Source organism: Salvelinus namaycush, chromosome 17 (genome assembly GCF_016432855.1).
Source record: "Salvelinus namaycush isolate Seneca chromosome 17, SaNama_1.0, whole genome shotgun sequence".
Taxonomy (NCBI): Eukaryota; Metazoa; Chordata; class Actinopteri; order Salmoniformes; family Salmonidae; genus Salvelinus; species Salvelinus namaycush.
In genome coordinates this window covers 15,200,502-15,261,449 of record NC_052323.1, presented here as the reverse complement: position 1 = coordinate 15,261,449, position 60,948 = coordinate 15,200,502, and the positions used below count along the sequence as shown (strand labels likewise).

At 45.2% G+C, this 60,948-nt stretch overlaps 1 protein-coding gene across 1 annotated transcript; it reads left to right on the top strand.

Moving 5' to 3' along the window:
* Positions 1–19,591: 19,591 nt before the first annotated feature.
* On the top strand, positions 19,592–53,340 carry LOC120061961 (phosphatidylinositol 3,4,5-trisphosphate 5-phosphatase 2B-like). Its single transcript, XM_039011746.1, is given in 27 exon segments — positions 19,592–19,739; positions 22,880–22,943; positions 28,780–29,060; positions 29,214–29,354; positions 29,478–29,565; positions 30,478–30,567; positions 30,848–30,929; positions 31,020–31,060; positions 31,229–31,343; positions 31,428–31,528; positions 32,035–32,137; positions 32,364–32,560; positions 36,652–36,769; positions 36,953–37,049; positions 37,262–37,400; positions 37,556–37,655; positions 38,210–38,298; positions 38,763–38,844; positions 46,001–46,084; positions 46,186–46,299; positions 46,388–46,476; positions 47,933–48,020; positions 48,495–48,647; positions 51,028–51,109; positions 51,249–52,062; positions 52,209–52,318; positions 52,416–53,340. Coding segments are annotated over 27 exon segments (3,699 nt in total). The 5' UTR covers positions 19,592–19,602; the 3' UTR covers positions 52,516–53,340.
* The last annotated feature ends 7,608 nt before the right edge of the window (positions 53,341–60,948 follow it).

The following is a 60,948-nucleotide window of genomic DNA, read 5'->3' as shown; positions in this document are numbered from 1 at the left end:
ACCATAGGAAGAAGGCAGAGGCTGATGGTTACTAGCCTGGCTCCACAGCTACACCACAGGAAGAAGGCAGATGGGTGATGGTTACTAGCCTGACTCCACAGCTACACCACAGGAAGAAGGCAGAGGGTGATGGTTACTAGCCTGGCTCCACAGCTACACCACAGGAAGAAGGCAGGGGCTGATGGTTACTAGCCTGGCTTCACAGCTACACCACAGGAAGAAGGCAGAGGCTGATGGTTACTAGCCTGGCTCCACAGCTACACCACAGGAAGAAGGCAGAGGCTGATGGTTACTAGCCTGGCTCCACAGCTACACCACAGGAAGAAGGCAGAGGCTGATGGTTACTAGCCTGGCTTCACAGCTACACCACAGGAAGAAGGCAGAATGTGATGGTTACTAGCCTGGCTCCACAGCTACACCACAGGAAGAAGGCAGAACGTGATGGTTACTAGCCTGGCTCCACAGCTACACTGTGGCCCTGTCGAAAGATAACCCCGGACAGGGCCAACCAGGCAGGATATAACCCCACCCACTTTGCCAAAGCACAGCCCCCACACTACTAGAGGGACATCCGCAAACCACCAACTTACTACCCTGAGACAAGGCTGAGTATAGCCCACGAAGATCTCCCCCATGGCACAAACCCGAGGGGGTGCCAAAGTCAGTGACTCAACCCACTCAAGTGACGCACCCCTCCTAGGGACGGCATGGAAGAGCACCAGTAAGCCAGTGACTCAGCCCCCATAATAGGGTCAGAAACAGAGAATCCCAGTGGAGAGAGGGGAACCGGCCAGGCAGAGACAGCAAGGGCGGTTCATCGCTTCAGTGCTTTTCCGTTCACCCTCGCACCCCTGGGCCAGACTACACTCAATCATATGACCTACTGAAGAGATGAGTCTTCAATAAAGACTTAAAGGTCAGGACCGAGTCTACGTCTCTCACATGGATAGGCAGACCATTTCATAAAAATTTAGCTCTATAGGAGAATGCCCTGCCTCCAGCTGTTTGCTTAGCAATTCTAGGGACAATAAAGAGGCCTGCGTCTTGTGACCGTAGCGTACATGTAGGTATGTATGGCAGGACCAAATTGGAGAGATAGGTAGGAGCAAGCCCATGTAATGCTTTGTATGTTAGCAGTAAAACCTTGAAATCATCCCTCGCCTTAACAGGAAGCCAGAGAGCCTAGCACTGGAGTAATTTGATATATTTTTTTGCTTCTAGTCAAGATTCTAGCAGCCGTGTTTAGCACAAACTGAAGTTTATTCAGTGCTTTATCCGGGTAGCCGGAAAGTAGAGCATTGATGTAGTCTAATCTAGAAGTGCATAATTTTTGGACAAAAAGTTTCTGATTTTTGCAATGATATGAAGTTGGAAAAAAGCTGTCCTTGAAATATTCTTGATATGTTCGTCAAAAGAGAGATCAGGGTCCAGAGTAACGCCGAGGTCCTTCGCAGTTTTATTTGAGATGACTGCACAACCATCAAGATTAATTGTCAGATCCAACAGAAGATCTCGTTTTTTGGGACCTAGAATTGGAATCTCTGTTTTGTCCGAGTTTAAAAGTAAAACATTTGCTGTCATCCACTGCATCTCAGTGCTTGAGGCGTCAGTATAGACACCCTGGTTCAAATCCAGGCTGTATCACAACCAGCCAGGTGGCGCACAATTGGCCCAACGTTGTCCGGGTTTGGCCGGTGTAGGCCGTCATTGTAAATATGAATTTGTTCTTAACTGACTTGCCTAGTTAAATAAAGGTTACATGTCTGATACACAGGCTTCCAGGGAGGGCAAATGTGGGGCTTCACCATGTTTCATTGAAATGTACAGCTGTGTATCGTCCACATAGCAGTGAAAGTTAACATTATGTTTCTGAATGACGTCACCAAGAGGTAAAATATATAGTGAAAACAATAGTTGTCCTAAAACGGACCCTTGAGGAACACCGAAACTTACAACTGATTTGTCAGAGGACAAACCATCCACAGAGACGAACTGATATCTTTCCGTCAGATAAGATCTAAACCAGGACAGAATTTATCCGCCTAGACCAGTTAGTGTTTCCAATCTCTCCAAAAGAATGTGGTGATCGATGGTGTCAAAAGCAGCACTAAGGTCTAGGAGCACGAGGACAGATGTAGAGCCTTTGTCTGATGCCATTAAAAGGTAATTTACCACCTTTATGGGTGCAGTCTCAGTGCTATGATGGGGTCTAAAACCAGACTGAAGCATTTTGTATACATTGTTTGTCTAAAGGAAGGCTGAGAGTTGCTATGCAACAGTTGTTGCGAAAGCCTTTTGGAGTGTGTCTGTGGACTTTTCCATGTGAATATTAAAGTCACCAAAAATGTGAATATTATCTGCCATGACTACAAGGTCCGATAGGAATTCAGGAAACTCAGTGAGGAATGCTGTATACGGCCCAGGAGGCCACGTGTGCTCCCTCTCCGGCCACTAGGTCACCAGGCTGCTCGTTATGGCGCACACATGTCACCATCGTTACGCGCATCTGCGCATAATGACACTCACCTGGACTCCATCACCTCCTTGATTACCTGCTCTTTATATGTCACTCCCTTTGGTTTCTTCCCCAGTCGTCATTATTTCTGTTCCTGGGTCATGTCTGTGCGTTGTTTGTGCTACGTGTTTGTTTAATTTATTTATTAAAACACTCATTCCCTGAACTTGCTTCCCGACTCTCAGCGTACATTGTTACAGAATGACGACTCAACAAAGGGAAGCATCAGGGAGTGTTTTTTTGTTTTGTTTTTGTGTTGGAGGGGATGTCGGGTTCGGGTGTTGGAGCCGGAGCTACCTGGGAGGTCTCAGGTTCGATGGGTTCCCCTGTCTCAGGTGGCTCAACAGGTTTCTATACCTCAGCGGGATTGATAGGCTCCATGCCTCAGCTGGCTCGACAGGCTGCCATGCCTCAGCGGGTTCGATAGGCTCCCATGCCTCAGCTGGGTGAACAGGTTTCCATGCGCCGACCGAGGCAACCGGGAGGTCTCAGCCAGCTCATCAGGTTTCTGCGCCTCAAGGGAGGCGAACGGGCCGCTCCGGATCCCCGGGATCGTCCCTGTGGTTGGCGTCCTGCGGCTGGAGTCGAATGCGCCGGGGAGGGGGTACTGTCAAGTATGCTCTCTCTCCGGCGCTCTAGGTCGCCACGCTCCCGCACCTCAGCTGGATCGACAGGTTCCCGCGCCTTAGCAGAGGTGACCGGTCCGCTCTTGATCCCCAGGATCGTCATCTTGGTCGGCATCCTGCGGCTGAAGCAGCGCGTTGGGAGGGGGTACTGTCACATGTGCTCCCTCTCCGGCCTCTAGGTCACCAGGCTGTTCGTTATGGTGCACACTTGTCACACGCGTCTTCGCATAATGACACTCACCTGGACTCCATCACCTCCTTGACCTCCTTCCCCAGTCATCATTGTTTCTGTTCCTGGGTCATGTCTGTGCGTTGTTTGTGTTAAGTGTTTTGTTTAATTTATTTATTAAAGCACTCACTCCCTGAACTTGCTTCCCGACTCTCAGCGTACATCGTTACACTATATAAAGTGATTGAGTAGGCTGCATAGATTTCATGACTAGAAGCTCAAAAGGTGACCTGGCCTCCACAATCACCCGACCTCAACCCAATTGAGATGGTTTGGGATGAGTTTGACCGCAAGATGAAAGAAAAGCAGGAAACAAGTGCTCAATATATGTGGGAACTCCTTCAAGACTGTTGCAAAAGCATTCCAGGTGAAGCTGCTTGAGAGAATGCCAAGAGTGTGCAGAGCTGTCATCAAGGCAAAGGGCGGCTACTTGGAAGAATCTAAAATCTATTTAGATTTGTTTAACACTTTTTTGCTTACCGCATGATTCCATGTGTTTTATTTCATAGTTCTGATGTCTTCGCTATTATTCTACAATGTAGAAAAAAGTAAAAATAAAGAAAAACCCTTGAATGAATAGGTGTGTCCCAACTTTTGACTGGTATTGTATATACACTGCTCAAAAAAATAAAGGGAACACTTCAACAACACAATGTAACTCCAAGTCAATCACACTTCTATGAAATCAAACTGTCCACTTAGGAAGCAACACTGATTGACAATAAATTTCACATGCTGTTGTGCAAATGGAATAGACAAAAGGTGGAAATTATAGGCAATTAGCAAGACACCCCCAAAAAAGGAGTGATTCTGCAGGTGGTGACCACAGACCACTTCTCAGTTCCTATGCTTCCTGGCTGATGTTTTGGTCACTTTTGAATGCTGGCGGTGCTCTCACTCTAGTGGTAGCATGAGACGGAGTCTACAACCCACACAAGTGGCTCAGGTAGTGCAGTTCATCCAGGATGCCACATCAATGCGAGCTGTGGCAAAAAGGTTTGCTGTGTCTGTCAGCGTAGTGTCCAGAGCATGGAGGCGCTACCAGGAGACAGGCCAGTACATCAGGAGACGTGGAGGAGGCCGTAGGAGGGCAACAACCCAGCAGCAGGACCGCTAGCTCCGCCTTTGTGCAAGGAGGTGCACTGCCAGAGCCCTGCAAAATGACCTCCAGCAGGCCACAAATGTGCATGTGTCAGCATATGGTCTCACAAGGGGTCTGAGGATCTCATCTCGGTACCTAATGGCAGTCAGGCTACCTCTGGCGAGCACATGGAGGGCTGTGCGGCCCCACAAAGAAATGCCACCCCACACCATGACTGACCCACCGCCAAACCGGTCATGCTGGAGGATGTTGCAGGCAGCAGAACGTTCTCCACGGCGTCTCCAGACTCTGTCACGTCTGTCACATGTGCTCATGTGCTCAGTGTGAACCTGCTTTCATCTGTGAAGAGCACAGGGCACCAGTGGCGAATTTGCCAATCTTGGTGTTCTCTGGCAAATGCCAAACGTCCTGCACGGTGTTGGGCTGTAAGCACAACCCCCACCTGTGGACGTCGAGCCCTCATACCACCCTCATGGAGTCTGTTTCTGACCGTTTGAGCAGACACATGCACATTTGTGGCCTGCTGGAGGTCATTTTGCAGGGCTCTGGCAGTGCTACTCCTTGCACAAAGGCGGAGCTAGCGGTCCTGCTGCTGGGTTGTTGGCCTCCTACGGCCTCCTCCACGTCTCCTGATGTACTGGCCTGTCTCCTGGTAGCGCCTCCATGCTCTGGACACTACGCTGACAGACACAGCAAACCTTCTTGCCACAGCTCGCATTGATGTGCCATCCTGGATGAGCTGCACTACCTGAGCCACTTGTGTGGGTTGTAGACTCCGTCTCATGCTACCACTAGAGTGAGAGCACCGCCAGCATTCAAAAGTGACCAAAACATCAGCCAGGAAGCATAGGAACTGAGAAGTGGTCTGTGGTCACCACCTGCAGAATCACTCCTTTATTGGGGGTGTCTTGCTAATTGCCTATAATTTCCACCTTTTGTCTATTCCATTTGCACAACAGCATGTGAAATTTATTGTCAATCAGTGTTGCTTCCTAAGTGGACAGTTTGATTTCACAGAAGTGTGATTGACTTGGAGTTACATTGTGTTGTTTAAGTGTTCCCTTTATTTTTTTGAGCAGTGTATATATATTTTTCTAAGCAGGTAGAGCTCAAAACAGTTGGTCGCCACTGGTCCATCTGTACATGCTATACAGACTATCAATAACATTTAAAATATCTACTAGCCTTAACCTTAACCCTTATCCTAACCCTAAACTTAACCCATACCCTAAACAACTTCTTTGCTCACTTTGAGGACAATACAGTGCCACTGACACGGCCCGCTACCAAAACCTGTGGGCTCTCCTTCACCGCAGCCAACGTGAGTAAAACATTTAAACGTGTTAACCCTCGCAAGGCTGCCGGCCCAGACGGCATCCCTAGCCTCGTCCTCAGAGCATGCGCAGACCAGCTGGCTGGTGTGTTTATGGACATATTCAATCAATCCCTATCCCAGTCTGCTGTCCCCACATGCTTCAAGAGGGCCACCATTGTTCCTGTTCACAAGAAAGCTAAGGTAACTTAGCGAAATGACTATCTATGCTTTGAGAGACTAGTCAAGGATCATATCACCTCACCCTACCTGACACCCTAGACCCACTCCAATTTGCTTACCGCCCCAATAGGTCCACAGACGACGCAATCGCAATCACACTGCACACTGCCCTAACCCATCTGGACAAGAGGAATACCTATGTAAGAATGCTGTTCATCGACTACAGCTCAGCATTTAACACCATAGTACCCTCCAAACTCGTGGCTAAGCTCGAGACCCTGGGTCTCGACCCCACCTTGTGCAACTGAAGTCCTGGACTTCCTGACGGGACACCCCCAGGTGGTGAGGGTAGGAAACAACATCTCCACCCCACTGATCCTCAACACTGGGGCCCCACAAGGGTGCGTTCTCAGCCCTCTCCTGTACTCTCTGTTCACCCATGACTGCGTGGCCATACACGCCTCCAACTCAATCATCAAGTTTGCAGACGACACTACAGTGGTAGGCTTGATTACCAACAACGACGAGACGGCCTACAGGGAGGAGGTGAGGGCCCTCGGACTGTGGTGTCAGAAAAACAACCTTACACTCAACGTCAACAAAACAAAGGAGATGATCATGGACTTCAGGGAACAGCCCCCTATTCACATCAACGGGACAGCAGTGGAGAAGGTGGGAAGTTTTAAGTTCCTCGGTGTACACATCACGGACAAACTGAAATGGTCCAACCACACAGACAGCGTTGTGAAGAAGGCGCAACGGCGCCTCTTCAAGCTCAGGAGGCTGAAGAAATTTGGCTTGTCACCAAAAACACTCACAAACTTTTACAGATGCACAATCGAGAGCATCCTGTCGGGCTGTATCACCGCTTCCCACAACCGCAAGGCTCTCCAGAGGGTGGTGCGGTCTGCACAACGCATCATCGGGGGCAAACTACCTGTCCTCCAAGACACCTACACCACCCGATGTCACAGGAAGGCCAAAAAGATCCTCAAGGACAACAACCACCCGAGCCACTGCCTGTTCACCCCGCTATCATCCGGAAGGCAAGGTCAGTACAGGTGCATCAAAGCTGGGACCGAGAGACTGAAAAACAGCTTCTATCTGAAGGCCACCAGACTGTTAAACAGCCATCACTAACATTGAGTGGCTGCTGCCAACATACTGACTCAAATCTCTAGCCACTTTAATAATAAAAAATGGGATGTAATAAATGTATCACTAGTCCCTTTAAATAATGCCACTTTATATAATGTTTACATACCCTACATTACTCCTCTCATATGTATATACTGTACTCTATACCATCTACTGCATCTTGCCTATGCCGTTCGGCCATCGCTCATCCATATATTTATATGTACATATTCTTATTAATTCCTTTACACTTGTGTGTAAAAGGTAGTTGTTGTGAAATTGTTAGATTACTTGTTAGATATTACTGCATGGTCGGAACTAGAAGCACAAGCATTTCACTACACTCACATTAACATCTGCTAACCATGTGTATGTGACCAATAAAATTTGATTTGGATTTGATTTGAACCCTAGCCCTAACCTTAATCCTTACCATTACCCTTATTCTAAACCTAAACCTAACCCTAACCTTAGCAAGAAGTTGCTTATCAACAGATGGCCCGGCCCTGCCTGCTGCCATTCATGGGCCAGAAAGGCTGGGATTTCCTTAAATGTAACTAGGCAGAAGGACACCTGCTGGGGATTACGTCGCCGGATCATGAGGGCAGGTTGAGATGATCACGGGCAGGCCGGCTGAGGAAGGGTAACTGGGAATACCTGTAAACACGTTAACACCTGTGACCTGTACTCCTCCTCAGTGGCCTCACTACCCCTTCTACTACTGAACATATTAGTGCAGCAAAGAATAGAATGATTCTATTTATATGTAGTGTACAGCTCTTTGAAAGACACCTGGCACTCCAGGAAAGACACTGCAACAGCTATATCTTGAGTTTCAATCAGGTATGAATTCACACAACACAAAAAAGAAAGCCCATTCCACTAAAAACAGTTCATTTTGGGATCTACTGGACCTTCAGTGAGCGTGATATTAGGTTATTTTTTCCATTGATTTCAGTATGACTCCATATGAGGGTGATGCCATAGATACAGTGAAGAGGTAAATGGAATTCGAACAAAACAATGGAAATGCCATGGAAACGTGTGGGGGAAAGATGCAGTGAGGGAAAGAGATGCCTCATTGCCCCCCAGCAAAATGAGCCTACATTTAGGCTATTGTTTATACAGTGTGTGTATTTCCCACTATGTTGAGGTAAAAATGGGAGTATAATGCTTACATGGATGTCAACCACAATACATGTTCACGTCATCGTCACCAATCAACTGCATTACAGTTAAAAATGACTGACTACCATCACTGATTTCTCTAAACTAGCTATGCTATCCGTTTATACGAATGGAGGTTAGCATTTAGCAGTCACTTCTTCTAAACCTGGAAAAGGGACTACTTCTAAATGTTAGGCAGTGAAAACAGTCAAATATATCCACATCGTAACCACATTGTGGGCCTGTTACAATGCATCTGCTGTATAGTCAATCATTCATCGATGATGAAGAACAATGAACACAAAATTAGGGGTTCAAACAAGGGTTCTCCTAAGATCCTTAAAGTTCTTTGAAGAAAATTAGGGTTATTGACACTGAAAAATGCCCCCAAAAGGTACTTCCAAGAACCCCATAGGAGTTGGGGTTAATCGAGGAACCTTCTTAGTTCTTGGGGGTTCTTGCAGGAACCTAACTGCCAAACTTAAAAAACAGCAGGTGCAGGCACTTAATTGAAAATGTTTAATATCTCCTCAATTTAAGGTAAGGTTTCCAGGAATTGTTTTCTTTTTAGAGTGCATCTGCTCTGTGTGCACTAACTGTAACGATCTTCGTCTGGAGAAAGAGAGGAGGACCAAAGTGCAGCGTGGTAAGTGTTCATGATGAATCTTTAATAGAACAAACTGAACACTCAAATACAAAACAATAAACGAACGAACGAAAACCGAAACAGTTCCGTGTGGAACACACAGACACAGAAGACAACCACCCACAAAACACAATAGAAAACAACCTCCCTAAATATGGTTCCCAATCAGAGACAACGACAAACACCTGCCTCTGATTGAGAACCATATCAGGCCAAAACGAAAAACCCAACATAGAAAGACAAACATAGATAACCCACCCAACTCACGCCCTGACCATACTAAAACAAAGAAAATACAAAAGAACTAAGGTCAGAACGTGACACTAACTAAAAGGAACAAACACTTCCTCATTCCTGTATCTTAGTGTCTATTGGTCAGGTCTGTGGCAAAGTGAATACTGCCTTAGGAAATATATTTATTTTATTGATGTTGATATAATACATTTTTAGAAAAAATGGTTCCATAGGAAGGGGTTCTTCGGCTGTCCCCTTAAATAACCCTTTTTGGTTACAGGTAGAACCCTTTTGGGTTCCATGTAGAACCACATGGAACCCAAAAGGGTTCTACCTGGAACCAAAAAGGGTTCTTCAAAGGGTTCTCCTATTTCGACAGCCGATTAGCCATTTCAGGTTCTAGATAGCACCTTTTTTTCTAAGTATATGAATTTAAGCCAGTGTAGCTAATCACTGGGAGATGAGATTACCAGAACGATGCATTGGTCCCCTAATTTGAGTTGAGTTCAGATTAAGACATTTCACTTCTGAATCCATCCTCTTCCCCATGGCTGTCCTAACAAATTCAAGACAACTTCATGTACATAGACACACTTAAAGATCCCTCCCGGTTTGTCTGAAGTATACTCCATAAGTGGCATGAACCAAGCGGCAAGGAGTAAAGCTACTGTAGGAGATTTTGCTAATGCCTAAATGAAATTGGTTAGTGCAATGTTAATATGTTAAAATCTGCTTAAAATGAGCTCGGTCCGAGTTAACTCTGTGCAATGTCTAGATTTGACTGAGGCTGCCATTTTAAACATTCTTCAACCACTGCCAATACAGGTGACAGATTCATATATTTCAAATGGGCACCACATGTCCTGTACAGTCGTGGCCAAAAGTTTTGAGAATGACACAAATATTAATTTCCACAAAGTTTGCTGCTTCAGTGTCTTTAGATATTTTTGTCAGATGTTACTTTGGAATACTATGGAAAAAGTATAATTACAAGCATTTCATAAGTGTCAAAGGCTTTTATTGACAATTACATGAAGTTGATGCAGAGTCAATATTTGCAGTGTTGACCCTTCTTTTTCAAGACCTCTGCAATCCGCCCTGGCATGCTGACAATTAACTTCTGGGCCACATCCTGACTGATGGCAGCCCATTCTTGCATAATCAATGCTTGGAGTTTGTCAGAATTTGTGGGTTTTATTTTGTCCACCTGCCTCTTGAGGATTGAACACAAGTTCTCAATGGGATTAAGGTCTGGGGAGTTTCCTGGCCATGGACCCATAATATCGATGTTTTGTTCCCCGAGCCGCTTAGTTATCACTTTTGCCTTATGACAAAGTGCTCCATCATGCTGGAAAAGGCATTGTTCGTCACCAAACTGTTCCTGGATGGTTGGGAGAAGTTGCTCTCGGAGGATGTGTTGGTACCATTCTTTATTCATGGCTGTGTTCTTAGGCAAAATTGTGAGTGAGCCCACTCCCTTGGCTGAGAAGCAACCCCACACATGAATGGTCTCAGGATGCTTTACTGTTGGCATGACACAGGACTGATGGTAGTGCTCACCTTGTCTTCTCCGGACAAGCTTTTTTCTGGATGCCTCAAACAATCGGAAAGGGGATTCATCAGAGAAAATGACTTGAACCCAGTCATCAGCAGTCCAATCCCTGTACCTTTTGCAGAATATCAGTCTGTCCCTGATGTTTTTCCTGGAAAGAAGTGGCTTCTTTGCTGCCCTTCTTGACACCAGGCCATCCTCCAAAAGTCTTCGCCTCACTGTGCATGCAGATGCACTCACACCTGCCTGCTGCCATTCCTGAGTATGCTCTGTTCTGGTGGTGCCCCGATCCCGCAGCTGAATCTACTTTAGGAGACGGTCCTGGCGCTTGATGGACTTTCTTGGGCGCCCTGAAGCCTTCTTCACAACAATTGAACCGCTCTCCTTGAAGTTCTTGATGATCCGATAAATGGTTGATTTAGGTGCAATCTTACTGGCAGCAATATCCTTGCCTGTGAAGCCCTTTTTGTGCAAAGCAATGATGACGGCAAATGCTTCCTTGCAGGTAACCATGGCTGACAGAGGAAGAAGAATGATTCTAAGCACCACCCTCCTTTTGAAGCTTCCAGTCTGTTATTCAAACTCAATCAGCATGACAGAGTGATCTCCAGCCTTGTCCTCGTCAACACTCACACCTGTGTTAACGAGAGAATCACTGACATGATGTCAGCTGGTCCTTTTGTGGCAGGGCTGAAATGCAGTGGAAATGTTTTTGGGGGATTCAGTTCATTTGCATGGCAAAGAGGGACTTTGCAATTAATTGCAATTCATCTGATCACTCTTCATAACATTCTGGTGTATATGCAAATTGCCATCATACAAACTGAGGCAGCAGACTTTGTGAAAATTGATATTTGTGTCATTCTCAAAACTTTTGGCCATGACTGTTCATTCAAAGAAGTTGATAAAAATCCACCCTATTCTACAACAGTTTTTTGATAATACTCTGTGCCTAGTGTCAGTTTAAAGACCCTTGATAATAATATATATTTAATGAAAGGTTAAGACAAATGTTCCTTCCATTCCAATAAATCAAGGTGGGCAAGTCCAGATATTGATATCGTAATATCCACTGTGTGATTTCTTTGTCGTTGAGAGATATCGTTTGGACTTGAGATGCCAGAATAGCAATGTTAGTGTGAAATCATTGGCTGCGTCTTATTGATAAGCCTCTTACGCCTCGCACTTCTGGCAGCTTGATTCTCCACTTCTCAAGGAAAGCCTAAGTTGCTATAAGTGTGTAGAAAATCGCCTATCCTCATTCACACTGGGCTTAACTGGACTCAGTGCTGCTTTTAGGCACCGTTAATTGAAGTGCACTGAATGGCTGGAATGGGATGCCATCACAATGTGTTTTTGGTACAGTATGGTCCATACTTTGCATTGTAAGCATGCATTACAAGAATTGTATTTTGAAATCAATTCAATCAATATGTATTTCATATTTATCTCCTATTTTTAGCTGGTGCCAAAAAAAAGGGGATGTAGAGTGATTAAGGTACACAGAAAAAAGCTTTGTCCAGGAACATCCAACACTATAGTTGTATTTTCAGGCCTCTCCCTTGGTTATATAACGAGTTTGAGGTATTCGTCTGACAATTTCAGCTGAAGGAAGGAGATCACAAAGTATGTCTTCATCTAATCCCCTTACAGCTAAACTCGCTCCCATTTGCGCTCCATGTGGTTGAAAACTTGATATACTGTATATAGACAAAAAGTAACTTAATGTCTCAGACCACTGGAGAGACAAGTTATAACACACAAAACCACCACACCTTGCAGGATTATAAAAGCCACAACAAGTGACATGGAGAGCAGTGGAGGCTGCTGAGGGCAGGACGGCTCATAATAATGTCTGGAACAGAGCAAATGGAATGGCATCAATTAAGGTGCCACCAACCTCCTGTGATGGAGAGTGATGGACAGGGCACTGATTGATATGTAAGGAGACTAATGTGTCTGGATAAAACAGAAATATGTACATTTTGAAAATGTTTACATATTTATCAAAATGACGCTTTCAAACAGTTCTGGTGTAGGACTCTGTATTGACTTTATATTGCACTATACTCATCTATATCAATACAATGTGTAGTCATACCCCCAACTAAAGCACCAGTACTGAGCAACGTACGTCAGCCATGATGTCCACGTGTTTCTGTGTCCTCCCATGCTTTCTCAGTGGTGATGGGCAGGCAGGTATTAGCTATGAGATATATAGGGTCACTAAATGGTCAGATTAGGATTACCAGGCTTGGAGAAATTCCAGGGCAAAAGAGTGATGTACCTATCTTTATGTAGAACAGTGCCATGAGATCTACTAGGACATACGCATTTCCAGGGACCACATTTCTTGGGAAATACCATGGGTATTAACATAACCATTGGATCCAGAAACACTTGGTTGGTAACCAAGGTTCCCCTTCTATCTCCCTCACTCTCTCTCTCCCCCTTTCTCTTTCTGACCTTTCCTCTGCCCTGCTTCCTCTTTTTTTCTTTCTTTTTTTTTGTATTTCCAATGGATTAAGTCTGACTTTGGGACAGATCAAGACGTGTTGATGCAACAGTGCCATCAATTGGATGATGCAGAAAAGTTAATCCATGCTTTTGTCACTTCTAGATTAGACTACTGCAATGCTCTACTCTCCGGCTACCCAGATAAAGCACAAAATAAACTTCAGTTAGTGCTAAACACGGCTGCTAGAATCTTGACCAGAACCCCCCAAAACATTTGATAATATTACTCCAGTGCTAGCCTCTCTACACTGGCTTCCTGTTAAGGCTAAGGCTGATTTCAAGGGTTCTACTGCTAACCTACAAAGCATTACATGGACTTGCTCCTACCTATCTCTCTGATTTCGTCCTGCCCTACATACCTACACGTACGTTACGGTCACAAGACACAGGCCTCCTTATTGTCCCTAGAATTTCGAAGCAAACAGCTGGAGGCAGGGCATTCTCCTATAGAGCTCAATTTTTATGGAATGGTCTGTCTATCCATGTGAGAGACGCAGACTCGGTCTCAACCTTTAAGTCTTTACTGAACTATGATTGAGTGTAGTCTGGCCCAGGGGTGTGAAGGTGAATGGCAGGGCACTGGAGTGACGAACCGCAATTGCTGTCTCTGCCTGGCCAGCTCCCCTCTTTCCCCTGGGATTCTCTGCCTCTGACCATATTACGGTGGCTGAGTCCCTGGCTTACTAGTGCTCTTCCATGCCGTCCCTAGGAGGGGTGCGTCACTTGAGTGGGTTGAGTCACTGACGTGATCTTCCTGTCCGGGTTGGCGCCCCCTCTGGTTCATGCTATGGGGGAGATCTTCGTGGGCTATACTCAGCCTTGTCTCTGGGTAGTAAGTTGGTGGTCTGTTGAGATCCCTCTAGTGGTGTGGGGGCTGTACTTTGACAAAGTGGGTGGGGTTATATCCTGCCTGTTAGGCCCTGTCCGGGGATATCGTTGGACGGGGCCACAGTGTCCCCTGACCCCCTCCTGTCTCAGTCTCCAGTCTCCAGTCTCCAGTATCTATGCTGCAATAGTCTATGTTCCAGGGTGCTAGGGTCAGTCTGTTATATCTGGTGTAATTCTCCTGTCTTATCTGGTGTCCTCTGTGAATTTAAGTATGCTCCCTCTAATTCTCTCTCTCTTGCTCTATCCATCCCTCCCCTCCCGGAGGACCTGAGCCCTAGGATCCTGCCTCAGGACTACCTGGTCTGATGACTCGTGGCTGTCCCCTGTCCACCTGGTCGTGTTGTTGCTCCTGTTCTGTCTGCGGCTAGGGAACCCTGACCTGTTCACCGGACGTACTACTTTGTCCCAGAACTGCTGTTTTCGACTCTCTCTTTCTCTGTAACGCACCTGCTGTCTCGACCTCTGAATGCACAGATATGAAAAGCCAACTGACATTTACTCCTGAGGTACTGACCGGTTGCACCCTCTACAACCACTGTGATTATTATTTGACCCTGCTGGTCAAACATCTTGGCCATGTTCTGTTATAATCTCCACCCTGCACAGCCAGAAGTGGACTGGCCACCCCTCAGAGCCTGGTTCCTCTCTAGGTTTATTCCTAGATTCCTGCTTTTCTAGGGAGTGTTTCCTAGCCAATGTGCTTCTACATCTGCATTGCTTGCAGTTTTGGGTTTTAGTCTGGGTTTCTGTATAGCACTTTGTGACATCTGCTGATGTGAAATGGGCTTTATAAATACATTTGATTGATTACCAGATTGATTGAAATGCTTACTTACGGGCCCTTTTCCAACAATGCAGAGTTAAAGATAAATATGTAATAAATCTATCAAAAAAATGGAAATAGTGACATGAGGAATAAATACACAGTGAATAACGAATAACAACAAAAAAAGTAAAAATAACATGGCTGTATACAGAGAGTACCAGTACTGAGTTGATGTGCAGTGGTACGAGGTAATTGAGGTAGCTAAATACAAATAGCAGGGGTAACTAGGCAACAGGATAGATGCAGTAGCAGCAGCGAATGTTGTGAGTGTGAAAGTGTTTGTGTGTGTGGGGTGTCAGTATGTTATGTGTGTGTGGGCATGTAACGTGGGGGATTTTACACAGAAATGTCTAATACTCCAAATGTAACCACCACAGGTTTTAGGATAAGGCAGGATCAATAGAGACTTGAACTGGGTACCGGTATAGAAACGCAACAGATGATTATCAAAAATATCATTTTATTACAAAGATATCAGGTGAAAATGTACAAACGGGGCTGTACTGGTCGGGCTTGGAATCATACCAAAAAGGCAAGTTACAGTGTGTCTCAGTCTTCAGTACAAAATGGCTACTGCAATAATTGAGTAGTTGCATGCAATGTCAGCGGAAGTATCTTAGTCAGCACAGCAAACAGGTGGAAAACACAGCAAACCAGATCCCAGTGGAAAACAGCAAAGCTCACAGTATTCAATAAGGATTAAATATCAAAAGGTCTTCACAGACTAAAGCGCACATGCAATAAACAGGCAAGACCTTAAATGTAGCAATAGACACAATAGATTAAAAACACAAGAATGACATTGCTGACTTGTCTCCAAGTCCACACAGCCAAACCCAAGTGTACTCCGGATACTTACAGCTAGCACATTAACACAAACACACGGAGACTGTATAAAAGAGTTTGCAAGCTCCCCTAGGTCTGGTATGGGACTTGGGAGACAGCAGCAGTCTGTCGCTGTCTTTCCCTACTCCCGCTCCAGGAAATGCACCACCGTTTTGTAGGAACAGGTGGAGGTGCATTCTGTAGAGCCACTTCTACAATTCAGAGGACAACAGTAATTGCTAAAATAGAGGCACCTCCACCCTGTTACAGGCATATGTAGTGAGTGCGTATGTCTGTTTTAGGATGTCAGTGTAAGTACGTGTGAGTGTGTGGGTAGAGTCCCGTGTTTGTGCATAGAGTCGTTGCAAGAGAGCTAGTGCAAAAAAGGTTAAATGCAGGCAGTCCGGGTAGCCATTTGATGAGCTATTTAGCAGTCTTGTTTAGCAGTCTTATCGCTTGGGGGTAGAAGCTGTTCAGGGTCCTGTTGGTTCCAGGAGTCTTTTTTTTGGGCCTTCCTCTGACACCGCCTAGTATAGAGGTCCTGGATGGCAGGGGGCTCGGCCCCAGTGATGTACTGGGCCGTACTCACCACAATCTGTGCCTTGCAGTTGCGGTACCAAGCGGTGATGCAGCCAGTCAAGATGCTCATAATGGTACAGCTGTAGATGTTTTTGAGGATCTTTTGAGGGAGGTGTTCAGTCCCAGGGTCCTATGCTTGGTGATGAGCTTGGAGGGGATTATGGTGTTGAATGGTGAGCTGTAGTCAATAAACAGTATTCTTACATAGGTATTCCTTTTGTCCAGGTGGGTGAGGGCAGTGTGGAGTGCAAGAGATACTCATCTGTGGATCTGTTGGGGTGGTATGCGTATTAGAGTGGGTCCAGGGTGTCTGGGATGATGGTGTTGATGTGAGCCATGACCAGCCTTTCAAATAATTTCATGGCTATATATGTGAGTGCTACGGGGCGATACTCATTTAGGCAGGTTACCTTGGCATTCTTGGGCACGGGTACAGTGGTGGTCTGCTTAAAACAAGTTGGTATTACAGATAGGTTGAAAATGTCAGTGAAGACACTTGCCAGCTGGTCAGCCCATGCTCGGTATTCCGTCTGGCCCTGAGGCCTTGCGAATGTTAACCTGTTTACATTCGCAAGAGCGAGATCACACAGTCGGAGAGCGAGATCACAAGGCCGTCTGGAATAGCTGGTGCTCTCACGCAAGGTTCAGTGTTGCTTGCCTCGAAGCGAGCATAGAAGGCATTTAGTTTGTCTGATAGGCTCACATCTCTGGGTAGCTTGCAGCTGGATTTCCCTCTGTAATTTGTGATAGTTTGCAAGCCCTGATACATCCGTCGAGCTGATATGAAGACAGGCTTCCTCCATCAGTGCAGAACGTAGAGCCATTATAGAAAGTGAAAGTAGATAACTAAGTTACCAGAAAGGGCAGGTTGGTTGTCATAGATTCCTGTGTAATCCAGTGTTTCCCTAAACATATTAGCCCTGGTAATTGAACGGACAGCGACAGGTGATGGATGAGCCCAGGGTAATAATAAGACAGGGTCAGACAGGACCAGACAGGACCAGAAAGGACAGGACCGGACTGGACCAGACAGGACAGGACCAGACAGGACTGGACCAGACAGGGTCAGACCATGCTGTGTGTTGATGAGAATTAACCTTTATTTTCACAGTCATGGTTGGGCAGAGTGGTGTGGGGCTCAGCAGTCACTGTCCTATAAGGGGCAGCAGGTAGCCTAGTGGTTAGAGCGTTGGGCCAGTAACCGAAAGGTTGCTGAATCGAATCCCCGACCTGACAAGGTCAAAATCTGTTGTTCTGCCGCTGAACAAGGCAGTTAACCCACTGTTCCTAGGCCGTCATTGTAAATAAGAATTTGTTCTTAACTGACTTGCCAATTAAGTAAAGGTTATAAAAATATATATTGAAAAAAATAACACGCATCCACATGGAGGCACAACAATGACTGGTTGGCCTTTAGAAAGTGGTGAGATGGCAGTGGGCCTGTAATAAACAGATGAGTTGAGAGGGCGGGCAATGGTGTGTGTGATGGATTTCTGCTGAATAGTAAGAGGCAGCACAGCTGGAGCCAAATAACTGCCCACAATACCCTGGGAGAAGAGGAGGGGCATTGTTGTGGAGGACCAAAATATGATTCAGAAAGTAAGGGATGATCAAATTCATATGGAGGCTGCTTTTCTGCTGAGAAATGAGGGAGAGAAGGCAGGGAAGTTAGGGAGAGTGACATGGAGAAGGGGCAGGGGAAAGAGAGAGGGGGAGGAGAGAGAGAGAGGGGAAGAGAAAGAGAGAGAGGGCAAGAGAAAGAGAGAGGGGAAGAGAAGGAGACGGGTAGAGGGATAAAGAGAGAGGGGTAAATCTAGCCAGCACAGTGGGAAAAAGTCTGGAAAAGAGGACAAGGACGCACAAGTGAGACAGACAGTGGCTGTGCCAAGCAACCCACCTGAGTGTGCACGGCGTTGCTGTGTTTGGTCTTTGAAAATTCAGGAAAAATATGGAGAAGAATGAGGGGGGAGGAGGAGGAGGGAGGGGTGGGCCCAGAGAAAGGAGTCTGCTGGCAGTGTTGGTTATTGAAGTATAGTCACTCGCAGGAATTATTTTGGCTGCTGCGTCAGTTTTTTTCTCTCTTCCTTCTTACTCACATCTGGAGCGGGGAGTCACTTCCTCTGTCTGTGCTGCCCGCGTTGTGCTTTAACAGGGCTAGTCCTCTCGTCCTCTACTACCCCTTCCCCTCCTCCTCTGACGATACTCCAAAGAGATACGGAACACACTACCCCAGGGGGATGAGACCTCCCCAAAACACTCTCAGCACAGGACCAACCAGGGACCCTGGACATCCCCCACCAACACCCCCCACCCACCCTCTGGAATCTACGTCTGAAAACAGAGAGGGAGAGAGAGAGACTGAAATCTAGAGAGAACTGCAACCATCAGATGAACTCTGTAGGGTGTTCCCCCTTTCCCTTATATGGAAAAACAACTGGGAAATGATTTGAATTTGTCTGGTTTCTCTTGCACGGCTGCCTGGGCGCTGACTTCTATCCACCACAGCAGGCTGTGCAGCAGGGTTTGTTTGTGTGGCTAACTGACTGCTTTTGGTTCTTCTTTTCTGTGTTGTTTGCATGCAGGGCTTTTGAGGGGACAGCAGGCAGGAGCATTGCTGGTGTTTGTGGTGAGGCTACAGGCACTGCTGTCAGTGCCCCCTGGGGTGGTTGGCTTTACGCACCATTGCTCCTCTCTCTCTCTCTCTCTCTCTCTCTCTCTCTCTCTCTCTCTCTCTCTCTCTCTCTCTCTCTCTCTCTCCTCCACAATGGGCTCTGTCTGCCTGAGACGAACATCCGGCTGGCAGCAGCCTGCACACTGAGACGGTGTCTTTCTGAGGGGGAACTAGCAGCAAGGTGGGCCAAAGTTCATCAAGAGGAAGCAACTGTATTTCTGGAATCTGGACACACACAGATATCTGTGGGAGGGTTATTCACTCTGACTCTAAAACGGCAACAATCCTCAACCACAACAGGACGCGTAACACAGTAAGACCCCGGAGGGGGTGCCTGTAGTAAATGAGAAGGGCTGCTGTTGATGTTCCTGAGTGACCTTACTAATTAGGACCAGGATGATGGAGAAGCTGTGAACACTCAAGAGGACAGCACAACGTGAGTTCCTGATTGGAGGGTCCCATGGTGCTATGACACAGGTGTCTGAGACAGACTGTGTGTGTCGCCTCTGACCTTCTACCTTACTGTGGGTTACCCTGTTGGAAAGACAGACACTCCACTGACTGACAGGTGGACAACAACACTGTCGGATGTCATGGCGATGGCGGCGTGGTACCACCGTGACATCACCCGTGTGCATGCAGAGGACCTGTTGGCTCGGGCTGGAAGGGACGGCAGCTTCCTTGTCAGGGACAGTGAGTCTGTGCCTGGAGCCTACGCCCTCTGTCTGCTGTGAGTACACGCACGCACGCACACACACACACGCACACACACACACACACACACACACACACACACACACACACACACACACACACACACACACACACACACACACACACACACACACACACACACACACACACACACACACACACACACACACACACACACTTATTTTCCATCTCTGAGTGTGTATGGTCATTATGAACCCAGGGGTGCTCGCAGTCAGACACCCACACCTGCTCACGGGACACTGGTAACTTTCCCCTACATGTCAGTAGAAGGGGAACTAACCTCATATTCACAAGTTTTATAGACTGTCTCAATGACTGTCTCAATGTCTGCATTGTATTCAGCAGCCTGTCTCTCTGTCATCTCCATCAGTCTCACTCTGAGCTGGGCCGGTGGGCAGGGAGATGGCTGTGGCTCAGCCCAAGAACAGTCAGGCTGCCCTGTTCTGATTACAGCCCAACCCAGCCTGGCCAGTGTGTGTGTAACCCTGGTTAGGGCTCCCTGCCCCCCTCTCCTCTCGTCTCCTCTCTCCTTCATTCAGTCTTCCTTGGGGCCCCTGGAAGAGGGAGGGAGCTGCTGTGACCACATGGCTCTCTGTGCAAAGCGGCCCTGAGCCAGACGCATTCCTGAAAGCTGAGCCCCACTGCTGCTCATGCTGCTCGCTCACTCCCTCTCTCTTTCTCACTCCCTCTCTCTCCCCCGCTCGCTCATTCGCTCCCTCTCTCTCAATTCAATTAAATTCAAGGGCTTTATTGGCATGGGAAACATATGTTAGCATTGCCAAAGCAAGTGAACTAGATAATAAACAAAGTGAAATAAACAATAAAAATGTACAGTAAAAGTTACACTCACAGAAGTTCCAAAAGAATAAAGACATTTAAAATGTCATATTATGTCTATATACAGTGTGGTAACGATGTGCAAATAGTTAAAGTGCAAAAGGGAAAATAAATAAACATAAATACGGGTTGTATTTACAATGGTGTTTGTTCTTCACTGGTTGCCCTTTTCTTGTGGCAACAGGTCTCAAATCTTGCTGCCGTGATGGCACACTGTGGTATTTCAACCAGTAGATATGGGTCTGCCAGGTCTGCCTACGGCGGCCTTTCTCAATAGCAAGGTTATGCTCATTGAGTCTGTACATAGTCAACGTTTGGGTCAGTCACAATGGTGAGGTATTCTGCCTCTGTGTACTGTCTGTTTAGGGCCAAATGGCATTCTAGTTTGCTCTGCTTTTTTGTTGATTCTTTCAAATGTGTCAAGTAATTATCTTTTTGTTTTCTCATGATTTGTTTGGGTCTAATAGGCGGTCATTGTAAATAAGAATTTGTTCTTAACGGATTTGCCTTGGTAAATATAGGTTAAATAAAACAATTATTGTGATGCTGTCCTGGGGCTCTGTGGGGTGTGTTTGTGTTTGTGAACAGAGCTCCAGGACCAGCTTGCTTAGGGGACTCTTCTCCAGGTTCATCTCTCTGTAGGTGATAGCTTTGTTTTGGAAGGTTTGGGAATCACTTCCTTTTAGGTGGTTGTAGAATTTAATGGCTCTTTTCTGGATTTTGATAATTAGTGGGTATCGGCCTACTTCCGCTCTGCAAGCATTATTTGTAATTTTACGTTGTACACAGAGGATATTTTTGCAGAATTCTGCATGCATCTGCAAGAGTCTCAATTTGGTGTTTGTCTTTTTTGTGAATTCTTGGTTGGTGAGCGGAACCCAGACCTCACAACCATAAAGGGCAATGGGTTCTATAACTGAAAAATATTTTTAGCCAGATCCTAATTGGTATGTGGAATTTGATGTCCCCCCCCGTCTCCCACCCTCTCCACATTAATACAGGCCTACTGTACACTAATGATGTTTGATGCTCCTTTTGATGGCATAAAGGCCCTTCTTGCCTTGTCTCTCAAATCGTTCAAAGCTTTGTGGCAGTTACGTGTGGCGTTGATGTTAAGGCCGAGGTATATATTGTTCTTTGTGTTCTCTAGGGCAATGGTGTCTAGATGTAATTTAGACACCATTGCCGTCTAAATCTAATCTAATCTCCACATCAATACAGGTCTACTGTTTCTTTGCATATTCTCTAACTTCATTACTGGGAAATAAACATTCCTTTTAGATGAATTGTACGTGTGCTTTTCTACCAGGCATCACAAGGTCAAGCTTTCAACAGGGGGCTTTCAACAAGGGGCTTTCAACAAGGGGCTTTCAACAAGGGGCTTTCAACAAGGGGATTTCAACAAGGGGCTTTCAGCAAGGGGCTTTGAACAAGGGTATTTCAACAAGGGGCTTTCAACAAGGGGCGTTCAACAAGGGGCTTTCAACAAGGGGCTTTCAACAAGGGTATTTCAACAAGGGGCTTTCAACAAGGGGCTTTCAACAGAAGGCTTTCAACAGAGAGCTTTCAACAAGGGGCTTTCAACAGAGGGCTTTCAACAGAGGGCTTTCAACAAGGGGCTTTCAACAGAAGGCTTTCAACAGAAGGCTTTCAACAGAGGGCTTTCAACAAGTCAACAAGGGGCTTTCAACAGAAGGCTTTCAACAGAATGCTTTCAACAGAAGGCTTTCAACAAGGGGCTTTCAACAGAGGGCTTTCAACAAGTCAACAAGGGGCTTTCAACAGAAGGCTTTCAACAGAGGGCTATTAACAGAGGGGGAGTTACAGGCATTTACTGTACTGTGTCTCAAGGTCGTGCGAGGGAGTAGAGATAAAAGTTAGCTATCCATTGGATACTTGACAAAGACTAGTGGTATGATTTTACTACCAAGTGATTATTATGGAACATGAAGCCCACATGTGTTTCAGGCGAGTGACACCCCTCATGACGGTTTGTGTAGCTGTAGCTTGTGTAAACAGTGGTGTGTAAAAACAGTAGGTGTGTGGGTAGTCATGTAGTCTCATGCTACCGCAGTGGACTGTGAAGTTGCTAAAATAACCACTTAAATGAGTCACACCATCAACAAATTGGCGTGTTGTTTATAAAGTTGCAGTATTTTTTAACAAGGGCAGCACATCTGCTCTTCCTACTTTAAAGCGTGTTTTGCTGTTTATTTCTGTCCCACGGCAGTGGTATAGTGCTGTAGTGATGTCTTGGAGTTCATAGTACCTTTATAAATGTTATTTTCCCCTTTTCAGGTTCCAACGGCACGTTCACACTTATCGTATTCTTCCTGATGTAGATGGCCTATTAGCTGTTCAGGTGAGTGACCATCATTAAAGTTCATGTTCGAGTTTCCATACCCCACTCACATTGAAAGTCGGGGCAATCCTTGTCCGACAGGGAAACTTTGTTTTTATAGTTACAAAAAAATATATATATTTGAGCTTAAAAAATATTTTAGGAGGAAAAGATCTGTTTTGGGAATTTTCTAAATACTTTCTATATTATTCATTTCCATGTCAGCTCTACAGTATGCCTGGAAATGCCTTTGTCTGGAGCAAAGGATCCCAATTTTAAACTCTTCAAAAAAGTGTTTAGAATTCTAAAAACGGGCAATAATAGATATTAACTGAACAATTATCTTATGTAGTTTCTTGCAATAACCCTCTGGGACTTTAAAGAACATTTCTCTCAAAACTCAGATTCCTAAACGATGTGTCCGGAGATTTGGTCAATATGTCTAAAATCCTAAATGAATCAGGAATAAGCAGGGGCAGCTATACCATAAGGACCCCTCATTGTAGTGCCACAAGACTGCTCATGGTCTGTAAAGTTCTCTCCTTTTGATAGATTTAAACAAACAATATTGAAATCACCATGGTCACAACCATAAACTGTCAACTCCATCTGCCTGATAGATCAAGATATAATATGAATTTTGGTTCAAATATGTTAGATTTAATAAGGTTTTAGAAACATAAAGCAACTGAGGAAAAATGAAATTGCTACTGTGTATATGACTTGAATGAGTTGTCAACTCCGTCAGATTTATTTATGTTGAATGATCTGATAAAATGGTAATGTTTTTATTGGGGATTTTCAAATGAATAATTTTCCATGTTTTAGAAATGTTTGTATTGAAAATGTTTTGAGTATCGTTGTCAACTCCACTAGTGGCTTGTTACTGATGGCCAACTCCCTCAAAATGTTGTTTTCGGGTCAATATTCATAAAAAATCGCTGTTCTGCAACAAATGCTCACACTTTTGAAGTATTTGCTGTGTGATGATGTTTGCTTTATGAATGTTGTTTTATTTTTTATTTGTGTTTGTTTATTTAAAAAAAAATGTTTGCCCTTTTTCTCCCAAATTTCGTGTTATCCAATTGGTAGTTACAGTTTTGTCTCATCGTTGCAATTCCCGCACGGACTCGGGAGAGGCGAAGGTTGAGAGCCGTGCGTCCTCCGAAACACAAACCAACCCAACTGCTTCTTGACACAATGCCCACTTAACCCGGAATCCAGCCACACCAATGTGTCGGAGGAAACACCGTACACCTGGCAACCGTATCAGCATGCACTGTGCCCGGCCCACCACAGGAGTCGCTAGTGCGCAATCAGACAAGGACATCCCTGCCAGCCAAACCCTCCCCTAACTTGGACGACGCTGGGCCAATTGTCCGCCGCCCCATTGGTCTCCCGGTCGCGGCAGGCTGCAACAGAGCCTGGACTCGAACCCAGAATCTCTAGTTGCACAGCTAGCACTGTGATGCAGTGCCTTAGACCACTGCACCACTCGGGAGGCATGAATGTTGTTTTATGTAATAACAAAACAAAAAAAAAAACATGCCAAAATGGTAACGAAATTATCAATTTTTGATTGTAACCCTGGACAAGCACACCTGATTCAACTTGTAAACTAATCATCAAGCCCTCAATGACTTGAATGAGGTGTGTTTGTCCAGGGCTGTAATGAAAAAGCTGTACTGTTGGGGGTACTGGAGGACCAGGGTTGGGAAACTCTCTAGATCAGGATGTCCCAAACTTGGTCCTACATTGTAGAATCATAGTGAAGACATCAAAACTATGAAATAACACCTATGGAATCATGTATTAACCAACAAAGTGGTAAACAAATCAAAGTGTATTTTATATTTGAGATTTGTCAAAGTAGCCACCCTTTGCCTTGACAGCTTTGCAGACTCTTGGCATTCTCTCAACCAGCTGCATGCGGTAGTCACCTGGAATGCATTTCAATTAACAGGTGTGCCTTGCTAAAAGTTAATTTGTAGAATTTCTTTCCTTAATGCGTTTGAGCCAATCAGTTGTGTTGTGACAAGGTAGGGGTGGTATACAGAAGATAGCCCTATTTGGTAAAGACCAAGTACATATTATGGCAAGAACAGCTCAAATAAGCAAAGAGAAACAACAGTCCATCATTACTTTAAGACATGAAGGTCAGTCAAACCGGAAAAGTGTAGTCACAAAAACCATCAAGCAATATGATGAAACTGGCTCTCACGAGGACCGCCACAGGAAAGGAAGACCCAGAGTTACCTCTGCTGCAGAGGATAAGTTCATTAGAGTTACCAGCCTCAGAAATTGCAGCCCAAATAAATGCTTCACAGAGTTCAAGTAACAGACACATCTCAACATCAACTGTTCATAGTTTTGATGTCTTCACTATTATTCTACAATGTAGAAAATAGTCAAATTAAAGAAAAACCCTTGAATGAGTAGGAGTGTCCAAACTTTTGACTGGGACTGTATAATATAAATGGTTTAATTATGTACAGTACTATAAGGGTACAAACAACTATCATCAAGCTAGCAAGAAGCAAGACAAGGACAAAACTCACTTGGCGAGTGGGAGGGTAAAGGCGCAAGTTCTTGGGCACAGGTAGACCCTTATCTGTGCACGTGCCTGGTAAATAAGCTAATATACTGTAGCCTACATGTACAAGCGCAACAGTATCCTCTTGTAGCAACCACTATTGAGAAAGAATGTGTAGTACAATACTGTAGTTGTTATCGTTACTCTACGACAACAGAGTTGTGTTGTCTGTTTGAATGGAAACAGGAAGCTTCTTGTGTTCACATACTGGGCTCATTCTGCTACAGACCTTGTTGTTTGAACGGCATCTCTTTCTGCCATGTTGCCACATGCTCCGAGCATGACCTCAGCTGCACAGAGGAGAAATTGTGTGTGTGTGTGTGTGTGTGTGTGTCACAGATTCCTGCGCTACCCTGGCACTGGGTCATTGACCAGTGCTCCAAAGGGGTTTGGGTCTGTTTGTGCTTTGAGTGTGTCTGTGTGTGTGTCATGGACAGGGATGTGTGTGTTGAGGGTTAGCCGGGCAGAGGATAGGGGTGGCTGGGATTGGTTTGTGTGTGGCGGTTATATGTGTGTGTATTAGACACAGTAACTATTGGGGACGACTCAATTCAAGAGCCGCAGTGTCTGGTTCTAATTATTATCAGGACCAAAACACACAAAAACGAAAACGTTACAGGCAGCCTGTACATTCCTTCACCGTGACTAGGTGCACAAGTCCAAAGACAACAGCTCAAATACTTTATTTTCAGATCAGGGCTTTCGTCCACATACTGTATCGCAGCTTCATTTGTTTTCCCCTGAAGTCACTAAAATCTCCAATAAGCAGATTGTCTCGTTGGCTTTGAAACCATTAGGGATTACGGGGGTTGCTTCCTTGTTTTTCTGAGAGAGTTATTTTAAAGAGAGGGATATTATGAGCAAAAAGTGAGGCCATTTTTGTCTCCTTGTGTCATTCTGTCCTTATTTACTTTATAATCACTTTTCAAGAGCTCCTCGAAAAAATGCATCAATCATTTGAAGTCCCTGGCAGCTGGGGCAGGTAATGTCTGCCCCCCACCAAAAAATCAAACCACACGAGGAAAACAAACATTTCTAAAATGAAGATGTACATGAACATGTTTTTTCTGTTTTGCGGTGTTGCAGTGAGTACCCCGTGGGCTCTGTGTCTGAGTTTGTCCGTGACATCTAATAGGGCTGTGCCCGCAGCATTGTGGGTATTATGAGTGCACTTAGTGTAAACACTCTTTGTGTCTTTGACTGGCACCTTAATGTGTTTGTCTATGGCTGGTGAACGTGTGTTTCCCCCTCCGTGTTTACTGTACATGTCTGAGGCGTCTGTCTGTTGGAGTGTTGTTTATATCGGGCAGCGGGTGTGTACGGTAGACTGGCTCAGGACACAGAGGTCGGCTAGTAAACTGCTGGAACACTGTGACTCATGGCAGCCAACCTTGGCAGTTACCAGGACGTGGGTGGTTGGTTGTGACATCATCTCCTGGCCTGTGGGGATAGTAGGGGTTTCTGCAGCCCGCTGGACGGTGTGTGTTTGATGTGGTTCTTGTACTGGCCATTCAAACAGAGGTGAGGGGCCATGGCTTCTGTTTGGCACCTCCAGGATCTAGGAGAGTAGCACCTCTATTCCAATTGTCCCTTCTGAGTATATCCAGGTCATTTGGCTTCCAGACACGAGGAGCTCTGGAGACATGCAGTCACATTCAAAACATCCACAGCCATTTGTCTTTTGTGGATAATGTTAGAACAACATATGCTGACTCTGAACAGATGCACTGCATATTTGAGACAGTCTTCCAAGCTTTAGCAGATTTTACGAACAGTTTAAGTACATGATGATCACCTGTGTTGTGTAGGTTCTATATATATATATTTATAAACTGGGTGGTTCGAGCCCTGAATGCTGATTGGCTGACAGCCGTGGTATATCAGACCGTATACCACAGGTATGACAAAACACTTATTTTTAGTGTTATAATTACATTGGTAAACAGTTTATAATAGCAATAAGGCACCTCGGGGGTTTGTGATAGATGACCAACGTACCACGGCTAAGGGATGTGTCCAGGCACTCTGCGTTGCGTCGTGCTTAAGAACAGCCCTTAGTCGTGGTATATTGTCTATATACCACACCCCCTCAGGCCTTAATGCTTAAATATGTCCTTGTTTTTGAAAGAAAACCACATTTTTTGTCAGTTAAAATAACATAAAATTGATCAGAAATACAGTGTAGACATTGTTAATGTTGTAAATGACTATTGTAGCTGGAAACACCAGATTTTTTAATGGAATATCTACATAGGCGTACAGAGGGCCATTATCAGCAACTATCACTCCTGTATTCCAATGCCACGTTGTGTTAGCTAATCCAAGTTTATCATTTTAAAAGGCTAATTGATCATTAGAAGACACTTTTGCAATTATGTTACCACAGCTGAAGACTGTTACTCTGATTAAAGAAGCAATACAACTGGCCTTCTTTAGACTAGTTGAGTATCTGGAGCACCAGCATTTGTGTGTTCGATTACAGGCTCAAAATGGCCAGAAACAAAGCACCCCCATAAGGGTCTGGTCACCCCTCTGCTGTTCTGAAACTCGTCAGTCTTTTCTTGTTCTGAGAAATGAAGGCTTTCAAGAAACTGAAGATCTTGTACAACGCTGTGTACTACTCCCTTCACAGAACAGTGCAAACTGGCTCTAACCAGAATAGAAAGAGGAGTGGGAGGCCCCGGTGCACAACTGAGCAAGAGGACAAGTACATTAGAGTGTCTAGTTTGAGAAACAGACGCCTCACAAGTCCTCAACTGGCAGCTTCTAGGCATAGTTGCAAAGAAAAAGCCATATCTCAGACTGGCCAATATAAAGAAAATATTAAGATGGGAAAAAGAACACAGACTGGACAGAGGAACTCTGCCTAGAAGGTCAGCATCCCGGAGTCGCCTCTTCACTGTTGACGTTGAGACTAGTGTTTTGTGGGTACTATTTATTGAAGCTGTCAGTTGAGGATTTGTGAGGCATCTGTTTGTATCAAGAACTGCAATGCTGCTGGGGCTTTCACGCTCAACAGTTTCCAGTGTGTATCAAGAATGGTCCACCACCCAAAGGACATCCATCCAACTTGACCCAACTGTGAGAAGCATTGGAGTCAACATGGGCCAGCATCCCTGTGGAATGCTTGCAACACCTTGTAGAGTCCATGCCCTGATGAATTGAGGCTGTTCTGAGGGCAAAAGGGGGTGAAACTCAATATTAGGAAGGTGTTCCTAATGCTTTGTACACTCAGTGTATGTCTGTGTGTATGTCTCCCCACAGACTTCTCAGGGGGTGCAGGTGAACTATTTCCGTACACTGGGGGACCTGGTGTTGGGGTACCAACACCCCCATAAGGGTCTGGTCACCCCTCTGCTGTACCCTGTGGGGAGGGACATGGAGCCTGGGGATGAGAGCTCAGGTGATGATGAGAAGCCAGGGCTGGTGTGGAGTCCCAGCCCATTCCCAGTCTCGGTCAGTATAGCTCCCCCCGCTGGACTCCCAGTGACCCCGTCCCCACACCTCCTCTTCCTCCACAGGCTACAGGAGCTCAACACATCCAGGTACAGAAGTCCCCATCACACACCAGGAGTATATAGATGTACAAAATGTGCAATATTGGTCTGGGGATTTAGAGATTAAAGTACTTTAGCACTTTCCTGTGGCATCTCTCTTCAACTTGCTTGAGTGGTGTTTGTGGTCCCCTGGTTTCACAGCATGGCAGGTGAGGTGGTTGGGCTGCTCAGTGAGTATCTGCGCAGTGAGCTGCCTCTGGATGTCGAGGGTCTACGTAGAGGAGCAACAGGCCTACGCCATCTACACCAAACCCTGGGCACCGCATGCCAGGGGCTCAACAGGTGGGTTTCACCGTGTTATTACTGCTATTACAGTTAAAGTGATCTGCGTCGTTTGGTGTTTGGGATGTGATGGCTTTGTTGGTTATCATGAGGAGAAAATGAAACGGATTCTCTGATCCACAGTGAGATTGACCTGATCATGTCCAGTTTGGAGACGCTGGCCAAAGTGTTTGACCATCCCATCTGCCCTTTAACCTCCGCCAAGCCACAGGTACATCCCTTCTGTGATATATCCTGTTTGATCTGTCCTGTCTGTCCTACCTTGTCTGTCCTTATATGTCTGTCCTGCCCTGTCTATCTTTCCCTGTCTGTCCTACCCTGTCTGTCCTATCTGTCCTGTCCTGTCTGTCCTGCCCGTCAGTCATACCTTGTCTGTAACCCTCTGTCTACTCTACTATGGTCCACAGGGGACCTGCAAACTAAGAAGACAAAAAAATATGGAAATCTGCTTTGTTTCGCCCTCTAGTGCACCAATTGAAAATAAAAATTATCTGTGTTCCCTTCATGGGGTACAATATACAAAACACTGAGTGTAAAAAACATTAAGGACACCTGCTCTTTCCTTGACATAGACTGACCAAGTGAATCCAGGTGAAAGCTGTGATCTTTTATTGATGTTACTTGTTAAATCCACTTCAATCAGTGTAGATGAAGGGGAGGAGACAGGTTAAAGAAGGATTTTTAAGCCTTGAGACCATTGAGCCATTGATTGTGTATGTGTGCCATTCAGAGGGTGAATGGGAAAGACAAAAGATTTAAGTGCCTTTGAATGGGGTATGGTGGTTGGTGCAAGGCGTTTGTGTCACGAACTGCAACACTGCTGGGTGTTTCACACGCAACAGTTTCCCATGTGTATCAAGAATGGTCCACCACCCAAAGGACATCCAGCCAACTTGACACAACCGTGGGAAGCATTGGAGTCAACATGGGCCAGCATCCCTGTGGAACGCTTTCAACACCAAGTAGAGTCCATGCCCTGATGAATTGAGGCTGTTCTGAGGGCAAAAGGGGGGTGCAACTCAATATTAGGAAGGTGTTCCTAATGCTTTGCACAATTAGTGTATGTCCATCTGTATTCCACATAGCACACAGCTACTCACTATATTAATGTACCTCCTTTCAGAACATGGGTAGAGGTCCAGACATGGAGTTGGACAGCCTGCTGTGTAAGATCTCTGTCCTGGTCAGCCTGCTCTCCTCCCTGGAGAAGAGGGTATGTACCCACATACTCACACACTACCCCCCCAATACATATCAGTCTTAGTTTCATGGTCCAGACCAGTGGTTCCCAACCAGGGGTGCTAGGAGCCCTGGGTGTACTTGGCTTATCAATAGAGGGTACTTGAGAAGACTCACGACTGGTAAAATGCACATGGAGGGTACTTCAGGGGTACTCAGGGCAGAGGAAAATTCAGTTGGCGGTACAGGAAACAAAACAGGTTGGGGACCACTGGTCTATACAGTCTGACGCTCTCTATGCTCTGACTGTGCAGGTGCTGAAAGCTCTTCAAGATGCTGTGACCAATCACAACCTGGCTGTGCAGCCTGCCCCTCCACCTGAGCCCGCTCTTGCTCCAGCTCCAGCCCCTGCTCCAGCTCCAGCCCCTGCTCCAGCTCCAGCCCCTGCTCCAGCTCCAGCCCCTGTCCCTGCCCCAGTCCCTGTAGCCAAGAACCATTCCAGGCCCTTACCTGTCCACTCCTTTCAGGTGAGAGAGAGCAACAAGGGCCACTTCATACTTTTAAGGGGGTATACCAGCTGATTAGTCATATTTTGATCATCTTTGAGGTACAGTGATTGCTATTTTTCATCATCTATGTGTGTGTGTGTGCTTCTCTGTGTGTGTGTGCTTCTGTCTCTGTGTGTGTGTGTCTAGATTAAGATGGTGCGTTACGGCAGACAGACAGTGTCATTGGATGTGGACACAGGAGTGCTGCTGTTTGACAGGAAGGCCGGGTCATTTGGAGTGGAGACGGTCTCACATGAACGGAGTAAGAGAACGACAACGACATCTAATGTTATTTGACTGAGTTTGATCAAGTTCAGGGATCTTAAATGCTTCACCTATTTTTCAGTTCTGCAGCTAGTCAAGTTCCAGAGCAGCCCAGCCAAGCTGCGCATGGTCGTGGACAGTCATCACAACAACCCACGGGAGCTCATGTTTGAGAGTGCAAGGGTACATAAAGTTCTACATTCAGCTGTATGCAGGGGCCCCCTTAAATTTGTCCTGTCCAAAAAAGATGTACTTTAATGTTTTGTTGTTGTTGTTTCTCTGTAATACTACTAGCCACCTAGCAATTTTATGAAGTTGGCTTTAGCTAGACCAGATAGGTTCCCAATCTCCCGACCTCATAACTAGCTGCCAGAAGCCATTTCAGGCTATCAATCAAGTTAGAGTAGCTTAGCTGGCATGCCTGCTGGCAAGGTTGTTGGACTTCAGAAAAGCAAGCAATGTACTGAATAAGACTCACATTCCTTTAAGCATAGTGATTATGACTCTAGATTGCAGGAAAAAGCAGTTTGAATTTTTTTTAATTCTCCAAATTACAGTGGGGGGGGGGGGGAGCATCTATCCCAGCCATCCTCATGTACTTTGTGCCCCCTCTGATTTGTATGTGTTTCTATCCATTGGATTCCATTGTAGTTTTTATATTGACTGAGAAGACTCTCTCTTCCCTCCAGAAACGGGAGGCGTTCTGCCAGCTGCTACAGCTGATGAAGACCAGGCACTCCCGTCTGAGTGAACCTGACGTCATTTCTGTGTTTGTGGGCAGCTGGAACATGGGTAACTAAGACACCTATGGCACCTATGGCACCTCACCGTCCTAGAGCAATGTCTTTCACTATTACTGTCTGACATCAATACTATCACTGGTAGCGCTAGCTACGGCTAGCTAAGTTATTACAGGGTTATTACACTGGAGAGACATACTTATCTTATTGGAAACATGAGCACTAGATGTTGGTCTATGTTAGCCCCTCACTAATGATCTTAATGCCTGTGTGTTCAGGTGGCTCCCCTCCCCCTCGCAGTCTGCAGTCCTGGGTGACGTGTTGTGGTCTGGGTCGAACCCCAGATGAGTCCACAGCTCTGCTGCCTCATGACATCTACGCCCTGGGTACCCAGGAGAACTCTCAGGGGGAGAAGGAGTGGACCGAGCACGTCAAGGCTACCCTACACAGCTACACTCACATAGAGTACAAACAGGTGAGCATCACTTTTCCCTCTCTTGGACTCCATTTATCGCCATCTATCTCAGTTCTCTCTCTCTCTCTCTCTCTCTCTCTCTCTCTCTCTCTCTCTCTCTCTCTCTCTCTCTCTCTACCTTGTTTTCCCTTTCTCCCAGCTCTCAGCAGCTCTGAATGTCTGTAGTATGTCCTTGCTCACCTTATGACAGGGATTAACAACTAGATTCAGCCACGGGCCTTTTTATTTCTTGAGTGGATGGTCGGGGGGCTGAAACATAATTACTAATAATTTGTAGACTGCAAATTGACCACAAGAAACCCAAACAGATATAATGTTGGACTAAAACATAATCATTTCAAACCATTCCGACATTAGTGTACGATAACTTGGGTGGGAATACTTGGAAATAGATTTCTTAAATAAAAATCACTTGGAGCTGATTTCCTGGTGTTTTTCCAGTCTTTTATGTCCAACAATGAAAATAAAAATTATGTAAAAAATTGTTCTGTTTTCTATGCTTAGAAAACTTCTGGGGGCCAAATAAAACCACCCGTGGGCCAAATAAAACCACCCGTGGGCCAAATAAAACCACCCGTGGGCCAAATAAAACCACCGTGGGCCAAATAAAACCACAGTGGGCCAAATAAAACCACCGTGGGCCAAATAAAACCACCCGTGGGCCAAATAAAACCACCGTGGGCCAAATAAACCACTGTGGGCCAAATAAAACCACCAGTGGGCCAAATAAAACCACCCGTGGGCCAAATAAAACCACCCGTGGGCCAAATAAAACCACCGTGGGCAAATAAAACCACTGTGGGCCAAATAAAACCACCCGTGGGCCAAATAAAACCACCCGTGGGCCAAATAAAACCACCGTGGGCCAAATAAAACCACCCGTGGGCCAAATAAAACCACCCGTGGGCCAAATAAAACCACCCGTGGGCCAAATAAAACCACCCGTGGGCCAAATAAAACCACCGTGGGCCAAATAAAACCACCCGTGGGCCAAATAAAACCACCCGTGGGCCAAATAAAACCACCGTGGGCAAAATAAAACCACCCGTGGGCCAAATAAAACCACCCGTGGGCCAAATAAAACCACCGTGGGCCAAATAAAACCACCCGTGGGCCAAATAAAACCACCCGTGGGCCAAATAAAAACCACCCGTGGGCCAAATAAAACCACCGTGGGCCAAATAAAACCACCCGTGGGCCAAATAAAACCACAGTGGGCCAAATAAAACCACCGTGGGCCAAATAAAACCACCCGTGGGCCAAATAAAACCACCGTGGGCCAAATAAACCACTGTGGGCCAAATAAAACCACCCGTGGGCCAAATAAAACCACCCGTGGGCCAAATAAAACCACCCGTGGGCCAAATAAAACCACCGTGGGCCAAATAAAACCACCCGTGGGCCAAATAAAACCACCGTGGGCCAAATAAAACCACCGTGGGCCAAATAAAACCACCGTGGGCCAAATTGGGGAACCCTGCCTTATGGGATATTTGTTTGATGGACGTTTTCTTTCACCCATTCATCCTGAAATAATGATTGGTGTTAATTTACTGTACATGGTGCTTGACTTGGACTGAAATAGGTGCCTGTACTGATTTTGGGTGCTGTTTATATTTAGGTGCAAAAGCTGCACAATACATTGAGTTTGAGTTTATTTTTACAGGGACAGTGCACATTAATCAACGTTTCAGTAAAAGTGCCGGTTTTAGCCAGCCGGCTAATTTTCAACCGCAGTCCCTGGGCAGGTTATTAAAAACAATTACAATATAGACAATAGCAACATAGAACAAGACATAGCATACAGACATAGCAACATAGGACAAGCAAGACGTAGCATACAGACAGAGTAACATAGAACAAAAAGCAGCAAGACAAAATTCATAAAAGCAACAAAGTGTTTCCACACCTCACAAGTTACAGACAACAGACATGGAAAGCGGCAACACACAGCTAGGGACCATGTTCACAAATCTGATTGACCTTTAGCCATGTCTTCAAGCATTTTGTGAAAGTGTGATATGTGGTGCAGTTATGTGTGTCTGATGGCAGTGTATTCCAGACATGGGAAGCTCTCACAGAAAAAGCAGATTTACTAAAGGTGCTTTTCCTTAGGGGAACTACACAGTCACCTCTCATGGCAGACCTTGTGGATCTGCTGCCATATGTTTGGGTTTTCTGTTTAACAAAAATACTGAGTGGAGGGGGAGCCAAGCCATTTAGGATCTTGAATACAAGACATGCATCGGTGTATTGCACAAGATTTTCCCAACTCAGGAGCTCATGCTTTCTGAGGATGTGACAGTGATGATGGCTATTGGGCTTCCTATCAAGCACTTTGAGAGCCTGTTTGTAGACAGACTGAATAGGTCTTACTGTTGTACAGCAAGCTTGGGCCCAACTAGTCAAGCAGTATGTTAAGTGGGGGAGTATCATAGATTTGAAGTACAGTTTTGCTACCTCTGTAGTCAAACAATTTCGTATAAATCGGAAATTAGCTAGGTTGAATTTGGTTATTTGAATTACCTTTTTCACATGCTTTTTAAAAGAGAGGTTGGAATCAAGTATGATGCCAAGGTACTTAAAATCAGATACCACCTGGAGCTTCTCCCCTGACACATAGACATCTGGCTCAGTAGCATCTGTTGCCCTCTTTGTGAAGAACATGCAAACAGTTTTTTTCACATTGAGATGCAAACACGAGTCACTGAGCCACTTTGTAACCTGGACCATTACAGTAGTGAGTTCTTGTGCAGCTTGTTGTTTGCTCTTTGCATGCACATATATCACTGTATCATCTGCATACATTTGAACTTCAGACCCAGTACAGACAGAAGGCAGATCATTAATGTACAGGCTGAACAGGAGGGGCCCCAGTATTGACCCTTGGGGCACGCCCACATCATAGCTAAGAGTGGGCGACAGCTCATTGCTCACTCTGACACACTGAGTTCTGCCTTCAAGGTATGATTTCATCCATCTCAAGGCATCGGGGGAAAAGTTGAACTTGGACAATTTTGTGATGAGAATCTCATGGTTAACAGTATCAAAAGCCTTCCTTAGGTCCAGAAACACAGCCCCAACAACGCCCCCTTTGTCCATCTTGGACTTCACATTTTCCAGAAGAAAGCAGTTGGCCGTTTCTGTGGAGTGTTTCGCTCTGAAGCCAAACTGCATGGAATGTAATGTGAAGGGGCTGTTGTTGAGGTGGGCAATCAGTTGTTCTGCTACACACTTTTCAACAACCTTTGACACCACAGGTAGTATACTAATGGGCCTGTAGTTACTCACGTCAGCAGGGTCGCCTGATTTAAAGATGGCCGTTATTATGGCCGACTTCCATCCCCTTGGAAACACCCCGAGACCAATAGATGTGTTGGTGACCTTAGTAATGGGGCCAATGAGTGACTCTTTGTAGTTTTTAAGAAAGGTAGAGTCCATCCCAAACACATCTTTGGCTTTAGAGTTCTTTAGAGCTAACGTTTGAGCTAACGTTCTACAAGAGGAACAGGAGCTCAAGCAGTAGAACATTTGTGGTGCCGGTACTCAGCTCCGGTGAGCTCCTGTTCCAAGTCAAGTACTGATTGCCCATGCTCACTGTATGTGCACATTGTCGACAAGAGGTACATAAAACAGGGTGTATAAACTGTATGTCTATAAAATAACAAAATAACATGCTGACGTTGAGTTCTCATTCATTTTCCAGATTCTTACTGGAGTTTGACAAGAAAACGTCTAAAAACAAATGTCTGTGATTACGATACTTTCATGAAAAATCAAGACACAGTATATGTTATTATTACTTTAGTCTTGTTTACACAGCAGTACTGTAGACATATGTCTATGCCTATGTCTTGATTGGGGCGGCAGGTAGCCTAGATGTTAGAGCATTGGGACAGTAATCGAAAGGCTGCTAGATTGAATCCCTGAGGTAAAGGTAAGGTTAAAATCTGTCGTTCTGCCCCTGTTAAGGACAGTTAAACCACTGTTCCTAGGCCGTCATTGTAAATAAGAATTTGTTCATAACTGACTTGCCTAAAGGAAAAATAAAATTGCTCTGTTATAGTGTACTGTGGTGATGTGTCCTGCAGGTGGCAGTACAGTCCCTGTGGAACATGAGGCTGGCAGTGTTTGTGAAGCCAGAGCACGAGAGTCGCATCAGCCATGTGAACACAGCCAGTGTGAAGACTGGCCTGGGGAACACACTGGGTATGATGCCAGGCCTCTACTTGGGTCGTTTATGGGTCGGCTACCCATAACACCACACCCTCCTCCCCCTTCTCTCAGAAAACCACACGGTGGCCAACTTCCAAAGACATCAGAGCATGATTAAGAGGAATGAAATGTGTTTTTAATTGCTCAGTTTAACCTTTAAAATGGATGTGTTTCCAGGAAATAAGGGTGCTGTTGGGGTCTCCTTCCTCTTCAACAGTACCTCTTTTGGGTTTGTTAACTGCCATCTGACCTCTGGCAGTGAGAAAGTAGTCAGGTATGCACAGCCATTTCCTATGTCCAGCTGTTTGGTACATCATTTGGGTGTTGGTTGACTGGTAGAACATTTGGCTGTTCAACACAGATGTCATCAGATTGATGTGTACGGTGTGACATGCCAGGGCTGTACAGTGTGTGAATGTTTCTACTGTATGCTCGCAGCATATCTATGTGTGTCCCTAAATGTCCCTGTGCTTGTGGTCCTGTCAGGAGGAACCAGAACTTTGCCGACATCCTCAGGCTGTTGTCCCTGGGTGACCGGCAGCTCAGTGCCTTTGACGTGAGCCTGCGCTTCACACATCTCTTCTGGTGTGGAGACCTCAACTACAGACTGGACCTGGATGTACAGGTTAGACAAACCCGTCTCCTCTTTCATTGTGCCCCCAGAAAATAGATCACATCTAGTGTAACCCGGAAAACGAGAATCTCCATAGACCCAGAGCCTTGCCTTGCTTTCTCTTACACTGAATCTGTGTTCCTCTCATGGCTGTTCCCGTTTTACAGGACATTCTTAAACATGTGTCCAAGCGGGAGTTTGATGAGCTCATGTGTGCTGATCAGCTAACACAAGAACGACACAAGAGAAAGGCCTTTCTCAATTTCAGTGAGTAGCATCCTAGTGCTCCTCGTCCTCCCAGTTGATGTCAAACTGTTTGTTTATGTGTGGGTGAAAATAGCTGTGTTATTGATTCTGCTCCGTCAATTCTCCTCTTCATTGCTTTTGTCTCAGAATCTACCCCCTCGCTCTCTTATCTCTCTCTCTCTCTCCACTTCAATTTCAATTGAAGGGCTTTATTGGCATGGGAAACATATGTTTACATTGCCAAAGCAAGTGAAGTAGATAATAAACACAAGTGAAATAAACAATGCAAAATGAACAGTAAACATTACACTCAAAAAAGTTTCAAAAGAATAAAGACATTTCAAATGTCAAATGTCATATTATGTGCAAATAGTTAAAGTACAAAAGGGAAGATAAATAAAGATAGGTTGTGTTTACAATGGTGTTTGTTCTTCACTGGTTGCCCTTTTCTTGTGGTAACAGGTCACAAATCTTGCCGCTGTGATGGCACACTGTGGTATCTCTCCTATCTCTCTCTCTCTCTCTCTCTCTCTCCTATATCTCTCTCCATTTCTCTCTCTTTGTCCTGGTTTAAGAGGAAGAGAAGATTGTGTTTCCGCCCACCTATCGGTACGAGAGGGGGTCCAGGGACAGCTACCTGTGGCAGAAGTACAAGACCTCTGGCGTGAGTCTACCTAACTGTGACACTCTCTGACACAACCTCTCAAAGCTACATCATGTCCCACTTCATGCTGTTGTCTGAATGACATTCAATCCGAAAGTGATGAGTAATCCACCCAAAGCATTACTTGTGAGCCTTGTGAAGCTGTCAACAAAGAAGGACATTTCATAATGCTAGCTTGGGAAGCTTTGCTATTGCAACAACTGTACCATACACCCCTAAATAGACTAAACAGAGACATATAGCTCCCTACCGGACTTCCTTTATGTGTAACCCAATCGGTTTTTATGGGGTTAACAGGGGTCACAGGGCTAATAATACCTCACAGGCTGAAATGGCTGGTAGGATTGAAGTGCAGGGTTCCCTTCGTTGTATAATTCAATTTTGAATCAATTCTATTTTCACATACCCCACATCTAACACAAACAGACTTTACATATAGTCATTACTCTGTTCTGTGTCAACAGGTGCGTGTCAATGTGCCGTCATGGTGTGACCGGATTCTGTGGAAGTCCTACTCAGAGACACATATCACCTGCAACTCCTATGGTGGGTTTAAGTTTAGGACATCTTTTTTAGGTTCATAACATTATCCTCAGACATAACAGCATTGTGGTTTAGCATTTAGACACAGCAAATTGGAAATCATAGTATTATTTCCTGTGGCATTCCAAAATGAGACATTTCGTGGCCATTTCTTTCATTGTTTTCCTGTAAAATGTGAGAGGCCCTGTTAAGGTATGATTGGCAACTCCTACGTCCTCTGGTCTGTGGTCCTCAGACGAACAGTCATTTCCTCACCGCGGCTCTGACTCCAGGGCCATGCTTTTGACTTCCATCAGCAAACACAGTATACTCACCATACACCATCACAGCCATTAAAGGATGGTTCGTTTAGTCTATGCCACAGGTTTTGATGATAATGTCGAACAACATAGAGTACTGAAGTCATCATCAGTAACATAAGAATGCTCATTTGATGGTACACTTAGCAGCATAATGATAACGGACAGGTCGGTATCATTATGACAGGTCGGTATCATTATGACAGGTCGGTATCATTATGACTGGTCTGTATCATTATGACAGGTCGGTATCATTATGACAGGTCTGTATCATTATGACTGGTCTGTATCATTATGACAGGTCGGTATCATTATGACAGGTCGGTATCATTATGACAGGTATGTATCATTATGACAGGTCTGTATCATTACGACAGGTCTGTATCATTATGACAGGTCTGTATCATTATGACAGGTCTGTATCATTACGACAGGTCTGTATCATTATGACTGGTCTGTATCATTATGACAGGTCTGTATCATTATGACTGGTCTGTATCATTATGACAGGTCGGTATCATTATGACTGGTCTGTATCATTATGACTGGTCTGTATCATTATAACAGGGCTGTATCATTATGACTGGTCTGTATCATTATAACAGAGCTGTAGTATCATTATGACTGGTCTGTATCATTATGACAGGTCTGTATCATTATGACAGGGCTGTATCATTATGACAGGTCTGTATCATTATGACTGGTCTGTATCATTATGACAGATCGGTATCATTATGACTGGTCTGTATCATTATGACTGGTCTGTATCATTATGACTGGTCTGTATCATTATAACAGATCTTCATCATTATGACTGGTCTGTATCATTTTAACAGAGCTGTAGTATCATTATGACTGGTCTGTATCATTATAACAGATCTTCATCATTATGACTGGTCTGTATCATTATAACAGAGCTGTAGTATCATTATGACTGGTCTGTATCATTATGACAGGTCTGTATCATTATGACTGGTCTGTATCATTATGACTGGTCTGTATCATTATAACAGAGCTGTAGTATCATTATGACTGGTCTGTATCATTATAACAGATCTTCATCATTATGACTGGTCTGTATCATTATAACAGAGCTGTAGTATCATTATGACTGGTCTGTATCATTATAACAGGTCTGTATCATTATGACTGGTCTGTATCATTATAACAGATCTTCATCATTATGACTGGTCTGTATCATTATAACAGAGCTGTAGTATCATTATGACTGGTCTGTATCATTATGACAGGTCTGTATCATTATGACTGGTCTGTATCATTATGACTGGTCTGTATCATTATAACAGAGCTGTAGTATCATTATGACTGGTCTGTATCATTATAACAGATCTTCATCATTATGACTGGTCTGTATCATTATAACAGAGCTGTAGTATCATTATGACTGGTCTGTATCATTATAACAGGTCTGTATCATTATGACTGGTCTGTATCATTATAACAGGGCTGTATCATTATGACTGGTCTGTATCATTATAACAGAGCTGTAGTATCATTATGACTGGTCTGTATCATTATGACAGGTCTGTATCATTATGACAGGGCTGCATCATTATGACAGGTCTGTATCATTATGACTGGTCTGTATCATTATGACAGGTCGGTATCATTATGACTGGTCTGTATCATTATGACTGGTCTGTATCATTATGACTGGTCTGTATCATTATAACAGATCTTCATCATTATGACTGGTCTGCATAATTTTAACAGAGCTGTAGTATCATTATGACTGGTCTGTATCATTATAACAGATCTTCATCATTATGACTGGTCTGTATCATTATAACAGAGCTGTAGTATCATTATGACTGGTCTGTATCATTATGACAGGTCTGTATCATTATGACTGGTCTGTATCATTATAACAGAGCTGTAGTATCATTATGACTGGTCTGTATCATTATAACAGATCTTCATCATTATGACTGGTCTGTATCATTATAACAGAGCTGTAGTATCATTATGACTGGTCTGTGTCATTATAACAGGTCTGTATCATTATGACTGGTCTGTATCATTATAACAGGGCTGTATCATTATGACTGGTCTGTATCATTATAACAGAGCTGTAGTATCATTATGACTGGTCTGTATCATTATAACAGGTCTGTATCATTATGACTGGTCTGTATCATTATGACTGGTCTGTATCATTATGACTGGTGTCACGTCCTGACATGAGATATCTGTTTTCTTTATATTTTGGTCAGGTCAGGGTGTGACTAGGGTGGGTACGTTAGTTTTGTATTGTCTAGGGTTTTTGTATGTCAAGGGTTGTTGTAGGTCTAGGTGTTTTGTATCTCTATGGTGGCCTGATATGTTTCCCAATCAGAGGCAGCTGTTTATCGTTGTCTCTGATTGGGGATCATATTTAGGTGGCCATTTTCCCTTTGGTGTTTGTGGGTTCTTGTTCTATGTTTAGTTGCCTGTCTGCACTATCCATATAGCTTCACGGTTTGTTTTGTTATTTTGTTAGTTTGTTCAGTGTTCATTTGTTAAAATAAATAAGAATGTATGCATACTACGCTGCGCCTTGGTCTCCTCCTTACAACGGCCATGACAACTGGGCTGTATCATTATGACAGGGCTGTATCATTATGACTGGCCTGTATCATTATGACTGGTCTGTATCATTATGACTGGTCTGTATCATTATGACTGGTCTGTATCATTGTGACTGGTCTGTATCATTATGACTGGTCTGTATCATTATGACTGGTCTGTATCATTATGACTGGTCTGTATCATTATGACTGGTCTGTATCATTGTGACTGGTCTGTATCTTTATAACTGGTCTGTATCTTTATGACAGGTCTGTATCATTGTAACTGGTCTGTATCATTGTGACTGGTCTGTATAATTATGACTGGTCTGTATCATTATGACCGGTCTGTATCATTGTGACTGGTCTGTATCTTTATAACTGGTCTGTATCTTTATGGTCTGTATCTTTATGACAGGTCTGTATCATTGTAACTGGTCTGTATCATTGTGACTGGTCTGTATAATTATAACAGGGCTGTATCATTATGACTGGTCTGTATCATTATGACTGGTCTGTATCATTATGACAGGTCGGTATCATTATGACAGGTCGGTATCATTATGACTGGTCTGTATCTTTATAACTGGTCTGTATCTTTAAAACTGGTCTGTATCTTTATGACAGGTCTGTATCATTGTGACTGGTCTGTATCATTATGACTGGTCTGTATCATTATGACTGGTCTGTATCATTATGACTGGTCTGTATCATTGTGACTGGTCTGTATCTTTATAACTGGTCTGTATCTTTATGAAAGGTCTGTATCATTGTAACTGGTCTGTATCATTGTGACTGGTCTGTATAATTATAACAGGGCTGTATCATTATGACTGGTCTGTATCTTTATGACAGGTCTGTATCATTGTGACTGGTCTATATCATTGTGACTGGTCTGTATCATTGTGACTGGTCTGTATCATTATGACTGGTCTGTATCATTGTGACTGGTCTGTATCATTGTGACTGGTCTGTATCTTTATAACTGGTCTGTATCTTTATGACAGGTCTGTATCACTATGACAGGCTGTATAATTATATCAGGGCTGTATCATTATGACTGGTCTGTATCATTATGACTGGTCTGTATCATTGTGACTGGTCTGTATCTTTATAACTGGTCTGTATCTTTATGACAGGTCTGTATCACTATGACAGGCTGTATAATTATATCAGGGCTGTATCATTATGACTGGTCTGTATCATTATGACTGGTCTGTATCATTGAGACTGGTCTGTATCTTTATAACTAGTCTGTATCTTTATGACAGGTCTGTATCACTATGACAGGCTGTATAATTATATCAGAGCTGTATCATTATGACTGGTCTGTATCATTATGACTGGTCTGTATCATTGTGACTGGTCTGTATCTTTATAACTGGTCTGTATCTTTATGACAGGTCTGTATCACTATGACAGGCTGTATAATTATATCAGGGCTGTATCATTATGACTGGTCTGTATCATTGTGACTGGTCTGTATCTTTATAACTGGTCTGTATCTTTATGACAGGTCTGTATCACTATGACAGGCTGTATAATTATAACAGGGCTGTATCATTTTGACTGGGCTGTATCATTATGACTGGTCTGTAGCATTATGACCGGTCTGTATCTTTATGACAGGTCTGTATCATTATGACTTTTCTGTATCATTATGACAGGTCTGTATCATTATGACAGGTCTGTATCATTATGACAGGGCTGTATCATTATGACAGGTCTGTATCATTATGACCTTTCTGTATCATTATGACAGGTCTGTATCATTATGACAGGTCTGTATCATTATGACTTTTCTGTATCATTATGACAGGTCTGTATCATTATGACAGGTCTGTATCATTATGACTGGTCTGTATCATTATGACAGGTCTGTATCATTATGACCTTTCTGTATCATTATGACAGGTCTGTATCATTATGACAGGGCTGTATCATTATGACAGGTCTGTATCATTATGACAGGTCTGTATCATTATGACAGGTCTGTATCATTATGACAGGGCTGTATCATTATGACTTTTCTGTATCATTATGACAGGTCTGTATCATTATGACAGGTCTGTATCATTATGACAGGTCTGTATCACTATGACAGGCTGTATAATTATATCAAGGCTGTATCATTATGACTGGTCTGTATCATTATGACTGGTCTGTATCATTGTGACTGGTCTGTATCTTTATAACTGGTCTGTATCTTTATGACAGGTCTGTATCACTATGACAGGCTGTATAATTATAACAGGGCTGTATCATTTTGACTGGGCTGTATCATTATGACTGGTCTGTATCATTATGACCGGTCTGTATCTTTATGACAGGTCTGTATCATTATGACTTTTCTGTATCATTATGACAGGTCTGTATCATTATGACAGGTCTGTATCATTATGACAGGGCTGTATCATTATGACAGGTCTGTATCATTATGACCTTTCTGTATCATTATGACAGGTCTGTATCATTATGACAGGTCTGTATCATTATGACTTTTCTGTATCATTATGACTGGTCTGTATCATTATGACAGGTCTGTATCATTATGACCTTTCTGTATCATTATGACAGGTCTGTATCATTATGACTGGGCTGTATCATTATGACAGGGCTGTATCATTATGACAGGTCTGTATCATTATGACAGGTCTGTATCATTATGACAGGTCTGTATCATTATGACAGGTCTGTATCATTATGACAGGGCTGTATCATTATGACTTTTCTGTATCATTATGACAGGTCTGTATCATTATGACTGGGCTGTATCATTATTACAGGTCTGTATCATTATGACAGGTCTGTATCATTATGACAGGTCTGTATCATTATGACAGGTCTGTATCATTATGACTGGGCTGTATCATTATGACAGGTCTGTATCATTATGACTTTTCTGTATCATTATGACAGGTCTGTATCATTATGACAGGTCTGTATCATTATGACAGGTCTGTATCATTATGACTGGGCTGTATCATTATGACTGGGCTGTATCATTATGACTGGGCTGTATCATTATGACTGGGCTGTATCATTATGACAGGTCTGTATCATTATGACAGGTCTGTATCATTATGACAGGTCTGTATCATTATGACAGGTCTGTATCATTATGACTGGGCTGTATCATTATGACTGGGCTGTATCATTATGACTGGGATGTATCATTATGACAGGTCGGTATCATTATGACTGGTCTGTATCATTATGACAGGTCGGTATCATTATGACTGGTCTGTATCATTATGACAGGTCGGTATCATTATGACAGGTCGGTATCATTGTGACTGGTCTGTATCTTTATAACTGGTCTGTATCTTTATGACAGGTCTGTATCACTATGACAGGCTGTATAATTATATCAGGGCTGTATCATTATGACAGGTCTGTATCATTACGACAGGTCTGTATCATTATCACTGGTCTGTATCATTATGACAGGTCTGTATCATTATGACTGGTCTGTATCATTGTGACTGGTCTGTATCTTTATAACTGGTCTGTATCTTTATGACAGGTCTGTATCACTATGACAGGCTGTATAATTATATCAGGGCTGTATCATTATGACTGGTCTGTATCATTATGACTGGTCTGTATCATTGTGACTGGTCTGTATCTTTATAACTGGTCTGTATCTTTATGACAGGTCTGTATCACTATGACAGGCTGTATAATTATAACAGGGCTGTATCATTTTGACTGGGCTGTATCATTTTGACTGGGCTGTATCATTATGACCGGTCTGTATCTTTATGACAGGTCTGTATCATTATGACAGGTCTGTATCATTATGACTGGTCTGTATCATTATGACAGGTCGGTATCGTTATGACTGGTCTGTATCATTATGACTGGTCTGTATCATTATAACAGATCTTCATCATTATGACTGGTCTGTATCATTATAACAGAGCTGTAGTATCATTATGACTGGTCTGTATCATTATAACAGGGCTGTATCATTATGACTGGTCTGTATCATTATAACAGAGCTGTAGTATCATTATGACTGGTCTGTATCATTATGACAGGTCTGTATCATTATGACTGGGCTGTATCATTATCATAGGTCTGTATCATTATGACAGGTCTGTATCCTTATGACAGGTCTGTATCATTTTGACTGGGCTGTATCATTATCATATGTCTGTATCATTATGACAGGTCTGTATCATTATGACAGGTCTGTATCATTATGACAGGTCTGTATCATTATGACAGGTCTGTATCATTATGACAGGGCTGTATCATTATGACTGAGATCTCTGTGTCTGTCTCCAGGTTGTACAGATGACATGTTCACCAGTGACCACTCGCCTGTTTTCGCCACGTTCCATATAGGGGTGACATCAAAGTTCAAAACAGGTGAAGTCATTGTAGTTATTTGGGCATAATCATTTTGATTAATATACGTAATATAATATAACGTTTATGCTTGCTTGTGACCCTTTAATGCCTCCAAACAGAGCCAAGCTTGAGCATGGAGAGGGCCTGGATAGAGTTGGAGGGCATCGAGGCTATTGTGAAGACAGCCGGCAAAGCCAAGTTCTTCATTGAGTTTCACTCATCCTGCCTTGACGGTGCTTTGTCTTTCATAATATGTTCTCAGATAGTTAATCTGAAGTTCTATAATTTAATGATGTGATGAATGACTTTGTTTTCTTGCAGAGATCCGCCGTTCCATAGAGAATGACTCACAGAGCTGTGACGTGCCTTGCTTCCTGAAACTGGGCTGGTCTTCCAAGCAGCTGCCCAAGGTAAATAAATCAATCTGGAGATAGATGACCAGACCCATCCCAAAGACGCATACAATGCGTTAGGAAAGTATACAGACCCCTTCACTTTTTCCACATATTTGTCATAAAGCTACACACAATACCTGATCATGACAAAGCAAAAACAGGTTTTAAGACATTTTTGCTAATTTATGAACAATAAAAAACAGAAATACTTTATTTACATAAGTATTCAGACCCTTTGCTATGAGACTCGAAATTGAGCTCAGGTGCATCCTGTTTCCATTGATCATCCTTGAGATGTTTTTCATTGGTGTCCACCTGTGTTAAATTCAATTGAATCGACATGATTGGAAAGGCACACACCTGTCTATATAAAGGTCCCACAGTTGACAGTGCATGTCAGAGCAAAAACCAAGCCATGAGGTCAAAGGAATTGTCCATAGAGCTCCGAGACAGGATTGTGTCGAGGCACAGATCTGGGGAAGGGTACCAAAAAATGTCTGCAGCATTGAAGGTCCCCAAAAACACACTGGCCTCCATCATTCTTATATGAAAGAAGTTTGGAACCACCAAGACTTCCTAGAGCTGGCCGCCCGGACAAACTGAGCAATTCGGGGAGAAGGGCCTTGGTCAAGGAGGTGACCTAGAACCCGTTGGTCACTCTGACAGAGCTCCAGAGTTCCTCTGTGGAGATGGGAGAACCTCCCAGAAAGACAACCATCTCTGCAGCACTCCACCAATCAGGCCTTTATGGTAGAGTGCCCAGACGGAAGCCACTCCTCAGTAAATGGCACATGACAGCCCGCTTGGAGTTTGCCAAAGGCACCTAAAGGACTCTCAGACCATTAGAAACAAGATTCTCTGGTCTGAATGCCAAGCGTCACGTCTGGAGGAAACCTGGCACCATCCCTACAGTAAAGCATGGTGGTGGCAGCATCATGCTGTGGGGATGTTTTTCAGCAACAGGGACTGGGAGACTAGTCAGGATCGAGGGAAAGATGAACGGAGCAAAGTACAGAGAGATCCTTGATGAAAACCTGCTCCAGAGCTCTCAGGACCTCAAACTTGGGCGACGATTCACCTTCCAACAGGACAACAACCCTAAGCACACAGCCAAGACAACACGAGTTGCTTCGGGACAAGTCTCGGACTTGAACCCGATCGAACATCTCTGGAGAGACCTGAAAATAGCTGTGCAGCGACACTCCCCATCCAACCTGACAGAGCTTGAGAGGATCTGCAGAGAACAATGGGAGAAATTCCCCATATACAGGTGTGATAAGCTTATAGTATCATTCTCAAGAAGACTTGAGGCTGTAATTGCTGCCAAAGGAGCTTCAACAAAGTACTGAGTAAAGGGTATGAATACTTATGTAAATGTGATATTGCAAAAAATTTAGATTGATGAGGGGGAAAAAATATATATGTTTAGAATGCACTGTAGCTAACCTTTGTGTGTGTCTACATATCATAGCTTCTCCCGATCGTCTCTGACATGGAGTACCTTCAGGATCAGCACCTCCTGCTGTGCGTCAAGTCATGTGATGGGTTTGAGTCATACGGTTGGTCATGAGTCTTTTATTTCACCTTTATTTAACTTGGCAAGTCAGTTAAGAACAAATTCTTATTTACAAAGACGGCCTACACCGGCCAAACCCTAACCAGGATGACGCTGGGCCAATTGTGCTCCGCCCTATAGGACTTCCGATCACTGCCGGTTGTGATACAGCCCGGGATTGAACCAGGATCTGTAGTGACGCCGCTAGCACTGTGATGCAGTGCCTTAGAACACTGCCCCACTCGAGAGCCCATAAGTCCTTCCCTTCATGTTCATAACCACCACCATTCACTACTTTGCCTCTCATCAGTCATTTTGCAAGAAGTCAATCAACGCCCCCTTGAAACCTATTCATTGACAAGTGTATTTTAGGCACAGATCAATGACCAGTTCACCTTTTCCAAGTCTTAATCTTAACCATTACGGGAGAAAGAAGCTTCATCCCACTTCACTGTTGATTCTACTGTTGGTCCTGTAGGTGAGTGCTGTGTGGCGCTGCGCTCCCTCATCGGCGCGGCGGAGCAGTTTGAGACGTTTCTGACCCACCGGGGCGAGGAGATGGGCTCCATACGTGGGCAGGTCAGGGTCCACGTGCCCAAGGACCGGCGAAGAACACGTGAGAAGATCTACGGTAGGTTAGCCTGCTGCCATCCTGCCAACCTCTCCTCTCTTCACTCTGCTCTCCTCTCTTCACTCTGCTCTCCTCTCTTCACTCTGCTCTCCTCTCTTCACTCTGCTCTCCTCTCTTCACTCTGCTCTCCTCTCTTCACTCTGCTCTCCTCTCGTTTAGTCTCTTCACTCTGCTCTCCTCTCTTCACTCTGCTCTCCTCTCTTCACTCTGCTCTCCTCTCGTTTAGTCTCTTCACTCTGCTCTCCTCTCTTCACTCTGCTCTCCTCTCTTCACTCTGCTCTCCTCTCTTCACTCTGCTCTCCTCTCGTTTAGTCTCTTCACTCTGCTCTCCTCTCTTCACTCTGCTCTCCTCTCGTTTAGTCTCTTCACTCTGCTCTCCTCTCTTCACTCTGCTCTCCTCTCTTCACTCTGCTCTCCTCTCTTCACTCTGCTCTCCTCTCGTTTAGTCTCTTCACTCTGCTCTCCTCTCTTCACTCTGCTCTCCTCTCTTCACTCTGCTCTCCTCTCTTCACTCTGCTCTCCTCTCTTCACTCTGCTCTCCTCTCGTTTAGTCTCTTCACTCTGCTCTCCTCTCTTCACTCTGCTCTCCTCTCTTCACTCTGCTCTCCTCTCTTCACTCTGCTCTCCTCTCATTTAGTCTCTTCACTCTGCTCTCCTCTCTTCACTCTGCTCTCCTCTCTTCACTCTGCTCTCCTCTCGTTTAGTCTCTTCACTCTGCACTCCTCTCTTCACTCTGCTTTCCTCTCTTCACTCTGCTCTCCTCTCTTCACTCTGCTCTCCTCTCTTCACTCTGCTCTCCTCTCTTCACTCTGCTCTCCTCTCTTCACTCTGCTCTCCTCTCGTTTAGTCTCTTCACTCTGCTCTCCTCTCTTCACTCTGCTCTCCTCTCTTCACTCTGCTCTCCTCTCTTCACTCTGCTCTCCTCTCATTTAGTCTCTTCACTCTGCTCTCCTCTCTTCACTCTGCTCTCCTCTCTTCACTCTGCTCTCCTCTCGTTTAGTCTCTTCACTCTGCACTCCTCTCTTCACTCTGCTTTCCTCTCTTCACTCTGCTCTCCTCTCTTCACTCTGCTCTCCTCTCTTCACTCTGCTCTCCTCTCTTCACTCTGCTCTCCTCTCTTCACTCTGCTCTCCTCTCGTTTAGTCTCTTCACTCTGCTCTCCTCTCTTCACTCTGCTCTCCTCTCGTTTAGTCTCTTCACTCTGCTCTCCTCTCTTCACTCTGCTCTCCACTCGTTTAGTCTCTTCACTCTGCTCTCCTCTCTTCACTCTCCACTCTTCTCGTTTCGTCTCCTCTCTTCACTCTGCTCGTACTATCGCTTCTCGCTGGGTTTCCATCGTGACAGTCCATGTGCCCTCTTGCTCTCCTGTGTATCTCTCAATGCTTCCTCTATTTGGCTCCTCAATGATCCACATCTTGGCTTTCTCTCTCTGGTCTCTGCCCTGGTTTCTTCTTTTTGGCTCCTCAATGATCCAAGGCTTGACTTTTTCTCTCTCTGGTCTCTGCCCTGACTTCCTCTTTTTGGCTCCTCAATGATCCAAGGCTTTCTCTCTCTCTCTGGTCTCTACCCTTACTTCCTATTTTTGGCTCCTCAATGATCCAAGGCTTTCTCTCTCTCTCTGGTCTCTACCCTTACTTCCTATTTTTGGCTCCTCAATGACCCAAGGCTTTCTCTCTGGTCTCTGGTCTCTGATCTCTGCCCTGACTTCCTCTTTTTGGCTCCTCAATGATTCAAGGCTTTCTCTCTCTCTCTGGTCTCTACCCTTACTTCCTATTTTTGGCTCCTCAATGACCCAAGGCTTTCTCTCTGGTCTCTGGTCTCTGATCTCTGCCCTGACTTCCTCTTTTTGGCTCCTCAATGATCCAAGGCTTTCTCTCTGGTCTCTGGTCTCTGATCTCTGCCCTGACTTCCTCTTTTTGGCTCCTCAATAATCCAAGGCTTTCTCTCTTTCTGGTCTCTGCCCTGACTTCCTCTTTTTGGCTCCTCAATGATCCAAGGCTTTCTCTCTCTCTGGTCTCTGGCCTGACTTCCTCTATTTGGTTCCTCAACAATCCAAGGCTTTCTCTCTCTCTGGTCTCTGCCCTTACTTCCTATTTTTGGCTCCTCAATGATCCAAGGCTTTCTCTCTCTCTGGTCTCTGCCCTGGCATCCTCTTTTGGCTCCTCCCTGGCTGAGCCTGACCAGATGCGTCCTGACACATTCAAAGGATACAGTGTGAGTGGGTGCCCTTAACCCTATAGGTCAAGCCTCACACATTGCCATGGCAACACACAAACACTGCCACCACATGCTAGTCTGGGTCTTTACCCCAGACAACACACAACATATGAAGAAGACATGAGTTATATCATGTCCAGTAAACACCTGTTGGCTTTTTCAGAGTGGTTCTGCTTCGAGAAGGACGAGAAGGGTCTGGTGAGGGGACACTTGTCTCCTCAGTCCACTCAGGCACCTATCAGCCGGTGAGGATATTTTGGAGTTTTTCAAGACGCTCACAGTGAAACTAACATACATTGTCAACATTTGATTAAAGATGTAGTTGGTTAGTGATGGGCATATAGTTATGGTTTACTCTCATTATGATTTGTCCATTCATTTCAGATCCTCACCCCCTCCACCCAAGCCAGCCCCTAGCAGTTACACAAACCCCGCTTACTTCATATTTGAAGGTGTGTCTGTCCTGCGCAGGGTGGAGGAGGCTACACCCCCTCGTAGGGACCTCCAAGTGGTCTGGGCCGGCGACTCAGCGCTGCAGCTCCCAAAGCTCTCTGGGGGGCGTGGCTATGACAGGAAGTCCGCTCGCAGGTCGGACTTCACTGAAATCGAGATTCCAGGCATCCTGCCCCACTACTCCTCCTCCAATGACCATCATCCTCCCCAGGCCAACTCCTCCTATCAGCTCTTCCCAGCAAAAAACCCATCGCCAATCCCCCCTGCCGCAAACCCCACCACCACCTCTCACTATCATGAACAGCCCATACAACCACAACCAAGCAAAAACAATGTTGTCCAGGACGCCATCCTGCCTCCCAAGTACCTGAGGAACATGTACACGGACCACTCCGCTGTCATCAGAGAGACCCCCAGGAGAGAACAGCCTAGGGTGCACCAACAGGAACGAGCCAGCCCTGTAAGGAGCAGCAAACCCACCTCCCTCTACCCCTATGTGTCCACCCACGTGCCCCACGTCCAGGCCTCAGCCCCCTGGGTGGCGGAGCAGCCAGTTGAACCCCTAGGGGACCACTCCCTCACAGCCCTGCAGATTGCCAAGTCACTAAGTGAGGTGGACTTCTTCCCTGTGGACCTCAGGGCTCCATCCACACCAGGCCAGAGACCGGCCCAGAGGAATGACCTGGCCATGTCTACCGAGAGAGGCTACTGCTGGGAGAAAGAGGTGGGTGACTAGACACAATATGTAGAGAGTGGGACTAGTCATGGGCCAAAGGTTTTTCTTAAAGTTCACGTGATCAGGAAAAAGTCCTAGCCTCAATAATATGGCAACAGACACTTTGGTTTGGGCTCATTTTGAGAGGGATGTTTTGGGGGGGATGTCTAATGCAGGTCCTCCGTGGGGCTCCAGAGACTGTGCGGGAGCTACTCAGCACCCTGGGTCTGCAGAATTACACCCTGGGACTCAGCCTCAATGGCTGGGACGACCTGGACTACTTCAGGTGAGAGGAAGAATAATAGTCAATGGAAACGGATTATTTTGGTCTCAGTGGTCTAAGTCAGTTAGCGATACCTTTATGACCTTTGCCCTCTCCACAGTGGCATCACAGAGGAGGACCTGCGTGCAGCCGGAGTGTCAAACCCCTCGCATCGCCGGAGGATCCTGAAGAACCTACCCAGGATCTGGGATTCACTATAGACCTACTTACGTTGTTTGAGTTCTCAAACTGAAGCCGATGGACATCAGTGACAGATGCCTGCCATAATGGAATACAAGTCGCCTCTTCTCCACGCCATCATTTTATTTACAGTAACAACGAGTTGCTTTTATGCGAACACACAAAAGACGCAATGCATGTCCCATGAAATCCTCATCTCATATCCCTTACCATTCACGTGTACACCTTCAAATGAGAGATGTGGACTCAAGTCACTGTCAAACATTTTATATCCAATTTAGATCCACATAGCTAAATATTGATTATGCGTCTCCTCAGCAGTCACCAGAATGTAGTGTTTACTGAGCACTCACACCCATGACCTCTTCCCCTGCTCGTTCCACTCCTCTACCGATATAGAGAACAGCACAGAGCTTGTTAAAGCACTCAATAAAGGCCATGGAGGGGGAAATATATAGCTGTACATATTTGCCAGTCCACGTTTTAACATGGCCTGTAAAGTTAATATTAAAACTGCCTGGTTTGCTGTCTGATGGTAGCATTATGTTGTAACCGGGGTGTAGTTCTTCTTAGTGATAAGAGGAGAATCCATTGGGAGGAATTAGTGAACCCTGGGCTAGTTTATTTACATTCTGCCCATTACTCCTACATTGTATATCCTGTTTCTCTATCTGGTTATCTCTCTCTTAGACCATAACTCTTGTGTGCTCTTCAAGGGCCACACACCCATTTAACATGTGTTTCTGTGCACTGTACCATCTTTTTTTTTGACTGCCTTTTCAAACAGAATTGTATAAAAGGAACTGTTGACTGAGTGACAGATAGTGTGGGTTCTTGGACATTGCTATTGTGTGAACGTTTGAGGGCGTTAAACCTGTTCTTGATGCCTGTGGTTCTTTGTCAGCGGTGCCACTTAACTGTGGACCTTGGCACTTTACAACTTTATTCTCTGAAGGTTGTTGAAGGAAGTTCATGAGTTTTACATGTATATTACATTCATTCAACCCAATGGGAGACGATATGAATAAAACAATATTGTGACAACATTATGAAATGGACTGTACATATTTATCAGGACATTTGGGACCATGCAAAACAAATGAGATTGAGCATTGAGAGGTTTGATATCACAGACTGCACTATGGCATCATGTTTGTTGTGTCTTCATAGAAAACCATAAAACTATCCACACCAAGTTGGCTATTCCTCTCTTTATGAACAACACCTTGCTGGTACAAACATCCAACGGTGGGAAAGCCAATCCAGAAGACCACACCTTGATATAATCGTTACGCTAGAAAGCTAGGTATAACCACAATTACATTCCAATCATAGATTTGACCGAAACACAATTGAATAACTCCCATCACTCACTCAATTTGCAAAATCATCACAGGTTTAGTAATCATTTATGATTGTTTTATTTGCTAATCGTAACTTTTCTCAAAGTCTTTCTTCATTCGCCATCTTCCCGTTTAGACTTGAAGCAAAACTTCCTGTGTCTGTTTTCACACTATATCGTCACTTACACCCACAAAACCACACTACTCTGTCTCTGTGGTACACTCACCCGGTAGCTCAATAGATCAAGACCTGCATGTTTGAAGAAAAACATGTTCTCTCTTATGTAAATTGTGCCATTCCAAGAATGTAACCATTGAGCAACAGTCATCGTGGGAAAATAACAAGTATCAGTCCTTACAGCAAATGTTCTGCCAACACAAGGACACTGTATGTGGGTTAGCTAGTTCTGTCAGTACTACTCATTCTACTTCTATAGTTATCAACAGGTAAGAGTGGATGATGTGTTTGTCTGTGTGAGATGATGAGAAATCTGTATATATTATTGGTCTCTGTGTTAGCTATCTTCTGTGGTGGTGTATACAACACGACAGGTCATTTAGATAACATTTTTTATTTTTATTTTTTTATTTCACCTTTATTTAACCAGGTAGGCTAGTTGAGAACAAGTTCTCATTTGCAACTGCGACCTGGCCAAGATAAAGCAAGATAAAACATGAGCCAACACTTTCCTCTGATTCCCCTGACAGCAGGTATGTGTCAGTGACCGCCTGGCTGACCGCTGAGGCAAACGTGTACTGGTCTCCTCTCCTGGATTCAGACGCCGCTGGGTGATAAGACCCCTAGTCAGACTTCCACCGTAGCCACTCTCGTGATGTCATCACAGGACGTCCTCTTGTGATTCTGGGACTTTTGGCAGAATGTCAAAACAGTGATCCTGCCTGCTTCTCTATAAAACAAACAGCCATTGTCCTGCCACTACAGGAGGTTGGTTCAATGCCAGGTTTGGAACAAAGATGTCTTATACAGTGTGACTGTGATTCAGTGTGCTTGTGATAAGGTGTGACTGTTATTCAGTGTGGCTGTGATAATGTGTGACTGTGATTCAGTGTGACTGTGATACAGTGTGACTGTGATTCAGTGTGACTGTGATTCAGTGTGCTTGTGATAAGGTGTGACTGTGATTCAGTGTGGCTGTGATAATGTGTGACTGTGATTCAGTGTGACTGTGATACAGTGTGACTGTGATTCAGTGTGGCTGTGATAAGGTCTGACTGTGATTCAGTGTGGCTGTGATATGGGTTGACTGTGATTCAGTGTGACTGTGATACAGTGTGACTGTGATACAGTGTAACTGTGATTCTGTGTGGCTGTGATTCAGTGTGACTGTGATACAGTGTGACTGTCTGAATGCTCACCTGCTGCTAACTCATTCCCAAAGTAGTCTACTAAACAATGTATTAGATGTTGATCTAAAGGAAAATACAGTCCACTGAGTCTGTCTGTGAATGCTATATAAAGCCAGTCAGCCTGTCCTTTGATTGGTACTGAGTGGGTTTCAGTAGTGTGATACGTCACTGGCCCACTCAAATTCCAGGCTTGTGAGCCATTAATAGGTCGTCACAAACACACGTGCAGACACACACACACACACACACACACACACACAGTAGTACTGACTTATCCAAGGGTCAGGAGTCACCGCTCAGCAGGGGAAGGGAGAGGAGGGGCAGGAGGGCAAATTGAATGGGTTTCTCTAGTGTGCTGCGTCAGTGGCCCACTCACATTCCAGGCTTATGAGCCATTAACAGGCCATCACATACACACACACACACACACACACACACACACACACACACACACACACACACACACACACACACACACACACACACACACACACACACACACACACACACACACACACACACACACACACACACACACACACACACACACACACACACACACACACACACACACACATAGGGCTAAATTATATTCAATAATATGCATATCACATATTTGACTCCATTAGATATTAGGATTAAACAATTTGCAATCAAGTATTAATAGTTTAGCTGACTAAGTTCAAGAAATGGTCATTAGATTGAATATAAAATGCAACTATTTAATAACATTATAAAAGGAATTAATTACATTATACAAGGCAAAATCATAAGTTACAAGACATTACTGTCAACAAGGCATTAGTTTAGGCATATGTTGTACATCGTAAAGTTACAAGACAAAGCATGAACAAATCGGTCCTACTCGGGCCATAAGCCTAGTAGCTAGCCTAGAAAAGAGAGCATTCCTCATAAGACTTTTTCTCCAAGGACAGGATACAAGAAGAAGCAGGACGGAACAATGTATACCTATGAAGGTGTGACTTTTTCAAACCAAAACTGACCACCGTAGACCAATCAGACCATTTCAAGGTACACTGACATTAAACTAGCTAGCCCAACCTCCACACAGGAGGTCACAGCATCCAAAGGTTTGTCTGGGGGATGGGTCCAATGCAGATGAGGCAGCATTCCTAAGAAGGGCAATAAAACCTCTTGCATACAGAAAAAGTTGTTAGAGTTCACGCTGAAAAAAATAAAAGGACCACAGAGATGTGTTAAACATCATACATCCATATAGTGTTATGCTGGTGAATGAGGACCCAAAAGCGACTTAACAGAAACAGAGTCTTTATTCCAGTCTTACACAAAAACGATACTCCTGGATATTATCTTAGGTAAATACAAAACAGGAAAACTGAAATCCTCTCGTCAGTAGAGAGGAACGACTGGAGACGCGACCACAGACTGCAGGTCGCTTCGGGAAGGCACAGGCCGTAGCTGACATAGACACCTGCTCACACGCAGCATCTGAAGAAGGCAAAAACACGACAGGGCGGAACAAGGACACAGAACAGCAAACATCAAACAAGGATCCGACAAGGACAGAAGCGGAAAACAGAGGGAGAAATAGGGACTCTAATCAGAGGGCAAAATAGGGGACAGGTGTGAAAGAGTAAATGAGGTAGTTAGGAGAATGAGGAACAGCTGGGAGCAGGAACGGAACGATAGAGAGAGAGAGCGAGAGAGGGAGAGAGGGAGGGGGAGAGAGAGGGATAGAAAGAGGGAAAGAACCTAATAAGACCAGCAGAGGGAAACGAATAGAAGGGAAGCACAGGGACAAGACATGATAATCAATGACAAAACATGACAGTACCCCCCCACTCACCGAGCGCCTCCTGGCGCACTCGAGGAGGAACCCTGGCGGCAACGGAGGAAATCATCAATCAACGAACGGTCCAGCACGTCCCGAGATGGAACCCAACTCCTCTCCTCAGGACCGTAACCCTCCCAATCCACTAAGTACTGGTGACCACGTCCCCGAGAACGCATGTCCATGATCTTCCGTACCTTGTAAATAGGTGCGCCCTCGACAAGGACGGGGGGGGGGGAGGGAAGACGAACGGGGGCGCGAAGAAAAGGCTTGACACAGGAGACATGGAAGACAGGGTGGACGCGACGAAGATGTCGCGGAAGAAGCAGTCGCACAGCGACAGGATTGACGACCTGAGAGACACGGAACGGACCAATGAACCGCGGAGTCAACTTGCGAGAAGCTGTCGTAAGGGGAAGGTTACGAGTGGAAAGCCACACTCTCTGACCGCGACAATACCTAGGACTCTTAATCCTACGTTTATTGGCGGCTCTCACAGTCTGCGCCCTGTAACGGCAAAGTGCAGACCTGACCCTCCTCCAGGTGCGCTCACAACGTTGGACAAAAACCTGAGCGGAGGGAACGCTGGACTCGGCGAGCTGGGACGAGAACAGAGGAGGCTGGTACCCAAGACTACTCTGAAACGGAGATAGCCCGGTAGCAGACGAAGGAAGCGAGTTGTGAGCGTATTCTGCCCAGGGGAGCTGTTCTGCCCAAGACGCAGGGTTACGAAAAGAAAGGCTGCGTAATATGCGACCAATCGTCTGATTGGCCCTTTCTGCTTGACCGTTAGACTGGGGATGAAACCCGGAAGAGAGACTGACGGAAGCACCAATCAAACGACAGAACTCCCTCCAAAACTGTGACGTGAATTGCGGGCCTCTGTCTGAAACGGCGTCTAACGGGAGGCCATGAATTCTGAACACATTCTCAATGATGATTTGTGCCGTCTCCTTAGCGGAAGGAAGCTTAGCGAGGGAAATGAAATGTGCCGCCTTAGAGAACCTATCGACAACCGTAAGAATCACAGTCTTCCCCGCAGACGAAGGCAGACCGGTAATAAAGTCTAAGGCGATGTGAGACCATGGTCGAGAAGGAATGGGAAGCGGTCTGAGACGACCGGCAGGAGGAGAGTTACCTGACTTAGTCTGCGCGCAGTCCGAACAAGCAGCCACGAAACGGCGCGTGTCACGCTCCTGAGTAGGCCACCAAAACCGCTGGCGAATAGAAGCAAGCGTACCCCGAACGCCGGGGTGGCCAGCTAACTTGGCAGAGTGAGCCCACTGAAGAACAGCCAGACGAGTAGAGACAGGAACGAACAGAAGGTTACTAGGACAAGCGCGCGGCGACGCAGTGTGAGTGAGTGCTTGCTTTACCTGTCTCTCAATTCCCCAGACAGTCAACCCGACAACACGCCCCTCAGGGAGAATCCCCTCGGGGTCGGTAGAAGCCACAGAAGAACCAAAGAGACGGGATAAGGCATCAGGCTTGGTGTTCTTATTTCCCGGGCGATAAGAAATCACGAACTCGAAACGAGCGAAAAACAACGCCCAACGAGCTTGACGTGCATTAAGTCGTTTGGCAGAACGGATGTACTCAAGGTTCTTATGGTCAGTCCAAACGACAAAAGGGACGGTCGCCCCCTCCAACCACTGTCGCCATTCGCCTAGGGCTAAGCGGATGGCGAGCAGTTCGCGGTTACCCACATCATAGTTGCGTTCCGATGGCGACAGGCGATGAGAAAAATAAGCGCAAGGATGGACCTTATCGTCAGAATGGAAGCGCTGGGACAGAATGGCTCCCACGCCCACCTCTGAAGCGTCAACCTCGACAATAAATTGTTTAGTGACGTCAGGAGTAACAAGGATAGGAGCGGATGTAAAACGCTTCTTGAGGAGATCAAAAGCTCCCTGGGCGGAACCGGACCACTTAAAGCACGTCTTGACAGAAGTCAGAGCTGTAAGAGGAGCAGCCACTTGACCGAAATTACGAATGAAACGCCGATAGAAATTAGCGAAACCGAGAAAGCGCTGCAACTCGACACGTGACTTAGGAACGGGCCAATCGCTGACAGCCTGGACCTTAGCGGGATCCATCTGAATGCCTTCAGCGGAAATAACAGAACCGAGAAATGTGACAGAGGAGACATGAAAGGCGCACTTCTCAGCCTTCACGTAGAGACAATTCTCTAAAAGGCGCTGGAGTACACGTCGAACGTGCTGAACATGAATCTCGAGTGACGGTGAAAAAATCAGGATATCGTCAAGGTAAACGAAAACAAAGATGTTCAGCATGTCTCTCAGTACATCATTAACTAATGCCTGAAAGACAGCTGGAGCATTAGCGAGACCGAACGGCAGAACCCGGTATTCAAAATGCCCTAACGGAGTGTTAAACGCCGTTTTCCACTCGTCCCCCTCTCTGATGCGCACGAGATGGTAAGCGTTACGAAGGTCCAACTTAGTAAAGAACCTGGCTCCCTGCAGAATCTCGAAGGCTGACGACATAAGGGGAAGCGGATAACGATTCTTAACCGTTATGTCATTCAGCCCTCGATAATCCACGCAGGGGCGCAGAGTACCGTCCTTCTTCTTAACAAAAAAAAACCCCGCTCCGGCGGAAGAGGAAGAAGGCACCACGGTACCGGCGTCGAGAGAAACAGACAGATAATCCTCGAGAGCCTTACGTTCGGGAGCCGACAGAGAGTATAGTCTACCCCGAGGGGGAGTGGTTCCCGGAAGGAGATCAATACAACAATCATACGACCGGTGAGGAGGAAGGGAGTTGGCTCTGGACCGACTGAAGACCGTGCGCAGATCATGATATTCCTCCGGCACTCCTGTCAAATCACCAGGTTCCTCCTGAGAAGAGGGGACAGAAGAAACAGGAGGGATAGCAGACATTAAACACTTCACATGACAAGAAACGTTCCAGGATAGGATAGAATTACTAGACCAATTAATAGAAGGATTATGACATACTAGCCAGGGATGACCCAAAACAACAGGTGTAAAAGGTGAACGAAAAATCAAAAAGGAAATGGTCTCACTGTGGTTACCAGATACTGTGAGGGTTAAAGGTAGTGTCTCACATCTGATACTGGGGAGAAGACTACCATCTAAGGCGAACATGGGCGTGGGCTTCCCTAACTGTCTGAGAGGAATGTCATGCTTCCGAGCCCATGCTTCGTCCATAAAACAACCCTCAGCCCCAGAGTCTATCAAGGCACTGCAGGAAGCAGCCGAACCAGACCAGCGTAGATGGACCAACAAGGTAGTACAGGATCTTGATGGAGAGACCTGAGTAGTAGCGCTCACCAGTAGCCCTCCGCTTACTGATGAGCTCTGGCTTTTACTGGACATGAAATAACAAAATGTCCAGCAGAACCGCAATAGAGGCAAAGGCGGTTGGTGATTCTCCGTTCCCTCTCCTTAGTCGAGATGCGAATACCTCCCAGCTGCATGGGCTCAGTCTCTGAGCCGGTGGGAGGAGATGGTTGAGATGCGGAGAGGGGGAACACCGTTAACGCGAGCTCTCCTCCACGAGCTCGGTGACGAAGATCTACCCGTCGTTCTATGCGGATGGCGAGTGCAATCAAAGAGTCCACGCTGGAAGGAACCTCCCGGGAGAGAATCTCATCTTTAACCTCAGCGTGGAGTCCCTCCAGAAAACGAGCGAGCAACGCCGGCTCGTTCCAGTCACTGGAGGCAGCAAGAGTGCGAAACTCTATAGAGTAATCCGTTATGGATCGATCACCTTGACATAGGGAAGCCAGGGCCCTGGAAGCCTCCTTCCCAAAAACTGAACGATCAAAAACCCGTATCATCTCCTCTTTAAAGTTCTGATAATCGTTAGTACACTCAGCCCTTGCCTCCCAGATAGCTGTGCCCCACTCCCGAGCCCGACCAGTAAGGAGTGATATGACGTAG